At 35.7% G+C, this 68503-nt stretch overlaps 2 protein-coding genes across 3 annotated transcripts; one reads left to right on the forward strand and one right to left on the reverse strand.

The window, feature by feature from the left end:
* Positions 1-5422: 5422 nt before the first annotated feature.
* Positions 5423-25196, reverse strand: LOC136806300 (acyl-CoA dehydrogenase family member 11-like). 2 transcript variants are annotated; one of them, XM_067062856.1, is made up of 15 exons: positions 24865-25196; positions 18049-18281; positions 17666-17765; positions 16777-16891; positions 16074-16216; positions 15657-15731; positions 13887-13961; positions 12304-12398; positions 9403-9502; positions 8508-8648; positions 8225-8317; positions 7491-7568; positions 6848-7055; positions 6641-6707; positions 5423-6263 (listed from the first exon to the last, which is right to left on the reverse strand). In XM_067062856.1, the coding sequence occupies exons 1-15, from the start codon at positions 25057-25059 to the stop codon at positions 6158-6160; spliced, it is 1824 nt and encodes a 607-aa protein (XP_066918957.1). In that variant the 5' UTR covers positions 25060-25196; the 3' UTR covers positions 5423-6157. The 2 variants fall into 2 exon arrangements, with proteins under 2 accessions (XP_066918957.1, XP_066918956.1); XM_067062855.1 differs by lacking the exon at positions 12304-12398 and adding an exon at positions 12178-12272 and having other exon boundaries at positions 24865-25195.
* A 134-nt stretch (positions 25197-25330) lies between these two features.
* On the forward strand, positions 25331-57728 carry LOC136806301 (uncharacterized). The gene is made up of 8 exons (XM_067062857.1): positions 25331-25561; positions 50457-50795; positions 54086-54283; positions 54603-54682; positions 55396-55567; positions 55948-56121; positions 56290-56392; positions 56876-57728. The coding sequence occupies exons 2-8, from the start codon at positions 50520-50522 to the stop codon at positions 57514-57516; spliced, it is 1644 nt and encodes a 547-aa protein (XP_066918958.1). The 5' UTR covers positions 25331-25561; positions 50457-50519; the 3' UTR covers positions 57517-57728.
* The last annotated feature ends 10775 nt before the right edge of the window (positions 57729-68503 follow it).

Consider the following 68503-nt stretch of genomic DNA (forward strand, 5'->3'; position numbering starts at 1 on the left):
CATGGTATTGAATTAAAATACAAGAAGGAAAATTTCTAAATCATGCAGATTGTCGGTACTCCAAGCCTCAGCAGGGTCCCTTCTTAAGAAACCCACTCACTCCAGTGAATTAATCTATTGCACTTCAAATCCCGATAAACCGGTAATCCCCAATATTTATTAATCTGATAATCGTTTGAGAGTTCAAAGGGGAGATATTTCATAAGGTATTGCTGATTATATGAAAAAACTTTTTTTTCGTTGCATGACTTAGGTCGTTTACCTATTTGGCTTTTATGCAGAACATATAGGCATGTTACACTCCTGTCTCACATCACCGGTGATAATTTTTTACACAAAGGGGATAAAGGTTCTAATCCCAATGGGATGGTATTGAAATGCAAATCTTTCCCTTGAATTTCAAATTGGGATGAAATTTAAGTCAACTTCCAAGTGGGGCTGAAATTTTAGGGTAATTATTCCACCGGGGATAAAATTTTGGCCAAATTTTCCAGTTGGGTGGGTCCCAGCGGGTCTGTGATACAGGAGAGTCATGTTTTCAGATTTACGACTCGTTTTCCGTATTACTTTATCATGGGAGTATTTAGAGGTATTATTTCCAACCCCCATTGTTAGCCCCCCCCCCTCGTTTAATAAAAGTTGAAGATTTTTCCGACCAACCCCGTCCCCTTTTTCCAAAGTTTCAATTCCAACCTTAAAGTTGAAGCACATTTATAAAGCAAATGGAATTTAGTTTTTGTCCAAATACCTAGCTAACTTCACTTTAATGTAAATTTAATTCATTTTTTAAACAAGTCATTAATCACAATGGCAATACCTGATTTTGTCACCAATCTTGGTAGATGCCATTTAGTTTAGACCACTTCATAACCGTCTATGGTGTACAAAGGATCTGATTCAGGTCCTCGTGAGAAACTGAAAACGATGAGCCAAGATTAGGGAGGCTTGCCAAGATCGAGAAATGAAAAGCAGAAGAGCCGTATTTATGATTAGTAAAAGTTAATCTGGCATACCAGCCAAACCCCTTATTTATAACATCATCGAAAAGAAAAACAAAAACACCCTTTTTTTAATAGGATTGTATTGTAAGCATAACTACCTCCCAGCAGGTAAAAGAAATCCAAGACTCTCTAAAAAGTCATGAAAAAGTATATGGACACTTTTTCTTTTTAACAATTTTCGGTACGCATGTATCTTACATTTGATAAAGCTATACATCATTGTCGTGTGACGATTTTAATCTTTCAATGAAGCCCTTTCCATCCTTTCAGCTCTTTTATTTCTCTCCTTTTCCAAAATTCCTGCAAAAAGGTGTTTTTTCCTGGCCCCTTCTTCTGTCCTTCTTCTGTCTTCTTAACAAGAACAAGTTTTCTCGTCCTTTCAGTTAATAATTTCTGGTAAACCTTACTCCATAACTCGAAATTTCCTTAGCTGGAACAAATTTGTGCTGTTCGTGCGGATTCAAATCCACTGTATAAAGAAGATTTAAACAATTGCCGCCCGTTAAATTCAAATACCTTATCGGCCAAAACTTAGCCGGCCTTAATTTTAGTTGGCCTTAATTATTAGTCGGCCCTAATTTTAGTCACCTCGCCGAAATTTAGTCAGTAAGGGCCGACTAATAATTAAGACCGACTAAAAAGTTGGGTCATTTCAAAATTTACGAGCAGATGGAAAATAGGAGAAAGCTTAAAATACTTGGAAATAAGGAAAGCTTTTAATTATAAACTAAATTATAAACCCAAATTTTTAGTCGGCCCAAATTTTAGTCGGCCCAAATTTTAGTCGGCCCTAATTTTATTCACCAAGCCAAAATTTAGTCACTTAGGGCCAACGAAGTTTTGGCCGATAAGGTATACCGGTTAACACACGGGAATCTCAAAGCCTCTATGACAACATTTTGAACACTGAACACTGAACATTTATAACATTAAAAAAGGGTCATACTTCTTACACACCCCTGTCTCACAGCCCCGGTGAAACTTTTTCACACAGTGGGGATAAAATGTTATATTGAAAACCAAATGGGGATAAAAAATTCTGTTGTTCCTAAATCGAAAAATCCGGTGGGGATGGTTTTGGAGTGCAATTTTTTACATTTAATTTTGAATGGGGATGAAATCAATTCCCCAATGGGGATGAAATTGTAGGGTATTCTTCCCACCGGGGGCGAGATTTTGGCCGAATTTTCCAGTGTGGCTCAGTGCTTCCCAGCGGGTCAGTGACACAGGGGTGTCCTTACCAAGTAGAAATTCCTCCTTTTTTAGGTAGGAATACGTAGAACTATCCAGACATCGTTGGTTCTGTGCACGGGAGACACAGTTACCATGATGCACAGTGATAACACTCGAACTACGCAGAAGAGCATATAGCTCATCGCAGGCGCAGAACGGGATGAGTTACACCCATATCACCACACTCTCGTATCAGAGTAGTGAAACCTGACCCCCCTTACATGGTATGGGTGAAGGTGTGTTCACTTGCTAAGCGGACCGTAGTACTATAGTTGGAATGAGACCCGGACCTCCAAGATGGGAGTCAGGAGCGATGACCACCACACCACTACGCATACACTAAATATAACTATTTCACTAGGATAAGATACTTGGAAGTTTGTGCACAAATCATCTTAAAGTAATCGCCACAATTAAAGGTTTTGTTTTTAAAAAAAACTCACAAGCTTTTTTACATTGGATTGAAACGGATGTGGAGCAAGATTAGTCAGAAAGAAGAAAAGAAGAACATTATTTTGTTTATATCAGCATAATATAACAATAGGTAGACACTGTCCTGATATGAAAAGTGTATCTGATATAAAACAGGAATACTTATGTAAATATAAAGCTTTTAACTGTCTCAAAATACTCACGTCAATTCGAATAACCAGACCTCGCATCTGACCACGTCATCTTGTTAACGAGAAGCCGAGGTAAATTATACATTAAAAAACAGGTCACTCAGAGGCACATTAAATATCATCTCATTGACATATTTTTAATGAGATTAACACCCCCAAAAGACGAAAAATGCGTGCTTTAAGGATCTGTGGACGAGTGCATTTAATACTAAATCAAGCTTTGTTTAAAATATTTTGAGCTCTTCTCCAAGTCTTTTTTAAATCAGGGACGAGCGCCTAAGTGTACCAAAATGAGTTTTTATGTAAGCTGGAATCTTTACAAGAGGTTCTTCTCATTGGATGTAAAACGATTGTTCACATTAAGACATTCGAAGTCAACGACCTATAGAAAAAGCCCTTTAAAATTCTGTATTAAAGCCTTTTCTTGAATAAACTTTAAAAAAGAGGGGTCTTGTATAGTTTTTTAATTTCCTGTATCCAGCTAATTAAGACGCCTTAATGAAGTCATTAAAAACAAAGAATGCAAATTAAAAAGCAAATAGTGAAAATGGGATAACGGAATTAGCATTATTATTAAAGTAATCTCTCTGTTTAGCTTGCAAGTTAATGCACAGGTGGTGAATTGGTAGGTAGGCAAATGGAGGGTACGATATGTGCCGCACTTAAGGGTACCTTTTTTGAATTTCTTAAGTCCTGCTAAGGGTCGGAAAAAACAGAAAATCAAATTTCAGTACCACTAAGGGTAGGAGAAATAGGAAAATTTCAACTTTTTACCCCCAGAAAGATCGAAATTCGGTTAAAATTGGTCAAATTTGTCCCGGTAAGGGTCGTAAAATTCACAAAAGTTCCCTTTGTTTTCTCCTTTTAAGTCCCGGTAAGGGTCCGAGGGTCAAAAGTCGGGCGGCACCCCCCGCCAGCTCGCAACCCTAGTACCCTTACCGGACAACGTATAGATAGATGAGACTTTTAAAGGGTTATTACAAAGCAGATCTTAAGAACATTAAGACGAATGAAGTAAAAGCCCGAAGGGCTAGAAGTGAATCTTTAACCTTTCTCAGAAAAGTGGAGCCTTAGAATATATACGCCGTATATTTGATGACAGATTGAATTTAGCGCTAGAAGTGGATCTTTAACCTTTCTCAGAAAAGTGGAGCCTTAAATATATACGCCGTATATTTGATGACAGATTGAATTTAGCGGTTTCTTTGTTTTCGAGTACTGTATTTACCACCACTAAGAGACTCGAAGCATGGTTGGTTCATATTCCTAAACGATTATTTCTATATTTTATGACTCAGGCATCTGCCTTATTGCAAACTCAGTTAAGCAATTTTATTGTTATGAAACCAGCAGGGTGGACATACTTTGGAGCCGCTAACGGTTTAAGAAGGAAAATTCTTAAGCATTATATAATACGAAATGAATGTTAGGTTGCCATGGTGATGTAATACAATAACCATTAAAGGGCCTTTAACTTGGAGATAATTATAAGTAAAGGATTTCGAAATCACAGTTATTTTGTTTTGAATAGAACCTAATATGATAGATCGAAAACTGAATCATTACCATATTTTCAGAAGCTCTAAAATAAAATAAATTCGTCCCAAATCTTCATATTGGAACCCTGTTATATTTTAGATTGTATCACACACCCCTGTGCCACAGCCGGTGGAACCCCTGCCCCATTGAAGATTCTGACCAAAAAAGTACCCTACAATTTCAGCATCACTGGAAAATTGACTTTGATCTAATCCTCGTTTGAAATTCAATGGAAAGAATTGCATTCCATATTCATCCCCACTGGATATTTTGATCTGGGAACAATAGAATTTCTATACCCTATATCTATCCCCACTATGGGAAGAAGTTCCAACGGGGCTGTGAGAAAGAGATGTTACCGTAGATACAACCAAACATTCTTCATCTAACACCCTTGCGGAAAAAATATTATTCTATGAATATGGGGTAGGATCTGGTTCAAAGTAAAGAGTGCGAAAAGTATGAAGTTAGATCGCCGCCAAAATTCGATCCTTCAAGTCGTTCCGACGCAATTTTCGGTAGTCGAATCATCCCAAGTTTCAAGTCGTCCCGTCGCACTAGAAGTTCGCAGGTCGTAATTCTTTTAAGTCGATAACCATATCAAGTTTCTAGTGGTTCCTATCAGAAGTTAACTCGTCGGAACTTGGTACATGTTCCAATCAGGTACGTTTAACTGTTTTCATAAGTGTTCATGTCATCAATCAGGTATATTATGGAGATAAAAATATAAATATAAATGCACACCACACGAACATAACATTATCTCCACAATATTTTGATTTTTGATATACGAAACAATAAAGTTTTTTTTCGGAATAGCCTAGAGTCCAACTCTTTGGGATGAGTCGACTGCCGAAATTTGCGACGAGTTAACTTCTGAGGCAACGACACGAATTAAAATTTGGAATGACTTCCAAAAGTTTCCGACTTGTGAACTTCTAATGCGACCTGCGGACTTCTAGTACGACGGGACGACTTGAAGGATCGAATTTTGGCGGCGATCTAACTTCATAGAAAAGTGTTCAGTACCATTCAATTATTCCGTTATTTCTTAAAAAAACAAATCCTAAAAATATTAATCTATTTACATAAATTGAAAATTGGGCTCTTCCAGAAAAAATTTGAATATGGGGGGGGGGGGGTGGAGGATATAATAATTTTTGGAAAGGACACCGGACATTAGGAATTTCGACTCCTCCCCCAGAAAACGGATCTTACCCCCGGACAATTATCAGTTGACACCCCGGACATTCAAAATCACCCCTAATCAGAGAAAGTTTGCCCCTAAAAGATTTTTCACTACCCCCGGACAAAATATCCAACATATCCTCCAACCCCATGTACGAAATTTTCTGGAAGAGCCCATTGAAACTTCGCCCACTAATTAATTTGTTGGCAATTTTCCTTGACGGGAGTGCGCGAGAAAAAAGGGGAAAACATGATTTTCTCTGAGAGGTGGCTGAAGAATTTTGGACTGTTATTATCAGACATTTGAAATATGTACATGTCCAAATGGCATGTTTCACCTAAAAATGCTTTTGTTTTCAAAATTCATTTAAATTATGACCAGTTACGTAAGTTTCATGTCAAAACAAGATAACGAGGAAATTTCCAGAAAATAGGATTCTTAAGGAAGAGGACATATGTTAAGGGCGTTCTACAAAAGGCGTGAGGTGTTTTCTAGGGGATCTGAACCAAAGATTAATAAGGGTATTATAAATTACACGACTGCATACTCAAGAAAAGAGATAAAACAGTAAACTAACTATAAATGATGGCATTGTCGTTCTTGAAATCTGTCTTGCTGTATATTCTTTCATTATCCAACGCTTTGTTGATTGGTGCCAGATCATTCAAAAGTGTCCACCTTGAAAAAATGTATAGAAGTCATTAGCTGATTGTTTAATCGATTTTTACCTAGCCGCAGACAAAATGCTAAATCAACATAAACTCTTGTGTCACAGACCCGATGGGTCTCCCTGTAGCCACTAGAAAAATTGGCTAAAATTTCGTCCCGGCTGGGAAAAATAGCCTAAAATTGCATCCCTACTGAAAACTTGTATTTACAACTTTCCAAGAAATCCCCCTTTTTACCAAATATTATGACTATGACTGTTGCTCAGCAAAGGCAATGTGAGAAGAAGTACTTGAAAAAGATGTAATTCACGATATGGTCTCAAACACCACGAAGCTTCATTAAGATAAAGATTCATCAAAAATATCCATAAGCGCCGTATTACTTACCGAATTGCAACTTCAGTTGTTCGTCCATCATCAGGACATCGTGACGCATTGCCGTAAAGTAGAGAAGCTATATAGATGATAAAAGAAGGGAATGATTACAATTTGGTTACATCCGTTGACCCGTTACTTAGGGTCTTTATAGAGCATATCTCAGGCTAAGCTCTCTCCCTACAAGATCCTTGTGAAAAATCAAGGCTAAGTTCTTACCAATATAAGTTCTGGCCAGAGAATAAGAAAAATCACGTGCAGCCGCCATCATGAATGTTTCATCTTTTGTTACAGATAGTTTCGCAAAACTTGAAATATCATTGATAGCCTGAACAATAGATTGGCGTGTAGCCGATAGACCATGGTCAGACGAAGACGGGACAGAGGCTATGTTTGACATACAATCAGCTAGAAGCGCCCTCAAGACCTATAACATAAATGAAAGAAATTACTTTTGACCAAGCATGGGGTCTTACGTTAGCATGTTATTATCTGTGGTGCTGCATGTGCATTTTTGAAGAAGCAGTGCTTTGTCAAATGTAAGTTCATTTCGGAGGAAACCCAGCGCTCAGTAATGGATAATCAGTGCCTTTCGCTGGGCCTTCATGTTGCTTTTGCTTCTTGTTACCACTTGATGAAATATGGTTACAACAAAAAACATAAACAAAATAAAACAGAGTAAATCCATTCCAACTATGAATTGTAGTCCATCTCATAATAATCTGCGGCGGAAACAAAACAGGCCGTAATGCTCAAAACACAAAGCGCTCTTTTGATTGTTGAAAAATTTGATTTTTAATCGTGAAATCATAGAATTGGAGAATTGGCAGTAATAAAGCAATAGATAAATTTGAGTATATACCTCTCCGTTAGTTTTTGTGATGGAACGCAAAACATCCATGCTCAAAACGTTGGTAGTACCTTCCCATATACTGAGAACCTGAAAATTGCCAGAGATGATTAGGTATAAAGAAACTGTTACAAACAAGACGTTTTACCAGCATGATATCAAGATTTGTTTTTCTATTTGGGACTCGGACTCGAAAATAATCATGTAGAAAACCAGGTCAATCCGCCAAAACAATCTCAAACCACCTGATCATTGTTTTACTTCAGCCAACGCAACCTTTATATACTCTGGACATCGTTTCAAAAGTTTCTGATCGGAGATTTTTGAAAGTTGCATCCTAATGTTAGCACTACTTAATGTTAGTAAAAAAAATTTGAACCAAAAATTTCACTGAATTAACCAAAATTAACCAATTTGAAGCCCTGAAGGGGTTAGGGGGGAATCTTTAACCTTTCTCAAGTAACTAAAAGAATAGTGATGCAACACATTTAAAAATTTTGTGTGAGAACCAGAGGGGTCACGTGTTGCGTCATCTTAGGATGTGTTTAGGATGGGAAAAAAGTGGGACAAGCTGGAGTTTTACAAGTTCTTTGATGACTCTGTTGGTCGTTAAATGTTCCCTATTGTTTAAAAATAACCAATCAGTTAAGCATCTTGTAAAAACTCCAGCTCATCCCAAAAAAGTGGATTCATTCCAGTTTTGTATCTAGCACCTTCGGTACTTTCAAATCAATTTATAAACTAACCTGTGCGTCGCGTAAATACTGTGGCAGTCCTGTATCCTCGAGATAACCATGTCCACCGAAACTTTCCAATAGTTCCGAACTTGCTGCTACAGACTGATAAAGAAAATCTAGAGTGAAAAACCAGCAAAAAATGGTGTTTTTCAACTCCAAGAGTCTGTAATCTTCGATGCAGGAAATTTATAGGAAATATAACTATATAATATTTAGTTTTGTAAAAGATCTCAATGAGTGCACGGTTAAAACTTGTGACTACGTTAAGTCCCCATGGAAAATGAACAGATACCTGTTTCCCAGTGTACAGTTTCAACAGCGGGGTTAGGATACGTAGAAGCATCAGTTCATGATCTGTAGCCACCTGGTTTTCCTCTAATCCAAAAAGATGAGCAACTTTCATCAGCATATAGAAACCACCTTCTAATTCAACCTATAATAAACACAACCATTTTACGATAGTGTCTTTCTTTTTCCTAATACGACTTTTGGAGTCCTCCGGGTGGATGAGTTTCTAGGGTTGGCGGATGAGGGGTAAGTGCGAACGGAACCTCCGAAAACCGACCCTTAGAGAGACAAAATTGCTAAAAATTTGGCCCCTAGAGAAACATTTTCACAAATATTTCTTCGATTTTCAGAAAAATACTCTCGACTCCAATACTTTCGACTAGAGTTTGTGAAAAAACCGACCCTTAGAGTGACTTCTTTAGGACTTACTGATTTTTGGAACCCTCAGAGAGACTTAAGAAATGAAAAAACCGACCCTTAAAGTCTGCACATACCACATACCGTAGGTAAGAAGGAAATCAATCATATATTAAAGCTTTGAAGAAGGTCAGTTGTCTAAATTCAGCTCTGATTTCATAATGCAGAAGGGACCTGTTCCTAATTTGATTGCCTGTCACTCAAACAAAAAACTAAAATGAATTGCCCTTAAAATGGAAAATACATATGTTGTAAGTCTGCCAATTCCCTTGTAAGAACCACGGTACAAAAAGGTGCCCCATTTCAACTGTCCTCTTTTCATTTCTATTCTTCACTTCATTGAAAAAATTCCTACTTATGTTTTTTTTCATCGGAAAGGTAAGGTTTTCCTTAAGAATAAGGTGGGAGTCTTATTGTGATAAAGCTAAAGTCTCTCTAACTCGAACCTCTATAACTCGAATGTATCAATAAAAACTGCTTACCTGAATCCTAGCAAGTGTTTGCAGGTGTAAAGGGTTATGAATCAACTTGTGTCCGAAAGCCACTCTTTTTCTTGCAAAATCCTTACTCCAGTTCAATAATCTGATAAGAAAAAATAACTGTTATTATTTCTAGCTTTCCAACTTTTCAATGCAATCTTTGAATGAAAATCTTATATATATCGTGGACCAGTCAAACTATCATTCACCGACTGCTTTTTCCAGGGGGGGGGGGTCGGTACTAAAATCCAAAAAAACATATGAATACTAAAAGGTTTTTTGACAATTTTTGACATACCCCCACCTAATTTTTGAAAAAGGAATTTTAGTACACATGTACTAAAATTATTTTTGACATTTCAGCATAGTGACCACCTAAAATAGGCTTATTTTGACCACCCCCCTGGTTCAGAGAATAGGTCTTTGGACTTTCAACAATAAAATGCCAACTCTGCTCTACTTTAGTTATTGCGAAGATTGATTGGTAATTTTTCACCTCTGATTTACAGCTTGCTATTTCTTTACAAAAACAAAGCATTCAACTTCGAAAACATTTTTTATTCCATAGTATATAAAAGCAGAACATTAAATGCACCCCTGTTTCACAACCCCCGGTGGAACCTTTTTCCTCAGTGGGGATAAAAGTTTCTATTGAAATGCTATATGGGGATAGAAATTTTATTGTTCCAACAAAGTTAAAAAAACCCAATGCTCGGTCAATCCTGGGTCAATAGTTAAATTTCCTAAAATTTGGTGATTTTAAGAACTCATTTACTAAAATTTTTCTTAAATTTCTTGAAGACCCCACCTAATTTGGGATTTTAGTACACATGGTAATAAAATACTTTTAGGCTTTTTTTTAATACCACAACGTCACTAAAAGTCATGATGTCTGAAATTTTAGTACCGACCCCCACTGTAAAAACTCGCTCGGAGATGCTTAGACTAAAAGATTGACAAAGCTGGAAAATGCTTGAAGGATGCTTTTATTATAAGCAAATTTTAGGGAAATTCCGAAACTCAGTAAAATTCTAGCCGAAATCAGAAAATATGTGCAATGCTTATAAAAAACACATGTTTATTGAGCACTAGAGCTGACAAGAGAGTTCGAAAATAGACTTTGTTAGTTAAATACCCCGTATTTTATGAAAGCGGCTTGACAGTACAGGCATAAGTGTAAATGGAAAAGGGTGTAAAAATCATCATGAATGATTGATATCGCCGGATAGAGCATGAAATTCTAAGCAAAAGAATGTACTAAAAGGGGAAGAGGGACTACCCTTATTGGTATTATATTTCGCGTGTTACAAAATTTCGCGGCTACTTAATTTCGCGATTTTTAGGCCAAGATTCGCGAAATTTGAATACCGTTTAATTTTTTCAAAAATACAAAATCGCGAAATTAAATACAGGCGAAAAATTTAAAAGATAGGTCCAAAATCGAAAATACTTATTTGTTACACTTAGTTACAGGGGGGGGGGGGTCGGTACTAAAATCCAAGACATATATGAGTACTACAAGGTTTTTTGACGATTTTTGACATACCCCACCTAATTTTTGAAAAAGGAATTTTAGTACACATGTTTATTTTGACATTTTAGCATAGTGACCACCTAAATAAGGCTTATTTTGGAATTCGGTTCGAAGAATGCGGGTCTTTGGACTTTCAACAAAATGTCAACCCTGGTTATTTAAGCTGTCAATGAACCTGGTCTATCTCTATCTATTCTAGATAAAGACTCAGAAACAGTCAAGACACTTGCTCTACTTTAGTTATTGCAAATATTGATTGGTTATTTTCTAATTTTCTAATTTACAGCTTGCTATTTCTTTTCAGTCTAGTTATCCACGGTTTTTTACAAAAAACAAAGCATTCAACTTCGAAAACATTTTTTATTCCATAGTATATAAAAGCAGAACAATTAAATTGAAACATGGGTGTTTCACAGCCCCAGAGGAACCTTTTCCTCGGTTGAGATAAAATTACCTATTGAAATACTAATTGGGATAGAAATTCTATTGTTCCAAAGTTAAAAACCCAGTGGGGATATGGTTTTGGAGTGAAATTTTTAAACATGGAATTTTGAGTGGAGATGAAATCAAAGTCAATTTCCCAGTGGGGCTGAAATTCAAGGTTATTTTACCACCGGGGAAAAAATTTTTGCTTAATTTGTGACACAGGAACGTATTTAAATCTTATATAGAGAGTTTTTATTTTTTCATTTTGCCTAAAATGCTCAGTCAATAGTTAAATCTCCTAAAATTTGGTGGTTTTCAGTACTCATGTACTAAAATTTTTCTTGAATTTCTTAAAGACCCCACCTAATTTGGGATTTTAGTACACATGGTAATAAAATGCTTTTAGGCTTTTTTTGTAATACCACCACGTCACTAAAAGTCATGATGTCTGAATTTTAGTACCGAACCCCCCCTGTTAGTTACTGTATTTTTATTACTATTTTTGGTATATGTTTACACCCAATACGTTGTGTTTCAAGCGAAATCAGTCATTTTCTTTCTTTATTCCCACTTTTTGAAAATGCCCAAATTAGTGAATCGCGAAATTTAATACACGCGAAAAACGTTTCCTCGAAAAAATTTCGCAAATCGCGAACTTTAGTAACACGTGAAATACAATACCAATAATTGTAGTATATGTTCGTAGTGAACCCTTTGTTTATACTTCAATAAAGATAAAAAAGACCCTATCAGATCGACTGCTGTTTAGTAGTAAATTTGATGTTGTTCAAACTCAGAAAAATCTAAAGGAAACAAACCTTCGAGTATTCGAAACAGCCATTATGGAATTATGGATTCGAGTCACTGTTAACATGGGCGAAATAGAAGCGATACCACGCCCTTCTTTCGATACCTAAAACAAAAAAACTCGAAAAGAAACAAACCTTCGGATGTTCGAAACTGCACTTATAGAATTATGGATTCGAGTCACTGTTAGCATTGGCGATATTGAAGAGATACCACGCCCTTCTTCTGATACCTGAAAAAGTGTAGAAAAAAAAGGCCATGTAGTCTTGACCATTTCCAGACTACAATTCAAAAAAACAACTACGAAAGAAGAAAAGTAGACGATGCTATTGTCCGTTAGAAGGTCAGTAACCGCGGGAAAAAATGTCGGAGTTCAAATGAAATGGTTTCAATATGACCGATCCCTCCAAAGCTTTCTTACTTATGGCAAGCTTTAAGGGCTCTGACCATAGTCGAAAATTGATTCAAGTATTTGAACATAAAAGTGATGTTTTAGGTTCTTGAACATTTTTAACAAAGAACTGCCTTTACAAATTGCTTTTCAATCAAATCCCTCAAGAGTAATTACTCTTGTCTCCCGAATAGACGGGGGGGGGGGTCCCGATCCGATAAGCAGGGGTGATGGAATAAGAGGGGGGGGGTAATTTGAAGACAGAATTTTTTTTAACTGATATCAATTTCAACAACAAAAAAGAAACTTTAACAAATAACACGTAAAATAAGAACCATTACTAACAAAAAGCAAAATGGGGGGGACGTCTTTTCGGGAGACAAGGAGTAAGAATTTAATTGTAAAAATTATGTTATGAACTTTAAAAAGACGTTAATAATATGTTGCATCACCTTCTTCTATAAAAAGTGCTAAGTTTTAATGGGTAATTAACCTTTTTGTTTCGAATTTTTTTCAAATTGTCCGCATAGAATTGAACTGTTTTAAATTTTTCGGATAAATTTTCTAAATATGCATCAAAAGTTATGGCTATTTTTCTATGCAAAATTGGGACGGAAAATTGGTCAAAAAGCACTATTTTCATGATTTTGAAGCAAAAAGCTTTTAGAAAAATTTTCCGAAAAAGTAATTTTAGTTCGATAAAAGATACACCATCTACCGCGACAAAATTTTCAAAATGTTTTTTCTTCGCCGAAACTAAGCTCTTCAAAGTTGAAATACTCTTCTTCGCGAAAGTCTTCATTTTCTTCTTCATCAAATCTTTTCATTGTGATTCTTAAATTTTCAGACTCAAGGATAATTGGCCTAACAGAAAATGTATAACATGCCACAGTTTTGTATGCTGCATCAAGCAGAACTTTATATTTTGTAAGTGGCAAATACTAAAAATTCACTATGGTTAGAGCCCTTGAGTACTATTACATCTGCAATTAAAACAATAAAAACAATTAATTTTCGCGGGGATTAAATTACGCGGATTTCGAGGATTTGGGTGTCATCCGCGAAACGGTGTCCCAATGGAAATTTAGAAATGTTAACTGGCATCAATGAGCTAATGATGTGTATTTCAACAATCAGTATAGTATGATTTGGCGTAAAAAGACACAATTATGAAAACATTATCTCCCGATAATGCCATCCGCGAAATTAAGTCCCAGCGAAATCTTCAAATTTCGCGGATGAGCTCAAACGCGAAATTTAATCCCCGCAAAAATTTATCCCGTTTTCGTAGATTGGCTGGTATGAGAAACAAAAATAGATATTACCTACCTGATAAGCTTTGGTTCCTTCTAAAATCATTTCAGCAGTTGGCATTTGTCGTGTGCCAAGTTTCTTCTTTAATTTCTGAAATGTCAAAGAGATTGTCGCTTGCTCAGTCCTTGGTCATTGAAAAGCGATATACAGTCAACTCTCTCTCTAATTCGAATCTCTGTTATTCGAATCTCTCTGTAATTCGAAATAAAATATGGATCCCCTCAGCTGGAAAGATATTTAAATTATTCTCTGTAATTCGAATCTTTCTTTAATACGAATATTACACCAGTAATATAGTAGTAAAGTAATAGTAACAGTAAACAAGCAACATGCTGAATGGACCTACCTAATGATTAACATCAGATGAAAATAAGAAAAAAGTGACAATAATTGTACAAAAATTCAGAATGGAAAAATAAAGCTTGTGTGTTGAATAATGTAAAATGGTAAAAAGGAATTTCCCCAAATACGAAAATCACTTAAACCATTCAGGTTCAAAAAACCTTTTAAGCTGTTTTTGGCCCAAATTTGCCCAAAATAATTTCCGTCACATTTTGGGCATTGCCATTTTGCATCATTGTTGAAAAAATCAGAAAAAAATTATGAGTCAACATTGAGAAATGCTATATTTTCTTATTTGGTTAAAGCGAATTTCCCCAAAATACGAAAATCCGTCTTTTAAGGCGAATAAGAATTTCCCGGGAAAAACCACTTCAGTCATTCTTTAGAGAATCTTGCCACCCCATCTTTGTACAAAAAAATCAGCCGAAAAAAAAAAAAAAGTAATAACAGGATTTTGCACAAAGTCCAAAAAACCCTTTTTAGGCAGTTTTTGGCCCAAATTTGCCCAAATATATTTATTTTCGAAAATCTGGCTCCGTCACATTTTAGGCATTGCCATTTTGCATCATTGTGCAAAAAATCAGAAAAAAAATAATGAGTCAACATTGTTATTTTAAAAGCTATATTTTCTTATTTGGTTAAAGGGAATTTCCCCAAAAAATACGAAAATCCGTTTTTTAGGGCGAATAATAAGAATTTTCCGGGAAGGAAAAACCACTTCAGCCATTCTTTAGATTTAGAGAATCTTGCCCTCCATCTTTGTACAAAAAATCAGAAAAAAGTAATGACAGGATTTTGCACAAAGTCCAAAAAACCCTATTTTTAGGTAGTTTTTGGCCCAAATTTGCCCAAATAAATTTTTTCTCAAAAATCGGGTTCCGTCACGTTCTGGGCATTGCCATTTTGCATCATTGTGCAAAAAATCAGAAAAAACTAATGAGTCAATCTTGAGAAAAGCTGGTAACAGACGGACGGACGGACGGACGGACGGACGGACGGACGAACGAACGGACGGACGGACGAACGGACATGGGTTAATTTATAGAACCTCCACCGGGGCACCCGGAGGTAGGTCCAAAAATTTTAGTCCATTGAAGATCGAATTAGAGAGTCAATTGCAACCGTGAATGATAGTCCCCTTGAGGGAAAAATTCTTAATTAAGACAAAATTCTCAGACCCGATAGGATTTTTCAGCCAGTGGGGGTAAAAATAACAGACAGAAACTCGATGAGGATTGATACTGCTGTTTTTAAGTCAGAAAACTCTATGGGGATGGAAAAAATGGCATAATATTTTGCAGTAAGGATTTGTTGATTCGGTTATTTTTATTGGGGACAAAAATTGAAGTATAATTTTCCACTGGGGAAGAAATTTAGGCCGATTTTTCCAGTGGGAGGGGGTCCTACCGGGTCTGTATAAAGTACGAAAGATTTATGATATACCTCCATTCTAATGCCATTCAAACGACCTTCTTTATCCCGTGTTTCCAAATAAAACATGGTCAGGCCTTTTGTACCCTAAAAATACAATTGTACAGAAACAAATAGCAAGAAACCAAGCAGACATAACTTTTCATTAAGATAACTGGAACAAATGGAAATGTTTGTCATTTTGGGACATTTTTTTACATGTCGCTGGCCCAAATTTCTATCCACCTAGATTGAGAGGCTCTGATCTTTTTGTTTTTTAAAGCACTTTGAAAAAAATATCAATAATGATTTATCTCTGATTGAGGAACCAAACTGAATTTATTTCGACTTTTATAGTCATCGTCAGGCTAAAAACAAATAAATAAGAATAAGTTTTTGGGTCGGGGAACAAGTTATTTTGATAAAAAGTCTTTTCCCCGATAGAATTACCTCCTTAGTTTCATCATTTTCATCTTCTATTCGTGCCAATGTCATCGCCATGTTTGCATCAGTAGCAGATGTGAACCATTTGAATCCGTATAATTTGTAAGAACCATCTGACTGACGCACAGCTCTTGTCTGTGTTGCATTCCCTTAAATTGTAGGGTATTCGTATGTATACATTTTCAAGAATTTTCGAAAAACTTCTACTTCAAAAACTCTTAAAAAACTTAATTTCTAAAGCCCCTTTTAAAATATAAAAGTCTTCTTTCAATAAAAGTACATAACTTAAAGTTTCGTGCTTCTGCACTTGTTCAAACGTACAAGAGATGTGATTTGTATGTGGAAAAAATCTGCGTGTAAAAGTTAAAAAAACGTTTAGAAAAAATAATGAGATAATTAGATAATTAAAAAAACTGTTCAAACAAGGGGTAATAAAAGCAATAAAAAATCAATAAAAATACTATTTTGAGTCCGGTGGGACAATGATTTAAAGCCCCATTTATGTTAAAACACCTTTTTGAAATCACCTCTGTAGCCTTTTTAAGTAAAAGGACGATTAATTTTTTATAAAATATCACATCATCCATTATCATGTCTCGACTAATACCCTAAGCCTTGACACATTGTAACTGCTTTCCATGTAGACAACTGCTTGGTTTTCAGACTGGGCCCCATGGGGAATGGAAGGGATTTTAATTATGTGACCTACCGACATCAGATCCTCCCTTTTTCTCGGTCATCCATTGACCAGACGTCCAAAACAAGTCTGGATCGTTTGAAGTTAAATGAGAATATGCTTGTTGGAATACATCCTCTTTTCTTGACTATAAAACGTAAAAGTGAGTTGTAATACTCAATGTTTGACATTTTTCTTAGGTATTGTATTTTGTCTTCGAGTATTAGACAAAAAAAGTTCGAAAAAGACACATATTTCTTTAATCTCTTTCTTATAATTGTTTGCGTTCTCTTATTCGACGTTTTACTATTCGACATTATTGAAAGCCACCGTCAACAAGAAAATCTCATTTAAACGAGGCTCTACAATTCGATGTTCTCCTTTATTCGGTGAACCGTCGTGAGTAAGAATCGAACCATTGGTATCCAGTACAGGAATTAAGGATTATGGCCACTTTACCACAAAAACTCAAAAGATTGTAGGGTGAAAAATCAAATCAAAAATACAATAGAGTCTCCACATCTCGATTGGTAAGGGAGTTGCAGAGTTTATTAGTTGACAATACTTCCCTTTTTTCTGAAAAAGTGAAATAAGAGCAATATACACAAGTCCCACTTGAAAATCGAATCAGAGAGCGTCAATGGTATGTAAAAAAAATTAAACATTGTATAATTTGTTTTAAAAGAACCCGATATGAAATAGTTCATATTTTTATAAATTTCTGTGCGACTTCAAAACTTGATACATATTTCATAAACCACAAATGATAGCGAAACTGAGCGAAAGCATATTTGTTTTCAGAGAAGATTTACTCAAACGTGGAAATTAACATGATCAAAGTATGTGTGACCTCCATGGTTGATTGCAGAGGACCTTAAAACCTTAATTACTAATCAAAAAAGACCTAATATTTATAATCAACCTTCAATATGGATGCTGCACCATCTGTCATCGCCAAAGGACATGAATACAATCCACTTGACGGGGAAAATAAATACAGTTTGGCCACTTGAAGTGTTCGACTATAACAAATAAAGAAAAATACATTATAGGCATTTCTAAAATATTTAACAGTTAACTAAAATTTTCGTGAACATTGGTGACGAGTTTTTAGCCAAATATAAAACAGTTCAAAACATTCAAAATGACATTTCTTGAATCGCAGGGCCATGCTCCTCCCCCAATGGAGAGGGACGGTTAAATATCATAATGCAAAACCGTAAGAAAGGGTCAACTCCTAATTTCTTGTTTATATACCTGATAATATCACTATCATATATATGCACAATCATAAGAAAAGTTCACCTCCAAATGCCTTGCTTATTCTCATATGGGATGGATATAAGTTTCTCCTCAGCAGCTACATCATGTAGTTTCTTCCACGAGGGATGTGTCTGTATATGGTCAATACGTTCTCCCCAAGCACTGTACTGGTGTAATGTAGGTTCATAGTTACTGACGTCTTGGTGATATGCTAATACTTCTGTTGCTACCCTTTGACCAAAGTTGACAAGATCAGGTCGGACTTCCTTGTAGATCTATAGAGGGAATACTTATTATCTAATTTATAATTTGTGATCTGGTGATACATTAAAAGAAGTGTGTGCTACTTAAAAATCAAAACAAAAACAGAAGTGGAGTTAAAAAATTCAAAACATCAGTTTATAAATACAGCATTGTAGAAAAATTTTGGCTTTGATTTAAAAAAGTTTTTGCATAAGGGAATCGTGTATTTATCAAAGCAGTATCATTCAAAATTTCATGTTGTATCTCCTTGGGATGCCGGAGATATGAGTGGATTTTATTCACGTATCTTAACAAACATATTGAAAAATCTCTCTCCCTCTTTCCGTATGTGCTTATAATTAAAAGTCAAATGAAAATTTTCCCTCACTCGAAATAAAAGAATACAGGTGTTGAAAGATTGTTGTGATTTTTTCAGGCCATTATATTCACTAGTACACCCTTCCTTTAATAATATAATTTCCTTTGAAATTGTACTTTATTTATAATAATATTGTATTTTGTTATAATAGAATATTTTGTATTTTTTGGAACTAATGTTTCGCTTTTTGAAAACTTTGTTATAAAAGAAAATAGAAAAATATTCCCTTTTGACACCTTTTTTTGACTTCACACATTGTCTTTTATACAGTGTGTGAGCTAGGTGAGCTAGGGAAAATACAGTGAGTTAAAAAAAATTTAAACATTGCAAATAAAGTTATTTAAAATTTGATCAATTATTATTATTTTAATTTCTATTTAGATGTAAATTTTGTAGGTTTATTAGGGAAAATATATTAGATGATCTTGTCAAACATCTTTTTCATTTCTGAGCTGCTCAAAACCATTTAACATTATAAAAATCTGTTCTATTGCCTTCATTATTTCTTATTTCTTGTTAGAATTGTAATTGAGATAGCCACAAAATATGGCTCTGACTTTTTTCCATATTGTTAGGGAGTGAGCCAGACACACCCCTTATATAACTTTATAAAGTAACAAGATTATAAATTTTTTGTTCGAAAGATGTTTGTTTTTTCATTTCTGAAACATCCTTTGTCTAAATAAAGATAATTCCGAAAAAGTCATTAAGCGTAAAATAATTTAACAAGATTTTTAAGCCAATCAAAATTAGAGCGCTGAAATATGTGCTAGGTCTCTCCTGACAACCATAGATGTTGATGAGGCCTTCATCATATAAGAAAGGTTGGATTTAATAAACAAGTCTTTTGTTGCCAGGTATCTTTTGGCTATAATTACTTTAAATGAGATAAACTTTCGCGGGGATTAAATTTCGCGGATTTCGCGGATTTGGGTGTCATCCGCGAAAATCCAAAGTTGACATGTCTTTTTTTTTTTTTTTTTTTTAAATAATGTATATATTACTGCTGTGGAATAAGTACTGGTTGAAATATTAAAACAGAGAAAAAACAAAGGGTTAGAAAATAGTAAAAGAATGATATAAGCAGTAGCTTCAGTGATAATAATATCCTCCAAGCTTTCAGTTTTCTGCTTTTTGAGCACACGAGACCCACGTAAACATAAGACTGTGGATCTAATCAGAGCAAAAGCAAGTTTTGTTCTTATCCAGTTTAAGGTCTGATTAAACAGTTCATCCCTCTTGTCGGAAATCAGGATAGCTAAAGATTTGATGAAATTTGAGGCTTCTCTAGCGGTTCCCCCGTTGGTTGTGAAGATTAGGGGTGTGAAGGATCCTTGTTCCACGTTTATGATTCGATGGTTATAGTGGGTTTTCTTCTGCCTTTCATTTGCTTCGAAAGCGCTTTTGAGGCTCTTCCTACAGTACCGTTGAGCGTAGGCATTGAATACCCTGACATCAAAAAATGCTCTCTGGCCTCTAGTCCAGAAACCCATAGCGCTTATATCAGCTCTTACTCCGGGTTCGGTGATTGTTCCGGTTAGCAGGTCCTCCCCTGTAAGTGGCTCGAGTTGTGGTTCTATTGTGACGTCTTTCTTGACATCACTGATCCCTGTGTCCCTGAGTTCGTTATGCCTCTGGTAGACAAAACCCCCTTTGGCACAGGATAAGACATGCTCGACAGTGTAAACTTTACCACATGCACAGTGAGTAGGCAAGTGTTTCAATTGCCATCTGTAACGTACTATAATTGTGTCAAAAAACTCTCTTCGATAATACAAAGTTCTCATTTTTCAGGGGTAATGCTGTCAGCCAGTTTGACGCTCCTTGGGCTTGGACTAGATCGTTTGCTCTAAGCTCGTCCTGGTTCATCTGGGATCTGATGTCCTGTAGCAGTGTTTTCTGTCTTGCTTCTTTCTCACGTGTTACTTTGTATTTGGTGGTTGCGTTTAGTGGGTTGCAGTTGAGCTCCTTTTGTTGGTTGACTATGTCAGTTTTGAGCTGGTGGCTGACTCTTCTTGAGTTGCTATGCTCGATATCGGAGATCTCAGATAGGATGGGCATACCCAAACCCCCCAACTTCACCGGTAGACAGAGGAGCTTCCTTTCCATCTGGTTGCAGTGATGTCCTTCTGTCAAAGCTGGTATAAGATGCTGGTCTATTGCGCCGTCTAGGGGCTTCAGTAGATCGGAGATGTCATCCAAGACTCGAATATGATAGGTGAAATTGTGAATGAACCCACCTGCAAAAGCACTGTATGCACACTGTATTAAAATGTATTTTATATGAAGAAATATAGCACATTGAAGCATTTAAAAAAATGACCATACCGTTGACTTTTTCATTAAAGCCTATATACAGGCACAACAGAAAGTGACTTGGCTGATAGTTCGATAATCTTCTTGACTTCTTGACCCAATCTGATACTTTAGACTTAAGGTAATCAGATTTGAAATGTTCAGTTCCTAAAAAGCCACCAAGGTATTTCCGACCATTTGTTGTTATATTGATATTGGTTCCCTCAAAAAGTTCTAATGCTTCAAGGTACTTGTTCTCTTTTACAATCAGCCAAGATTTGCTAGCCTTAGGATGATAACCAAGGTAGGGTCCAAGTCTTTTTATTTCTGACCATTTCAAGAGGTTAGCAAGCTTACCACCACCAGCAAGATCATCTGCAACTGCAGCTTCTTTGACGTTCCTCGATAGCGGGTCCTCTTTCAATAAATCTAGCAAAGGTACCAACCCTAGGGCATATGCAGGCATAGCCATTGGATCGCCTTGGGTGGTTCCTTCACTTGATGACAGTTCGGAGTCTCCAGTGACAAAGAGTCTAGAATTTTTACTGTAACAGTTTAGTATATATGTTGAGATTGCTGGGCAGCGAAATTTAGTGTTGTGCAGAAAAGGATCTCGTTTCAAGGTGTTAAAAGCGTTACAGGCATCTACAAGAAGGATGTTATCTTCTTCACTAAAAATTTCATTCATAGCGTGTACTGCAGCTTCACTACCTGCCTGTTGGCCGGCACACACTTGCAGTGAGCCTGCTGCTTTCATAATGTCCCCTTTAATGGTAGATATCAAAACTTTTCCAAAAATGCGCCTGATCACCTCTCCAATTTCGATTGGGCGAACCCCTGGATTTTTGTCAAGGGGAATCAGTTGACAAGCTATAAAAGCTTCAATGTTTCTTTGGTCCATTGCTGGGTCCAGTTTTGTGCGACAAAGAATTTCAAGCATGTTTGCCAGAGAAGGTCAGATCCAACATTGCCATAATTCCTGGAGGCCAAGATTTGTCTCCATCCGTCTGCATCAAGAGCGGAAGGTCCAGCAGATCCTTTGGTTTTGAGGGCGGCCGAAAGAATTGCTGGTCCATTGATAGCTTAAAAAACAATAGGGTCTATTTTAGTAATGTCCCCGGTTAGAAGAGTTTCTATTGACGATTCTGAACGATCAGGGTGAAGTTCATGAAGTGTTCTTAGGGTTTCATCATTTAGTTCAAGTACACCATTGTTAGAAGCTTCTTCAATTACGCGTAGGGCAGTTTTATATTTCCTATGAGCATGTGCTTAGTGAATTCGGAGGTGGTAGATTTTTTAGGAGCTTTATTCATAGTGACAGGTATTCGAGATTGTATTTCTTTTGCTTCTTGTAAAAGTCTATCAAAATCAGCTTTTTGCCACCAGTCAATCCTTCTCAAAAGTGCAATCGAATGTTCCTTGCTTCCTGAACGAGCGTGAGGAGAAGATTTGGCATGCACATTAGCATTTTGATAGAAATACTTGACAGATCTGAGGAGTTATTGTTCCAATAATTTATAACTTTAGCCATTTCCGATATGTAATAGTTATCGGACAGTTGCGAGTACAATATGAGAAATATTTTACGAGTTCCGAGATTTTACCGTACAATATTTTCCGAGCCTTTAGACGAGGAAAATATACGGAAAATCCGGAACGAGTGAAATATTTCCATATTGTACTAGCAAATTTCTGATAACTGGTTTATTGGTGACCCAAAAAATGCACTTTTTGTGTTGGAGGACAATTTTGTAGCAAAGTGACGTTAGATTGCTTCTACCGCTACAATGCAACAACATCTTTTTGTCAATTTATATTTTTACATGTAAAATACAAGACATATTATACTCTTTTTAACCAATCAGATTGCAGATATTTTTTGAATCGCCAATAAAAAGAGTTTCCCTGTAGAAAACAATTTCATTGTAGCAGTTGTCGAAAAAAGTGCGGAGGTCAATCAAAGTAAGGCTACCAAGTAAAGTTTTTGGTGTTGTATTATTGGTTTTGGAGTTTCCCGTGGTTTGGCTTTGGGTAGTTTTGGTAGGATTGGTTAGTTCAATAGGTGGAGGTTGCGAAGTGGGTTCGGTTGGTTTGTGGTTACGAATGGTAGAGTGGCAATTAGGTAAGGTAGTAGTGGTAGAGGAGGTGGTTGATTTCTTTCTTGTGCAACTGTTCTTATGGTTGGATCGGCCTCCCTTAGTTGTAAATTCTCTACCACAAATGTCACATGGAAAACAAATATCTGTAGACGGTTCTGTAGTCTGTGATAGTTGCGAAAGGGGTAGAATTTTATCTGTTGGTTCATGGTTGTTAGTGTTGCATGTTCACACACCAAAACACCAAACACCGTCGTCTGTTTAGGTGAGCAAAGGCAATATAGAGCCGTACATCAACCATCGACTTTGTTTTGTATCGATTTCACTTACCGCTGCCCTCGATATCCTCCGATACATAAACTCAGTAATGTGGCCGCCATACAGGCCATCACGAAGGCGTGCAGCCTCTTAGCGCCTAGAGCGTGTGTTTTTTATGAATAAGGAAGGGAAACATGGCTAAGCGCGCAGATTATTTTTATCACGTGACTTAAAGCGTAATACTGTAAAGTTGTAAAATTTTAAGGATGGTCACGAGAGAGTTACGAGGAAGTTTGCATGCGTTTCGTGTGCTGTGTATTAAACTGCTTATAATTTGGCTGTTTTTTTAATTGAAAGGATTGCAATGTTTATTGAACTTCTAGTTTGATGGATGAACTTGTTTGATAAGAATGATACCAAGAATTTCATTCAAGGTTTGTTTTGATTATTTTCCAGATCCGGTCAGCCTAGACAAATGTTAAATTTTGTTTCTGCGCAAATTCGTCACATTTTGTCTCGATAGCCTCATACCTACGGAACTTATCCTTAGAGGCAGTCGAGCAAGAACAATAGAAAAAATCTTTATTTGGCTTTGTAGAAAAATTGCAAAATAGAAACTCGCTTAAATTCACAATACTGATTCTTTACCCCAAAACGAAACTTTTCTATTTTGTAAATCTTTCTTACACTTCCCCATTCGTAAAATATAGAGTACTTTCGTTTTCCCCCAAACTTACGAGGGAAAAAAGTTAAGACCACGTGTTGTCCTCGCGGACTTCCCCAGCGTAATTTATTTGTGTGATGTCATAATGTTATTGTTCTCTTTCTCAGATTATTACCAACGGCATTTCAATCGCTTACGGGATTGGACAATGGTTGACAATAGATCGTGACGTATAACAATCCAATGACGCGCGACGCGAATGAATGAAAGTTCATTTTGGGTGGCTTGATAACACTTGTAATTTCTTTATTTTTCTAGTGTATTTTGTTTTTTCGTTTTAGAAGAAGGACTATACGGTAGAAATAAGGTTTTATACTATTATTTTTAAATTTGATATTTTAAATGCCTATTTTAAAGAAAATTTCGTAAGTGGGCGGAAAATAAAAACGCCTTTGTTTTGAACGCCTGACTGCCAAAATCTCGGGATTCTGGGACTTCTTTTGAGACGGGGGTTAGACATGAAAACAAAGAACTAAGTAGAATCGACTTTTTCAAACTTAAAATACAATGTAAAATATTTTTGAAATCAAAAATTATATTTAACGATTATATTGAAAAGTAATAATTCGTTATAAGGAAAGATAACTTGTGTGGAAAAGAAAGTCTTCATTAGCTATTGACCCCCGGATTTTTCATCGCATAATTTCTACGGGAAATCGAAAGTAATTTCATTTGGCTTGTGATGTTTGAGAGCTTGGATGTTGGGAAGCTGCAAGGATAAAGGTAAACAAATTATAGTCTTTTTTCTGAAAGAAAATTCAACATTTGTCAAGGCTGCCGGTGTCGACTTTTAAGAATAATAGAAGACGCATGTCGATATTAGACAATTCTACGGTATGAAAGAAAACTAAGAAAATTCAAACCTGATCTGGTAGCACTGACTTTAGATGTTTGTCCAACAATTGATCATCTTCAAATTGATTTTTCAATACAGGATTTTCCTGGAAAAAATCCCCAGTTTTACTCCCTGAAAAAACTGTCTTGCTTCGTTGCAAAATATTGTTTAATAACAATTTTTTATTGATTTTTGCAGTCGACCTCATCTGAGAGGAAATCATGGCTTAGGTTTCATCCACCCAACTTTTAGTACTAAAACGAAGATAGGTTTTTCTTCTTGTTTATAACTTTTCATTTAACAACAACAATATTACAACTTTTCGTCAGAAAATTTTGTTTTGAAGCCGCCATCATGGTCAAAGTCCATATATGATAGCTAGTAAACCAATAGCATTTATTTTCCAAAGTAGAAAATTTTTCTAAGCCATACCCTGTGTTTTTTTTTAATGAGAAAAAGTATTGGTTGCTAAGTTAGACAGGAATTTCCCATTTGACAAGCGTTTGTTTTGAATTTTATTTCAACAAACGTGGTGAAGTTGCAACGACGTATGCCAGTATGCAACGTGTGCGGAGGAGAGTGAATCGAACGTAATCCATGATTCGATTTTGTTTCTGGGCAGACAAGCAGGCAGGCCCTGATTGTAGGAAGACACAGCTCGAAACCCTGACAAGGATCAAACCAGTTGCACTTTCCTACTGATAAATCAACCATTAACAACTCTGGTAAGTTGTTTTTTTCTTGCGTGTGTACATAGCAAATTCATAATAAGAGAATATGCAGTTTTAGTGAAAGTACCTCAACTTTTTTTTCATTTACGGAAACCAAAGGCTAAAAGTCAGCACTCCGTGGTTGTGACCTAGTTTACGAAATTGTTAAGATAAAATGACATACTTTTTAACAACTTTTAGGTATATAGGTAGCTTTATGAAGACCAAAAATACAAGCGCAAGGAGTCTATATTTTGGGAAAATTAGATTAATAGACCTTTTCGACTTTCCATCCGCCATCTTGAATTGTATGCAAAAATACAGCAACGAAAATGCCGTGGTTGGATTTACTTGGAAAGTATGCAAAACGTATATGCAAGTTTACAGATATGCAAGTTTAAAGATTAAAAAGACAACTTTAAAGCATCTTACAGTCAGGGACAGTCGCCTTATTAGGAGACGCCTCCTGATTAGGAGACGTCTCCTGATTAGGAGACATGTAGGTCGCTTGGGGTCGCTTGATCAGGAGACCCGTCTCCTAATTAGGAGACATAAAACTTTGATCTCAATTTTAAGGGCTTTAGGCTTTTCCGCGCATTTTGAAACTAGTTTTAATGGAAGGAGCAGCCTCGAATTGGTAAAGTTTTAAAAAAATTATCAAAATTTCTCGGTGCAATCGATCACAATCCTAATATAAAGCACTACAAGGAAGCCCCTCTTGATTTTTTTCATGTCCGCCATTTTTCTTTTTGAGACGCTTTTGTTCAGAAGACAGATTCTTACTTCTGATTGGTTCTTATGGATTATTAGAATTGTGATTGATTCCACTGGTGGATTTTTCTTAAAAATCACCATATGGAATCAATTTTTTGTGCTCTTTCCATTGGGAGCAATCAAATCATGCGCAGTTTGCTCGTTCACGAGATAATTACACCCTTCTCCTGATTAGGAGACGTGAACCTCCTGATTAGGAGACGGGTCTCCTAATCAGGAGGCGTCTCCTAATAAGGAGACTGTCCCTGACTGTCTTATAAATAAATATTATGGAATTTTTTAATCCTAAAAGAAATATTTAGGTACAGAATAACAAAAGCCTTTTAGAAATTTGTTCTTACAGTCAGGAACAAGTGCAAATTAGGATACCTGTTGGCAATCTCTCCTACTTAGGAGAGTTATATCCTAATTTGGAGATTTAGGTATCCGTATCCTAAATAGGAGAGCAGACACTTTGACCTGAAGTTTTGAGGTTACTTTACTGCTTCGATCCGCGTTTGGTAAACTACGCAAACCTTTTCTTCATCGAGATCTGCCGTTCAGAGCTTAAAATTTTCCGAACACGAGCTAAAGATTTGTTTTTCTTTTTACAGCCCGCTTCGGTCCGATTTTTGCGCAAAAAAAGCGTTCTCGTATGCTACAGTAGTTAGCACATTTGAGTGGTGTTATGGGCTATAGTTTTGCATTTCGCCAGCCAAACTCGATGAAATTCAGTACACAATCTTATTTACTTATTATTCACCGTGAGTGGTCCTTAATCCGACAGCCCTCCCTAAATCCGAACCCCAAAAAACTGCTATGAAAAAAAATTCTATGTTTACAAACATTCCCTCTCCAAGTTGAACAATAAACTATATTGCTGAACTTCTTGAAACAAAACATCTAACAAGATGACTAAAATTTCAAGATGTCAATTAATGTGATAAAAAAAGTGTGAGTTGTAAAAATAATTATTATATACCTCTGTTATTCTGAATCCGTTGCTTGTTGTGTTTAAAACATTAACAATTTTGTAATAAAAAATTATGTTTTGTATAAGAAGCAATTAATGTTTTGGTTCAATTGGTTCAGTGTATCAAATCTCTCTGTTTAGTTGACACTTTGGTATCTTCATTGTGTCACAGCGATAGGTTTGTTTTTATTTTAGTTTGTATCTTTGAAAGACCCCATCGGATTTAGGCAGGGCTGTCGGATTTAGGACCACTCACGGTACATATTGGAAGTGGTAAGATGGCGCAGATGTCTCTGGTTGGTGAAAAATACAGGTTTTTTTGGTTTTTAGTATCCTAATTAGGATGTTGATTGCTATTTTGGATACTTTTTTGTATCCAATTTAAGATACACTCCTAAGTAGGAGAGATTGCCGAAGGTATCCTAATTTGCACTTGTTTTTGACTGTCTTAAAGACATAGCATATTTTGTTTTCATGCCATTAAAAAACTCCACAAAGACGGAGTACACACATCAAACTTTCAAAACACGCAAACTGAAAGCAGTAATTATGACGTCACACATCACCAATGTTTTGATTTGATCATTTGGCAGCTCTATTCCAAGGAGAATAAATTACCGTCAGCCAAATAAGGATTATTTTTTACCTTTGCGGGTGATTTTTCAGTTTGAGTTTATGTCTAATGTTATGGTCTTTTGAAGTGCTTGTTCTAAGAGATGAGTGAATATAGTTGTTTTTAGTTTTCAAGAGAAGCAAATTTAATCTTTCTTCATTACACTTTAATGTAATGCAAATTATGCATGTAAGTTTTATATTAATACTGTCTTTTTGCATATGTTTTGCATACTTTCTAAGGGAATTTCACCACGGCAATTCGGGCACCATAATTTTTGCATACAATTCAATATGGCGGCTGGAAAGGTGAAAAGTTCTATACAGTGTAGACCTAACTCTTCACACAAAAATTACGGGAAACGCATGTTTGGACTTTGTACCCTATGCTGCACTCAAGCACTTAAGCCAAAGTCCCGCAAAGGCGTGACAAAAATCAGTTTTTTGAAGTTTGCAAAAAAACGCCACATAGAAGATCTTTCAAATTCAGTATGTGAATAGAGCAGTAAAAAATACAACTTTTCTATTTTTCCTTTTTTTTGCAAAAGTTCTAGGAATGAAATTAAAGGGTTAATGATAATTGAATACTATCCATTGATGACCCGCGGCACTATCGTAAAGCTAGAATCGCTTTGCGTACTCTTCGCTTGAGAAAATGATTGACAGATTGAAGTTTTTCACCCGCGCAGGAGTTCGCAGAGCATTCTCGGCTCAATCCTTGGACCACGCTAAAAATGGTAGACTGAGCTGTGATAGATCATTTTGATGGAAGTTGTTGGAATGTTTACAAGGCTCTTGACAGAAAATCATTTGTTTTATTGTCACTGATGACAGTGCAGTTATTAATTTTGTTAGATCTGACAAATGTTTGTAAGTGCACTTTATAGTTTTGATGTTATTCTGGTTTTTTGTTATATCTGGTTTTCATGTTATTAGATGCTGGTTTAGAGTTTCAAGTTTGTTTTTAAAAGATGAATGTTCTTTAATTGTTGTAAGTCCACCAGGGAGACAGAGTTTAGCTGTTGATGGAGCAAATGAGTTTTTGTAGGCAATCACTCGCCCATGCCTCGGCCCATGCATTTGTTCGAATTGAATACAATTAGAAAACCTAGCCCTGTTAAAAAATATAGACTCAGGAATTGCAGCTACTCCGTGAATGATGTTGTGCATCATTATAAGGTTGCAAATTTTTTTTGAGTTTCTAAGGTTTTCCATTCAAGATCGTCCATCATTCTCGTTGGGCTGGAGTGACGGTTCCAGTCAGCATACAAGTTAGCAGTTTTGTGCTCGTTGAAAAGACAAAATGGAGTAGGATATTGTCATAATGAAAAAACTCAATAAAGATCGGAAAATTAAGATTGAAAATGAAGTAGAAAAAATCAATTTTTTGTTGTGCTTTAATTATCATTTTCACACTGTAGATTCTTTGATCTTAATTAACATCATTAATTTGATTAATTAATTTTAGAAAAATGGGCTGTTTAGGCAAAGAAGGGCAATTTTGGGTAAAATACACGATACCAACAGGTGGAAAAATTAACCCCTGCGCCAAGAATATATCTCACGTGGAGTTGCCTCACAGAATTTGAGCAAAAAAAGAGGGCCTACCAGACGATCTCAATCAAACGGAACCAACAATCGAACCAAATCGAACGCAATCAGATATTACCGCAATTTTCAGATTAGATTGAGATTCGATTGCGTATGATTGCGCGGTGCTGGTGGTTGCGTCCTCTTGGTTTCCGTTCTTTTGCTTCGCTAACATTGAAGCACTTCTTTTTTTTGTACGGGAAAACATGTGGTTTTGAACCGTGACCTAAGGATTAGGCCCGAAGCGAGTAAGGGCGGGATAAGAAAAGCAAGTGTTATCATGAGGGCGGAAGGAGAAATTGCCAAATTAGGTCACGCGACGAATCATATCCTTTCCATACGGTTGAGAAAGTATGATAAAAGCTTTGGTGGATTGTATGTTTTTGGGACATCAGAAGGCGTCAAACACTCTTCTTTGATTTACGATGGAAAATCGGCCTTCTTTAGAGCATAGAGCAATCAAACGCAGTCGAAAGACGATTCAACTGCAATCGAACGCAGTTGAACGACAATCGAATGCAGTCGAACAACAGTCAAACCAATCGAATATTACCCAGAATTTTGACGTTCGATTGAGATTCGATTGCGTTCGATTTGGTTAGACTGGTTCGATCGTCAATTTTGTTCGATTGAGATCGTCTGGATACTACTAGGTAAGTAAAAACAACTAGATTCAGTTTCCATTTGACCTTCTATGTTCCTGTTTCTGTTACAATTTTGAAGCCATGCTATTCAAACTATTCAAATTGTTTCACTTGATAATACTTTATTGTTTTAAATTCTAATACAACAATGAAGAACTTTGCATTTTGATAAGTAGTATTATCATTCTGTTTGTATCCTTATTCTAAAAAATCCATCTGTTTTGGTTTTAATTCAGTACAAACGTAATTTTGACTATTGTAAATTGCTTTACATGGGTGACAAGATTTCGATGAGTAAGTGAATGTGTTCCATTTCAAGTTATTAATATACTTAGTTTCCAATTTGGTATTATATTTGTCAAGCCATTTGATTTGGATGCTTTTTGAATTCCGTTTCTGTTTATATCTTTGGCATCCTTAGAATCATTAATCTGCACCTTTAAATTAAAATGTTTAAATGTAGGTTTTGGGCTTTAGGTGTCTATCATAGGCCCTGACCCCCTCCCCACCTCCTAAACATTGATTTTTTAAGTATAGTCCTAATTATGCTAACTTTAACCGATTTCCTATAGTGGGCACCCTACTTGAAAAAGAATTTTACTTTAAAAGAAAGGGGACTTGTGAAAATTTCAAATAAAGGGGTGGCTTGGGTAAAAGAGGGGGTAAATCTTTCAAGGAGGGAAATCTTTCAAGGGGGGCTTGGCAGATTTGGAAATTTACAATTTTTTCGCACTCATTTTTAAATTTCTCAAAAATTATTATATTTTCAGTAGCTCTTTTAGCATTTGCCAAAACTCTTTTTGATGTCATGATGTTTCACATGTTTTCAATAGAATCAGATCACTTTTCATTTTTGCTGTATCTATAGTAATTTCTGTCATCAGATTCATGTTATTGTATTCTTCATTTTAATAACCTTTGGAATATACTCAGAGATTGTAAGAGTTTGTGCGGAAAATGTAAAAAAGAGGCGGATTGGGCTAAAAGAGGGGGTGTCATTTTTAAGGGGTCTTGATACCCTCAGGGGGACTTAATCAAAATGGGTGCCAGGTATGTGTGAGCTCTGAGGGTCCCTTTTTCACACCCTCGAAAGTCCCTCAAAGGGGTACAAAAACCATTAAAAAGCAATTGAGTCTCTGTAAGGGTTGGTTCCAAAAATACCAAAGTAAAGAAATCAACTCCCTCAAAGGGTCATAAATTCTTGAAATTTGGGACTAAAATTTGAAATATTTGGCTAAATTTTGGGGAAATAGTCCCTCTAAGGGTGGAAAAAATGTCAAAAAATGGACAAAAATTTTTAAGTTTGGAACTTTTGCTGGGTGTCATTTCGTAAACCGAGTACCACCCCCCCTCTGCACACTATGTTTTCTTCGCTAACTTTCCTTCTAGATTGCTTTGTCATGCTCCTTTATACGAAGTAAATCGGAAAATAATGACTTTAAATCGTTTAAACTTTCTAATCGATGTTCTTACTGTCCTGCACACTTCTTTGCTTTTGTCTGGACAAAACCTTTAGAAAAAACTATTTTGTTCCAGCTGTTTGTTAAGAAACTAGTAAATGTTATTTTCCCTGATACTTTAATAATTATAATACTTGTAATTTTGTAGGTTTGAATTACGCAAGCCAACTTTCTAAACATTTGATTGTTATTATAAATTACAACTCTTTCTTTGGGGGAATAAATACCAGAATAAGTTATGTTTTAAAGCATTATCTATTTGGCTTATCAGTGGGAAAAGAGAGTTCAACTCTAGGGCCTCGGTGTAGTTGTTGGTTCGATCCAGCCTTGACGCAATCTTAGGGTGATCTGGATCTAGGCAAGATAATGACCAAGCAAATTCTTATTAAGAAGAACAAATCTGAATGTATTAATTAATTATTAATTAAGAAGTAGAATTTCAAAATGGTTCGCCTGACAATATGACCTGTCCATGAACTTCTGAACAACCACACTCGGGTCAATAAATTTATCTGGCCGATTTATCCATTGCTTGGTGACCAACTCGTCAACATTCAATCACATTATATTCAAAAAGGACCTTATTTTATTAACGAAATAGACAAATTACTAGGGTTGCGAGCTGACGAGGGTGTGCCCGTCTTTAGACCAATTTGATCTTTCCGGAGGCAAAAAGCAAAAATTTTCTATTATCATGACCCTTAGACTCCATTTGCTAAAGTCCCCCCTCCCCGGGAGAGTAGACGAACCAACTAACGAATGAAGAAGTACAGCAGAAAACAAAATACGCTCTTCTCAAAAAATTTTATACAAAATGCAAAAGAATTGCGAACCTCGTTTTCAAAGCGTTTTTGCCAAAATATTGGACATATACGTTAATATACATCAACAGACACAATTAATTTGCAATCGTTTGTGCTTTAGTACCAAAATTGACAACTCCCTTTTGGGAAAATATACCTGATGTGCTCAACACCCATATTATCCAATTTTTTACGTGTGTTTCTCTATTTAGTTAAACTGCTTTTAATTGGTACATAATCATTCCCGTTATCACATGTGATCTCTAGAGCAGTGATCTCAAGCTTAGGTTAGAGCCTATTCCCACTATGGGAAGGTGTATGTCTGTCTTTCACATGTGTTAAATGTCTAAAAGTTCTAGATTACTGGGCTATCCACGCAAAAATATCGACTGTATATCTGATTGGCAGCGATGTTTTCTATCAATCTCCTTGTCCAGATCATTTCCCAGCTGACATACGATGTTTCGAAGTTCATCTATTCTCGATTTTGTTGGTTTAGTTAAAATCGCAGAGCTGATATAAATTTCGGGGGCACTTTTTATAATCCCGACCAAGCAATATCTTAGATCAAAGTTTTTATAAAAGTGCGTAACGCTATTAATGGTACCACCACTACTGGATGTTTGTGTAAATACACCTTTCCTTGAATACTTGTGATGTAGCGCCGTTTGACGCCAAGATTTATTAACATTGCAATTATTTCTTCGTGGGTTATCAATTTTATTCTTTTTAAACTCCGATCAAAGATCGCATAATAATAAAATCTGAGAAGGTCTTTGGGGCAGCCTGGAGACTTTTGACATGCTTGTTTCCTTGGAGAATTTCATTCTTTGGAGAATTTTTTTTGGCCTAGAGACGATTTTTTTTTATTATAAAGTATATAAGTTAAGTGTTATGCTCAGTGGATAGATTATTCGCCTTGCAATCCAAAAGGTTGTAACTTCGAACACTGGTCACTGCCAACTCACGAATGAGTAGCTTAGGTTGAATAATCTAAACTATGAGGTAAGTAAGTAGTTGGGAGCTGATAGCAAGTGTAACGATACTTCGAGGTAGTCAGAACTACTTTCATCGCTTTTTCGAATTAATGGTGAAGGAAACGAACGCCCCCTCGACGTTCCCGCCCCCTACGGGAAAATAAGTTCTAGTTTTTAAATAAGAAAGATAATTTTTATGATCCAGCTGGATCCAGATGCATGTTTTTTATGAAAACTCCAAAATCTTTGTGACTTTGAACACTACGGATACCCTTTACATTTTTTTAAGTTAGAAGCCTAAAAAGTGTTATTACCTGTTCTTAACTTCACCATTGCGTAAGTATTTTTGTCCATTTTTCTAAGAAATTGGTTATTTTAGATAGATAACCTACTTAGCCTTAAAGTGTTATCTTAATTTCTCCTCATATTTTTGCTATCGAAGCCTTATGTTTCTTGTATGGTTTGTTGGACCTACCCCGGTGGAGGTCCTATAAATTAACCTTCGTTCGTTCATTCGTTCGTTCGTTCGTTCGTTCGTTCGTTCGTTCGTTCGTTCGTTCGTTCGTTCGTTCGTTCGTTCGTTCGTTCGTTCGTTCGTTCGTTCGTTCGTTCGTTCGTTCGTTCGTTCGTTCGTTATTAGCTTTCCTCATGATTGGCTCGTCAGTTTTTTCTGATTTTTTGCACAAAGATGCATAACTATAAACCCTCGAATGTGACGGAGCCCGATTTTCAAAAAAAAAAATTTGGGCCAAATTTGGGCCACAAAACGGCTAAAAAACGGGTTTTTTGGACTTTGTGAAAAATTAGGTCGTTAAATTTTTCTGATTTTTTGCATGAAAGTAGGGTACCATCGTAGGTAAAAGATGGCTCAAGCAGATTTTTGCAAAAAAAATTTGTTGGCTCAAAAAACGCATGTTTATCTATAAGAATCACTATTAAATAAGCATACATCAATGTTCTTAGTCAAATTACTCAATTTTTTTATGAGATAGATGTTTTTTTTGCTCAGGAGGGCTTACTTTCAAGGAATATGTGTGTTTCGACATGAAATTTTGGTTGTTTGGCGTGTTTTTATAGAAAAACTGGCCAAATTCGATATTTTTTTATAAGCACATTATCAATTACTTAGGTATTAGCTTTTCTCGAGATTGGCTCTTTCATTCTTTACGATTTTTTGAACAAAGATGCATAACTATAAACCCTCGTTTTTTTATAAGAACATTCAAAAATTTTAAGCCTTAAAATGTTCTTAACTTGTTCTTAACATTTTAGCCATCGAAGCCTTATGACCATGTTTTTATATAGTTTGTTCTTATTAAAAAACGAGTATGATTATGGTTACAGACACAAGTATTAGTAATACAAAAATATAGTATAATAATAACCTTTGAATGAATTCATATTACGACAACACGAAAAGTTTTTTTTTACCTCACAAAATCTAATTTTTTATGATGACTAACATGTATATACGAAAGGGTTTTTTTCAAGGGCCGCAAAAAAACTTTAAGAGCGGTATACTTTTTGATATCTTTTTTTTTATGAATAGTACATTTTCTCTATTTTACTCTGATCCAACTAGCACTCGAGTGTTACTTTTGTCTGCCATAGATCAATAAAGTTCAATCAAAGATATTAAAAAAATGAGAAAGCTTTCCCCTTCCAACACTATTCTTGAATATCAAATATTATAAAGTAAAGAATGAAATAAGGTCCTGAAAAACAAACTTTTTGTACGATATTTTTAATACACGAAAAATTTATTAAAAAATAGTTGAACGGTTTCAATGGAAGTCTATTAGAACAACACGGAATTTGATTGGAAAGAGCTTTTTTGGCAATCTGGAGTATATTCTCTAGGACTCTAGTCTTTTGGGAATTTCATTTTTATTGAAGGATACTTATTATTTCTACATGGGGAATGGAATGTTTTTCGAAAGGTATTCGTTATTGGTTTTTAGTTAGGTTCGGCTGTTCTTATTTTTTGGCACTTTGAGCATTAAATTGCTCTTATTCTTTGCTCTTATGTTAGCGTAAAACTGAGGTTTTTTGGGCTAATTTTTACTAATTTGACCCAATGCTTTATTGAAATTCAGTTTTTCCAGGCTCAGCAATTAAACAATTTTGATACTTTGAATTTAATAAGTTTTTGTGAAGGGGGCGGCTATACTCATTCTTTCAGCTTTTCAAACGTAAGAGCCAGTCTCAATTGAATCGGTCTTTGCATTTTTAGTCTCATTGTTCTTTTGAAAGAAAAAGATTGCAAAGTTTATAACGTTTTTTCACATCTCAGAAATGGAGAAGAGATGGGCCATGTGTTCTGCACTTTTTAAAGTACTGTTACACACTTCCTTTTGAGAACGTTCAATGCTTTTGCAGCCTTCGGATACTCTTAAACCTTTCGAGTTTAAAATCTTAAAAATGTTCTCATTTTAACCATGGTGTGGGTTTTTTTGTGCTATTTATTTCCTAAGAAATTGGGTGTTTTTAGACTCCACTAAGTCCTAAATGTTCTTAGCTTGTTCTTAATTTTTTGGCTATCGAAGGCTTGTGTTGCATAAAGTTTGTTCTTATCGAAAACATGTCTAGAAGTACTTGATATATTATAATCCTGTATGATGTTCCACTTCCAGTTTCTGTGCGGTCAGTGATGATATTCTGTCAACTCTTTATGCGTTTTAGAAGAAGATTAATTTTCTGTCAAAATATCAATTCTATAATTAGGACATTGAAATTTAATAACTATTTGATTTGCAATTTCTAGCTATTTTAAATCTCAAAGTGATTCAATAGACGTTGTCAACGGTATACGTTTTCTGAAACGATTGAATTTTACTTCAGAAATATTAAAATGTCTGATGAACGGGTAATGACTGCCCTATTTTTATGATTGTAATTTCCGAGAATAACGGTTCCAACTCAAAGAAAAAGAAAGTTTTATTTAAAAACAAAAAGTATCAAAAAAAATGTTTGACATTGTCATTCTTAATCAGTCAACATAATAGAGGACTGCTAATAAGGGATTTGATAAGAATTGAGTAACCGGACGTACGGGGATATTATTTAAAATAGTAGCGGTTGTTTGTGACCAGATTTCCGGCCTCTTGCCAAAATGTCTTCTCTCCTTTTTTATTATTTGTATCGCTTTTAAGAGGATCAATTCATAAGCAACAAGCTCTACACTTTTTTATAAGACTAAAGAGCTATTACAATTTTAAGGTAATAATGTACTTGGATTTTAAGTGCATAATAATCTCTACAATGTAAAATTATCAGAAAATGATGCCCGACCTATGGCGTGGTATAGCGATACTTTATCAGGTAGGGCCATTATGAGAGTATACTTTTCTACCTCGAGAGCCAATTAAGTGTTGCCATTAGCCATCAGGTTTTGTGTCGCTGACGAAGACGATAGTGTCCAATTATTTCAAGCTAGCGAAGTTATTTTATGACTGTGCTTGTGACAAGATAATACCTCCAAGAATTTGTTCTTCTGACTCATAAAAGTGTGGATAGTTTTGGAGTGCAATACTTTCCATTAAATTTCATATGGGGATTAAAGTCTTTTTTTTCCCAGTAGGGCTGAAACTGTAGTGTATCTTTCCCCACCGGGAAATAAATTTTGGCCTAATTTTCCAGTCTGTGAAACAGGGGTTATGTTACATAGACTAGCATCCTTGACAACTTAGATTGACGAGAAATTAAGATTCACATATCTATCATCGCATTATATTATTCCTATAATTGATACATCTGTAATCTTAAGTGGGAAAGGAAAGCTGACCTTGATTGTTTACTATAAGTCGTATTTAATAACCTAGACCGACAGAGGAACTAACTTATTCCTTTTTTTCTAAACTTTTTTTACAAGAAAAAAAAAAGGATACAATATAAACAAAACAAGACTTATGTTATGTTGTTTATTGCAGGGGGGGCTTTAAACAAAAATAGCAATAACCAAACGCATACACTGGATAGTCGATGTTAAAATTTAAATTTTTAAAATGCAGAAGTTTCGAGTTTGTTAAGATGGAATGTTGAAAACTAACTGTTAAAAAATAATATGATTTCGGTAACAACAGTGTGTATCAAAAGAGTACACCAAATTTCTTTTAGTAACAAAAATAATCTACACAGTTTGACTTGATTGAAAACTGATGTTGGGGATTTTAAATCTTAAGTACATTACTTTCCTTGTTCTAATGGTGTGGACTTTCTTGCTTTTTAGTGGGTAGGTGGGCATTGCGGGAACGTTAAAAAAGTTTTATCTATATATTAATAGCCGTAGTCTGTATGTCAGTTTGTTTTTTGTTGGTTTGTTTGTTTTTTGTGTGTCACTTTCGTTTTCGCAAGCAATGTTCTTTTAAAAGATGACTTTTATTTTGTTCTTGCTCCACAAATTTGTTTAACGATATTCGCGCCGTTTTATAAAGACTTTGTTTTGATTGATAGATTTGACTTTTTCTTTTTTTTCTTTCTTTTCTTTTGTTTTATGTTTTCGAATGTAATTAACGACCTTATTTGATTTGAGACATTCGAATTCTTTTCAAAACAAAAGAAATTTTTTAAACAGAATCTGTTAAAGAAAAGAACAAATATAAAATAAAACACAAGAATCACATAACAAGTTTGTTAGAACAACAGCAACATTAAAAATGCGGTAGGCGGTAAAAGGCGGTAAAAAGGCGGTAAAAAGGCGGTAAAAACTAGAATTCTTTCTTCGTAAAAACGGACCTTTAAACATGTATGTCGATAATTATTTTGCTGTAAATCTAAGTCATTGTTGAATTTGAAAGATTATTGAAGTTATGACGAAGTTATTTTATAAAAAAGCAATATAAAATTGCGCTATCTATCACGCTTTTTTGTCTGCGTGTCCTAGCTGCCTTCCGGGGGACTATGGTTGCGAGCTGACTTTTGGCCCTGCCCCTCGGACCCTTAGCAGAATAAAGAGGAAGAAAACAAGGGAAATTGTGTGAATTTTTTAATTCACTTTTTGGAACTAATTTGACCAAATTTCTATCTTTCTGGGGGCAAAAAGATTCTTAGTGGGACTGAAGTTTTATTTTCCGATTTTTCAAACTGCCATGTTTCAAAAAGGCACACTTAAGGCCGGCACATACCTATACCCTTCTCTTGCCTAAGTATCCCCTCCCCCGGGCTGCCTCTTTTCGAAGAATAGGGTGTCATGTCATGTCTATTATTTCACTCCGCTTATCTTGACATCAAAGTTTTCCTAAACATCAAGAACTACGGCAAATATAACGCGAGCGAAGCGAGAAAAAAAATCTAATTGCAGAGCCGTCTCGGACGTCGCTGGTCGCCGGTATGGTGTAATTTGGGAATGACGCCCTTTCTGTTTTCTTATTATTTTCGCCACAAAAATCTTTTTCAAAATATGGTTAAAAGATGCGTCACCCGGGAGGGATAGAGTCAAACTTTGAAGAGAATTCTTCCCTTTAATTTTGATTTCATCGTGTTTAAGCCACCTTCCCAACATCTCAAAGGACTTTAAATGCGTTCAGCAAACACTAAACCGGCGTGCGACGCCGGGTACCGGCTAGTACTATTTATTCTTCTGACTGGATTGTACCAATCTCTCACAACTGAGCTACTTTAATTTTTCTTCAAAAATTTTCATGTGTGACAAAAATTATTTCATAATGTGACAAGGTTCTTCACTTAAAATATTCAAAATCAAAACCATGTTACTTTAAAACTATTGTTATTGACCGTAAATTTAAGGCCGGTCTCTACTTGCGCGCGCTGCAATCGCTCTTCTTCGAGCGAATCTTCCACGCTATTGGTCAAAAGAAAAATGAAGCAACTCCATTGGTGCGATATGACGTAACGATCGCGCGCTTGAAAAAAAAGTTGAAATGTGCTCAACTTTTTTTTCGTGCGCGCGCTACATTTTTATGACGTAATCTTTTTTCCAAGCAAAAAGGATTGAAGCCAAAAAGTGCGATTGCTGCGCGCGCAAGTGGAGACCGTAAATTTAAGCAAATTAAAATTAGAGCCGTTGTATTTTAAAGTGCGCTTAGTAATCATGATCTACTCGACGATTAGGTTCTTTCTGAAGAATCAGATCAGATTGTCTATCGTCGGAACATTATAATGAAGTATTTCTTCCTTATCTAAATATGCCCATATCTAGAGAAGACAAATAAGTCTTGGTCCCGTGTTTGCGTTAGCTTATCCTCTTTGATTTATACCGCCATCTACTTTGTTTGTTTTTTGTTTTCTTTTATGTTTCTTTGCCTTGTTTTCTTATTTGAACTAAACGAGCTGATTAAAATTATGAATTTGCCCCGAATTTTTGGAAGTAAAACCATGGATATCGAATTATTATCGATACCGTTATACTAACGATTATCGCTTATTCATCGATTGTCATCGATATAGTCCAGCAATTTTTATCGATTTTAAGTATCGAATGAAAATCGATACAATCGATCACAACCATCTGACCATTTTTGGAGAAAATGTTTTTAAAAAGTAGCTGGGTTATTTTAATTTTGAAGTATCAAAATAGCAGATTACTGATTTATAGCATTCTTAATCTTATAAATTGTCTTGAGAGGTTCTTTGAAAATTTCTTTTAGAGACTCATCCTTATTTACCCAACTTCTGGTTGAAATTATCTATAAAGGACTTCCATTTTCCCTTGAAGTGTTTATACCTTTCTTAACCCTCTTATCAGATGTTCTCTTTCGAAATTTAAGGTTTTATTAAGGCTATTTATTTCTCGGAAAAGCGTAAATTATTTGAACCTCAAACATATAAATAAAGTTGTAAAAATATTGATACAAAGATAATATAGTTTCTGTTTTTGTATTTCCTTTTCGGCTGAAAAAAGTTTCGTTGTTTGGGTTATACTTATAGATTTCCTTATTTGAAGTGCTTGGAATTAAAATAAATAGTATTTTTTCGTGGCTTAAAATATTGTTACTCATTAGGATTGGATGACGAGGGTCTACTGCTTCTTTCGTTAGTTTTTGTAGGCTTTACACAACGCGAAAACAACTTCCATAAGTAACATCTTCTTAACAACGTCACATGGAAGTCAAAGTAACGTTGTATGCCGGTTGTTGGACTCAGTAATTTGAGATGGTTTTAGTGGACTCAACGTTGTCAGCGCTTAAATAATGAGGAATTATTCATAAATTTCCTGCATAATAGACTTTATCGGAGTTTTTGATTTTTCTAAAAAAGCGATGCATTGTGGGATTGTTTCGAGTGTATTAAAATCTCTTAAGAATTCCTCAAGGGAATTCTATTGTAATACACTCGAAACAATCCCACAATGCAACGCTTTTTTAGAAAAATCAAAAACTCCGATAAGGTCTATTCCTCAAGTACTCTCCGTAATTAGAGGAATATTCTGCATTTCTTGGAAATCGAACTAGAGGGTGTCATAGTGTATAAAGTTATTTAAGGTAAACGGTCGTGCTGTTTCGACATCTCCTGAAATATAGCTCTTCATTATCGATATTAGTCCGTTACGGTGATAGTAAAGACGGGAAAATATGGCGTTATGGCGGTATACGGAGAAAAAATCGGCGGGAGAGTTTCGAAGAAACTGGCAAACTCTACCGACTGTAAACTCTTTTCGGCAAAAAAAATCCGTTTGCGAATTTTCTTCGGCTTTGAGTTTATTTCTTAGATAGTGATTTGTCTTAGACCATAGCATAGTCTATACTGATACGTACTTTTAGAATACTTATTCTTATAAAAGAGCATGCCTGCTTCTTCATAATTATCGCTGACTTTGTATTGTATACAACAGAGTGAAATCTCTCAAGGATACACTAATTAATTCAGCGGCAAAACAGAGACAATTAAAAACACATCAATTATATCGTTTTCTTTTTAATGATGACATTTTATTTTTGTATTCACTTCAAAATACTATTTCTTCTGCTGGCTACAGACATTTGTGTTATCTATATCTTGTACTTTTTTGTAGCTTTTCTTATTTTGATTTGTTGTGAAGCTAGTTGGTTCTGGGAAAGTTGTAATATTCAAATTTGTAATATTAATTACAATGTTTAATTGGCACATAAAGTTATGTCAATATAAATTTGAAGAAAATGATTTTAACTATGAAAAACTTTACTTACTTTGTAAAATATAGGAATTATTAGCATTTTATGAAATATTTTTTCAATTACTGGGGTGTTGTCTTGAATTCAAAAATATTAAATATTCTCTAATATACTTAATAGGCTATTTTCACCAGGGTGTCCACTGGCCGAAACACTTTTGCTATGTTAGGTTATTAGGATTTTTTAGAAAACCTGATCTCCATGGAAAAATATCTTTAAGTTGAAGTTTAAAAAGCTAGCACTTCTCCGTTCCTCGAGTATTTATTTTTGCTTTTGATTGTGCGGTCAAGTTGACATGTTTGTCTTACCGGATTTTATTCATAAAGCTCTTTCTGTTTGAAGTGGAGTGCTTGATTCTCTTGTGGAGATATTTGAAGTCTTTTTAGTTCGCTTCCTTGACTGTGATGATGACAAAATGAAAATAACAGGAGATTGACTTTTTTTCGTGTGACCTTATTTATGGTAAGTGGTAAACTAGTCATCAAACTAAGATTCTGGAGTACACTCCTCTTTGGTAATACATAGTGAATTTGACATAACGATATACTTTGAAGGAAGAAACTTTCGCGATTTTTTGGCCTAATAGCGATTCTGCGAGAAATGCCGAAGGTCAACATTCGCTAATATTAATTCTCGCGAAATATAGTTGAATGGGCCATGATTCGCGAAAGTAATTTCCCAAAATTTCGCGATTTTTACGCCTCGCGTAAGTTTCTTGTTTTAAAGGATTCTGTCCCGAGCGAGATCATTTTTCGATAACCTAATCAAGCTTTGTAGAATCTTTCTTTTCTTCAAGCTGCTTTTGTTTTCAGTACAAATGCTAGCTAAAACTGTACATATCATTTTGATAAATTTCACCAATTTCACATCGTTGATTTTATAGGGAAAGATATTGAAATAAAACTACTTTTAACGTTTGCTTGAACATAATATTGGGACAATACTCCAGAGTGTGGTCTGTAAAAATCCTTATATTCTGTCCAAAGTTGAGATCTTCTTGCTACAAGACAGTAGGGTAGAATGATGAAATTTTAAGTTCTACTGCACGTTTTTTATAAGAAAATCCAAAATTTTCGAAGCCTTTTATGGATACTCTTAATTCTCTTACTGTGGTTTTACACGTTTTTTTTTATAAGAACAAACTATATAAGAACATAAGGCTTCGAGGCCCAAAAATTTAAGAACATTCTAAGAAAATTCTAAGGCTTTGGAGACTTAAAACATGCATTTTCTTAAGAAATTACATCAAAATGCTCAAAAAATGCTGAAAATAAGAACATTTTAAGAACATTTTTAGGCTTCAAATCCAAAAAACTAAGAACATCCGAAGGCTTCGAAAATTTTTGATGTTCTTATAAAAAAAAAACGTGTAAGCCTAACATTTTTGTTAAAATCGGGTGTTTAGAGTCTTCAAAGCCTTAAAATATTCTTAACTGGTTCTAAATATTTTGGCCATCCAAGCCTTATGTATGTTCTTATATAGTTTGTTCTTATAAAAACGTGTGCTTGGTTACATTCTGGTAATCTTTAATCAGCCTTTATAATCTCTTGCCGACCGAAAACCACTTTATTTTTATGAATAACATCAAACTTTTGACACGCCCTTTTGGAAGCATATTTTTACCTCCGATAGTTTAGTATGATGCTGTACAAAGTTTAAAGGGACCCAGATCCTTAGAAGCGGGATACAAAGAAGCTTTGGAAGAAAAATAGGGTGAAGTGAGTTTCTTGAAATTCATTTCATTGAAATTCAGCTTAAAAATAGAACCTCGTGTTTTGAGGAAAAATTGTTCTTATTTAAAATAATACACATGTTCTTTTATAAGAACATCTAAAACTTTTGAAGCCTTCGGATGTTCTTAACTTTTTAGGTTTAAGAATAAAAAATGTTCTCGAAATGTTACTATTTTCTCCATTTTGTGACCATTTCTACCCATTTTCCTAAAAAAATTCGAGTTTTCAAGTCCGTAAAGCCTTTAAATGTTCTTAACTTATTCTTAGGATTTTGGCCGTCGAAGCCTTATGTTCTTATATAGTTTGCTCTTATAAAAAAACGTGTACTTTGGAAAACCGCGAACCATTTCAGATGGTATTATTTTAGAATAAATAATGAAGGATAAGTATAACGGTATTAGCAATGGTATTGTTTTGAATTTTTCACCGGCTTGCCTTTTTCCCCTTTTTCACATTTGCCTTTTGTTATTTTTATTGTTGGGGGCTTTTTCAAGTCTGTAACTCTAGTTTAAAAAAAGGATTGAAATCTATGTTTTTGTGTCAGAGACTTATTCAAGGTGTGTTTCTTTTTTTTCTGTTGAAATGAAACTTCGTGAAACTTTCATCTTCTTGATGTGACTTGTGCTAGATAAAATTACATTTTTATTTCATTCGACATATCAACATGGATACAAAAGATGACAGTGTATCGTCGTAACTTTGTGTTTATCACAGTAAAAATGACCAACGCCCAAAAAGTGTTTAACTTTTTTAAAAAACTTTTAAAATGCGTATATCAAGACACCTTTAAAATGGATACTGTAAGCTACTTACAGCCAAAGCTGTAAATATTTTTCTTGTTATTTTGGTCGTTTTCTTCTATTTACAGCTTGTTCTACCCAGGGCTGACAATTTCTTTTCTGTGCGTGATACTGTATTGGAGTAAAAAAAGTACGCATGCGCTGTCTTCCAACTTTTGAATGTAAATCGCTTTAGATAGACGAAACATCGAAAAGAAACATCAAAACATTATTCATGATATATGTATCTTGTCTTCTGACATTACATCACGGACCCATGCCAATCACTGATTGGTTGCATCTGACGTGAAGTCAGCAAATACACCACTTTCAACCAATCAGCTGTTGGGTCCGTGGAAGACATTGCAATTCGCTGTCATCGAGTCAAAAGGTCCAATCTCAAAATTAGTGTCTGAGAAAACTAAGAATTGTTCTGTTTGGCTAACCTTAAATTGGACCCCCCTCGCCACGAAGAAAGGGCCAATCTCAAAATTTAAGGTTAGTCAAACAGAACAATTTTTAGTTTTCTCAGACACTAATTTTGAGATGGGGCCTTTGTATTTGTGCATATCATGAATGAAAAAGATGACAGCCTCGATATCCAGGCTAGTGTTATGGTTTTGTATGGAGCTGAGTGTTTCATTTATAGTTTGTATATATGACTCACTGTAATTGACGGTCTACCGAAGATCGTGAATGTCAGATCGAAACCACTTTACCCATAACATAATTTAAAGCGTCAAATCTTATTATCTTGTTAAAAAATAATTTTGATTGATCACGTAGACTGCGCTGTCTTTTAAAAATTAAGTCATTGTCAATTACGTTAGATGTTTCACATTGCAGGAGTTTTAGTCTTGTATTTGAAAATTGCCACAAAGTGTTTATTGTTACAGTCGACTCCATTTTCAAGTAACAGAGGATCAACTTTGAATTAGAGAAAGATTCTTTTTCGTTTTAGGATTGCGTACAAGAAAATTCTTCTTTTAAAATTTTAGCTTTTACAGACTTCGGCATTAAGGCAGTTTACATATTTTTTGTATGGCTCTCTGCTGGTTATTTCAAATACAAAAGGCATGATTATGATATACAAAAAGAATTTTTGATCATTTGCTGCTTTATCATGATCAGCTCTTCTTCTTCTTCTTTCTAAATGTGATGAAGAAAATCTTTATTTTTTGTGTTTGGGTGGACATGGTGATGTTAATGGTTCTTGATTCCAATCTAATTTAGACAACTTTCAAGCTAAGCGGGCCCATCTTTTAGTACAAATTACAGAGAAATTGGAATAATAGTAGACGATGCTATCGTCCGTATAATATATTATTATGATATAACATAATTTGTATATTATAGAACGTAATATGTTTCGCGGCGGATAGAGTCTGTGTTTACGGACGATATCAATTTGGCGCTTTTCTTGATTTTATCTTTGCCCTTACCGACCTTGGAGAAGGGTCGGTGAATTTTGCGGAAAATCCCTGCAGATTTATAGACGAACTTGGTAGAGAAAATCAAAACAACACAAAATCGAAGGGAAGGATGCAAGTAGGAAGTGAACTTTATCCAAAAAATGCTTGTTTTCTTTGAGCATGATGGTTCTGGGTCTGGTGAAGAAGAACGTTCTTGTAGGATAATTTGGAGGCTGAAGATAAGACCTTACATAAACGCATTCATCTTTAGCTTTTATGACAATATTAGTTAGAAGGGATTGTTTTCCTCAAGGCCCACAAACAAATTCTAACTTTGATTTTTTGGAAATTTTATTCAACTTGATGCCTGACACCCTGAAGTAGCATCTAAAGCAGTGGCGTTGTGGGGAAATTTTTCTGGAGGGGCCAAAGTCAATTTTTTTTAAATGGCGCCCCCTTCAATTTTCCAAAGTGGTGCCCCCACCCACCTTTACTAATTCATTTGCCTAGACATAATGAGGAAGGAAATATTTAGTGGAGAAGAGTAGATATATCTTTGATGAATGGAAAAGCAGGCCCCACCATGGTTGGGGCCGACTAGAAAAATTTTAAAAATCGACTGTCAAGACGCCCTAAATCACTAAATAAAAATAGACAAATTTGACCAAATTTGACTTGCTAGAGTGAAAAGAGACTTAAAGAAACAATGTGAAATGCGAGCGAAGCGAGCGAAAAAATTGATGTTCTATAATTTCAATATTGTTGTCAGCAAATTGGTCTTAGGGCGCAGTTAGATTTTGTTTTAATAATGCTATATTGTACACAAAAAAACTTATAAATTAGCAAGATTGCAAAGAAGTTACCAATTAAACTGTATTGCGAGCGAAGCGAGCGAAAAAAAATTGCAAGTATTTTAGAATTATCTATGTAAATTATCTCAGTAAAGTTGGTCCTGGGCGCAATTTAAGGCGCATAAAGTATGATTTTTAAGATTGGGGCGTTTAAAAAAATTTCTTTTGGCGCCCCTTGCTCTTCGGCGCCCCTTCAAAAAAGCTCCGCTGGGGGGGCCATGGCCCCCCCGGCCCCCCCTGCCACAACGCCACTGTCTAAAGGTAAGGTTGATATTCACTGGATTTCGTAGTTTCTTTTATGGTAGCAGGAATCAGTGTCAGTTGAGACTGAAATATTGACTTTTTCCAGTTCTGTCAAGTAATGATTTTGTGGGCGCGAAAAATCTTCAATCTCTGTAAAGTTTTTTCTAAGATAGTCTAAATTTTAACAGATTTTACTTCCTGTTTATTTTTTTGTTGGGCTTGATTGAGTTTGATGTTTAGCTATCTTTTTATATTTTTTGATAGTCAATTTTTCAGCTTGGCACTTGAGTGAAAGTAGTGGTACCAGCAATATTTTAAAAACCATGGTTATCTAGCATATTTCAACCAATGCATTTATACAAAATTCAATCAACACCCTTCACGATATCAGACCGACACCTTCCACCGTGTCTAAACAAGACTTTCTGCGATATCTAAACAACATTTTCCACGGTGGGCTGATCAACACTTTACATTATGACTGAAGGAAACCCTCCACGATATCTGAACAAAACTTTCCACAACATCTGAACAACGACACCTTCTATGATACAAGAGCAGTACTCAAGCATCTTCAAATATCTGAACAAAAAGTTTCTTTTTGACTATAATTTTAGCAAGCAGCTGGTTCGTTCAAAAACAGCTTTTCTAAGCCTTCAGAAGTATATGTAAAATTTGAACCAAAATTTTTTTAGGACACATTTCTAGAAAAATCGTATCGAAAAGAATCTTTTTTCACTTCAAATTTCCACATTCTTCTGGGGAAATTCAAAATTATATCGGCTACCCAATCAGAATATACACAGAATGCAAGATATAAAAGTTTCTCCTGGACCGTAGGGTAGGGTCAAAGGTGAAAACCTGCAATCTTTTAATAAATTTACGGTGAAATTTCAGCTAATCACCATGTCATTATTGAAAGATTAACAGTTTTTCACCGCCAATTCATCTAAAAGGTCAAGGTAATTTTTTTTGATTTTTTCCTATATACCGTGAAGTCTGGTAACTTGCATAGCCATCAAATGACTGACCAATCAAAGCAGCAAAATTTCAAAAACAAATGAACTACGCAGCTCCGCTCGCACCTCTACTCTACAATTTTTTATTTTGATTTAACTTTGTATTTTAATGACCAGCCAGGTCACTCATTTAAGGGTTATGCATGTTAGCCTCCACTGATGTATAAAGTTACCCCGATCTCACGGTAGTTTACAAATTTCATCTAAAATTTTACAACCATATCCTGCGAAAACACAAATTTTGTTTGAATTTTGTAAAAAACTAAAAATTTATCATAATTCCTGAACCAATGATCAAAACTACTTTAGATTTGAAATATAGGGTCACTGTGATGATTGAAATGTATTTGTAAGGAAAAATTCCCCAAAAAATCTGTGGTTCAAATTTTCAATTTTAGACCTGAGGCCGAGAAGGCGTTTTTGACTGAACCAGATGTTTTGCAAAAAATACCTAGTCAAAATAAAACCACGTTTTAAATTTCTTTACTCAAATATCCTTTTAAATCATCCAAGTGACAATTCCATAAAATCCCACGTAAAAACGAATTGATTTATTCAAAATTTTAAAAAAGATAACCAAAAATATGAAAGAAATTTCATACATTGATTTTGGCATGACAAATCTGCCCTTGAAAAATTCCTTTCAATTTTTTTTTTAAAGAGTGAGAATTTTTGCATGGTATATGGATTGTGTCTGAGGCTTTCTTTTTTACTTTCTTTATAAAAAAAACAAAATTTAAAATATTCAATATGATTCAATTATATGATAATTGTAAATAATACCTTTTATATACATTAAATGCCCATATTGAATACAGAAGGGCAAAATAGCAACTATTAACATACAGACATATATAGCAGTTCATAAGGAGATAAATAAACAAAAGTCTTTCTTAATGGCCATCTTGCTAGGAATGGTTGCTTTTTTGTCCACAATTCAAGTTGGTGTCAACATCATTGGAAAGGTTTATATACACCTTTCTAAAAATAAAAAGTTTTAGCACCTACTTGTATAATTTTTCACTAATTTGAAACTACCAAGATTGTTTTGAAACTTTCATATTTTTAATAGCTATCGAAATTATATCAGTATATGACAACTTGGCACAGGAAAAAAATTAATAAAATTCACCTTGACTTTTTAGTGAATTCACTGTGAAAAGCTGCAATTTGACAATTCACAGTGAAATTTCACCTTTTCATCTTGAATTATTAATTGCGGCTTTTCACCGTGAATTCACTAAAAAGTCATGCAATGATTTATATTGAGTTTTTCCTGTGTTGGACTTGGTTTTGGTAGACTACAAGGTGGGACCAATTTGATTTGTTGTTTTACAGGCACACCACGACCGAACCTAAAATATACCTAAAGCTTGCGGTCTGTAAAAAAACGACAAATTATATTGGCTTGCCTAAACTATATCTGTAGACAAAAAATCAAAACCAACAATTATGCCTTTTATGAAAATTAAAAAAAATTCATAAAGAAAAATAATGCATTAATTTGTAAAAAAGCTGTTTGCGATTTGAAAAATACCACTCTTCATAAAATTTTCCTAGAGCAATTAGACAAAGCATATACCACATACACTGTAGATAAACCTGATAGATGAGTCTTTCAAAATAAAAATAAAAGAGAAAAATGCTTTACCTCTTTTTCTCTCTTTAATAGCTTTCTTGAAAAAAATATGATATATACTTGCTTGAATCTGAGTTCTGCTTGTTAAAAATAAATTCAAAACAAACCATTTACATAAAACACCTTGTTGCAAAGAAGTTACAAAATAAAGTACTAACTAATAGGAGGCTACACTCAAAAAATGCTAAAGAATTGCACAAATAATTTCCACACCTACAGATTAACTTTCTGTCGCTATGTTTTGGAATCATTTTCCAGTCGGGTCCATCTGTATTAGCAGCAAGAATTGGTGGCGGCAATTACCGGCCAGACCCGACTGTTTGTTTACATTTGTTCGAACCGGGCCGGCCGATCACACCGCTAACCAAAATCCAAAATTTCCGCTTTTCTACCGAATTGATATAGTCTAAGACAACAGCTACTCCCGTAAAAAATTCCCGTCTTCACGTTTGTTCCTCTTAGATGAAACTCGTCTTAGACTATAACATAGTCTAGAATAATAGAGGTTCGATTTAGAGAGAGTTTATTGTAACAATAAAAGGAACACGAAACACGAAAGATACGACTTTGGCTCTTTAGAAGCTTCAAACTTGCTCATGTCCACCCTGGATATTTCTAATAATAATAACAATAAGTCTAGTAATATTACTAAGCGGGTTGATTCATCTCCTACATTTTACATAACAAGTTATAATGATGTAATTTCAAAAATAATGTACAAAGGATACAGTGTCTTCCTTACTAAATATAGTCTTGAAGAAGCCCCATGTGACGTCAATTTTCGTTAGTGGTATGTTACTTAGCTACTTTAGTATAATACCTGTTCCAATATCGTGAGGTATCGTGTATTCTATTAATTCCTAATTATTGATTAAGAATGACGTCGGACGATTTTGGTAATTCAATTGTATTTATAAAGAGATTTCAATTTTTAGATCTTCTTTCTGCGTGATGAGCTCTACAAGCTGTTTCGGTTGTTACGGGTTCGAATTTGTCTTACAAGTTCTAACCAGATTCGTTTTTAGCTTCAATAAAAAAGCTAGGTCTGATACAAGCTCTTTACTGCTATTCATTTGACAACTGTTTGAGTCAGTTCAAGCCTCTGAAACGATTGAAAGATTGTTTACACCGGGTGGTCTTCCATTTTACTTATAAGCTTTTCAATTTGAAGTTAAAAAGTTATATTCTCAACATATTGGTACATAATTATAAATTTATGTTTTTATGGACATTTGAGTGAACTAGAGTACTAATTTTTTTGTCAGTATAATCTACCAGACTGAATTAAAATTTTTCCTTACTTTCTTTTCCAGGAACAAAAGGAAATAAAAGGTGGAAGCTAAAGAGGTTGGGTCCTTCAATGTTGACACATAGCCATGAAGACAGTCACATTTTTACTCCTACTCACTTCTGAATTAACTTTCCACATCGAGGCGCTCACAAAACCGATTCCGCCAAGCAACCCTATAAAGATTAGTTCTGGTAACACTGTATTCAATAGTAGACACATTCTGAAGAAGAACCAACGAGCTAAATTGGAATTTGTTTCGAGAACAACCGGTGGAAGTGAAGGTTATAGACGTGTTTATGATGCATCAGCAAATCTCTTAATTCCCTGTTCACATTTCAAGACTGATGGGCAAATCGTTAAGGTAAGTCACTATTTACATTAACAATGAAAATGTTTTGTTGAATTGACTTTTTTTAGCTGATACTGTCCCGGTAAAGCTAGGTACCCCGGAAAATATGGGTATGGGGAAGAGTGCTGCTTTAGTTGCATGAAGAGTGCTTTTGTTACATGAAGAGCGGTTATTTTTTAGACCTTATTGGTCTACAAGGGTAGCGAAGTAATCCTCTGAATAAATACACAATTTCCCAATCCTGCTCAAATCAAGACTTCCAAAGAATGCTATACTTTCGCTTGAAGTATCCTAGGAATGTTTTATACATAAAGTATATTCAGGGACGAATTTCTGAAAAAAGATAAAGAAATCTATAATGAAACTAGACAATCTATCTAGAGACAAAACGGTCATCCATGAAAAGCTGGAAGGTTTATTAATACAATAGATATTAAATGACTGTCTCACTTTCAAAACTTCTTTATTTTTAAATCTTTCTTCTAATACTCAATCTGCTACAGATTAAAATTTCGCAACACGTATTCGAAAATCTACCGGATATCGGGTTTAATCGTATCGGTTTAATTCATTTTTAAAACGGATTTCGGACTTTTCTGAAGAAATTCTTATGATACCGTCACCTTGAATAACTCTATCACACACGTTGGTGTGATGATAACATTCTATCAAAATTTGGTCTTAAAGATAGAGATTTTTATAAGTACCGTAAAAGATCTGCACATTTTATATAAGAACTAACTTGAAAATAACATCAGACTACGATCGCCAAAATATTAAGAGAAAGTTAAAAACATTTCAAGGCTTTGTGGACTCCAGAATATTTACCCGATTTTTTAAGAAAATACACAATAACATCTCAAAATAGTGAAAGTTAGAGCATTTTAAAGTTAAAAATTTGATATGCTGAATAGTGGTATTTGTTAGCTGAACGAGGTCATGTTTTAAACCCGGATTTTAGTAAGACAAGTCTATTTCTTAAAATAGTCATCTGTATTCATTACTATTGCGATTTTTCAGCCTCTGCATTACAAAGTGGGGAAAATTGTAACTCCAAGCTGTAAATTATTTTCCAAATTTTGATACTTGCTGTTATTTACAGCTTGGTCTACTTACATGCTTTTAAATCTGGGATCGGCAGTTTTTTAGCTTCGTGTAATTTTTGAATTAGCAAAGTACGCATGCACTGCCTTCTGATAGTGGAAAGCAAATCGATTCAGGAAGACCAAGCGGTAAACCAGAAATATGAAAACATAAAAAATATTTACAGCCGGGTTATCTCGGCTATGTTTACCCCGATGAGGTATGTCATGAAAAAATGACCTAAAAATGAAAGGAAAGCAGTCTTTAAAAATAGTAACAAATTATGTATACATCATTCAGATTATTGATGACGAAAGAAATAGAAGAATTATAAATGCTTTTTACTACAGTGCGGTATTTTTGTTCAAAGGGGTTTCAATATTTTGAGAGAGAGAGAGGATCTGGTGCCGCTTCAACTAATTACACGTTTTTTTATAAGAACATCCAAAATGTTTTAATCATTAACTTCTTGGGTTTTAAGCCTAAAAATGTTCTTATTTTCTCCATTTCGTGACCATTTTTACCCATTTCCCTAAACATCAGATTCTGCAAAGCCTTAAAATGTTGTTCTTAAAAACTTGTTCTTATATAGCTTGTTCTTATATAGCTTGTTCTTATATAGCTTGTTCTTATATAAAGAACGTGTACTCGTAAACCAAAGGAAATTACTTGAGTGTGAGAGTGTGCGCGTTTCTGTTTTTTGTTTTGTTTTATTGTTGACTACTTATTGGCTTTTCCATTAACTTTACTGTGGCTTTTGACGCCCAGATTGCCACATGTCACCCACCGATTTGAAATAAAATCTGTATCACTCTCTAGAGCATATACAAGATAATTGAGAACACAAAGAAGTCTGGGAGCAATTAGGACTATAAGGCGGTTTGTTGACTAGGTTGACCCCGCCACTTCCAAGGACATCGTTGATAATAAGATGCTTTGCATCTAGGGATCTCCGATCTTGATGTCTATCTTTTGCGTGGAGCGTTGAATATTTTGTGCCAATGTAAGAACACAAGATCAGGATTGCCTTCAATCAAAATATTGATTATGTTATCTTATAATTATAATTTTAGACTTTTAATTATCTCGCTTTGCATATTTGACTCTCTCGAGCATAGACAAGATAATTAGGAAGACAAAGAAGTGCCGGAGCAATTTATCATACAAAAGGAGCGTCTAAATTACTTGAGATCTAATTAGTTTCCAAAATTATCGTTTGTTCATTCTTCTACATTTTTACAGCCAAATGTCGCGGTAAGCAAACGTCAATACATGTCAGTGTTTTGTTATTTTGCCAACAAAATCGATCGATCACTTATGAAAATCTCAATTTACAGAAAAATATTTAATTGTCGTGTATATGAGAATTGAAGTGACTTTTTTTACATCATTTTTTTTCGCACACACATGCTAATTTTTATACTCTCGATCAAAATTTTTAGCCCCTTTTAGCTCCCTAGTCTCCTTTATAAGAATCACCATGTTTCCAACTTACTCATTTTCTATCATAAGAACAATTCTATAAGAACAATAGAATTGATGAAGGAAGATAATTGTTCTTGACACGTTCAAAACACGTTAAAAACAAACTACCAGATTTCGATGGTCAAAATATTAAGAACATGCTTTAGGACATTAGATCATTTTAGGACTTTGCAGACTTTAAAACACAAATTTTCTAAGGGAAATTACACAAAATACTCACATTTAATATTTTTTTAGGCTTACAACTGAAAATTTTTGAGAATATCCTTAGGCTTCGAAAGGTTTGAAAGCGTGTAACGCTTTAAAGCTTTTCCTATTTTGGAAAGTGGAAAAATATCCTGTTGAAAACGAGGCAGAAAAATGGCTTTCAAAACAAGTTGACTAAATCGTACCAAAATTGACCCTTTTCTACCAGATATACTTTTTCAAAAAGCAAGTACTGCATTTTTGTAAAATGAAACATCATCTTTCTTATTACAAATTTTGCAATTGAAAACGCAAAATGACACTCTGTGGGCTCGTTAAGGAATAATTTTAAACCAAAAAACTAAGAAATGACTTTTTGAAAAATTACTTTTGTGGCTGAAACAAACATCTGGCTTTTTTTAAAGTGCAATACTAAATTTGATAGCTTTAATGCGTGTTTTAAAATAGCTCAGCCCAGAACAAAAATAAAAGAAATGATACCAACACTCGTATTTTTAACCGAAATCCACACCTTTTTTAATCGATAGATCCACGAAACGAGTATCTGTCAACAACCCTCACAAGTGATGAGTTTCCCTTACAAATGGATAGCTTACGTCAATCGCCGTCATTTACGTAACAATGGGCACGGCTGTCGCTCAACGTCGGCACTTATTCAACGGTTATTTAAGAGTGGTGCTCAGGCTGTCATCTTATCATCAAGTCTAATCATTCTAAACGGCGGGGTATGTATTTCAACTCTTATCAATTTGCTTATTGCCCGCAAATTAATTGGCAATTACGGAACCCGGTCGGAAGATGAATCAGCTTATCCAAAATGCTTCTTGTTGAAAAGGGCCAGGGTTTGAGAATCAGCTACCATCTATTTCGATTTATCAAAAAAGAGGTGTATATTAGTTATCTTTCCAAAATAAGAAAATAAAACATTGAACAGTAGCACCAAAATTTAAGGGAGTCGTGACTTGACTTTTTTTGGTGAAAAGAAGTGCTGTTATGTTTTGATTGATGATTTTCTTATTTTTTTTCGTGTTTATATCATTTCAGACAAAGGCTCTGCAAAAGTCAGGACCGGTCGTGATAGTTGATGGGGACGTCGCTGAAAGAATCGATCAAGTTCTAAAGATGTAAGAGAAATACTATCTTTACTCATGCAGTTTAGTAAAGTGCCATCAACACTCCAAACATGGCGATATATTTTACGAGGAAATAATCATGAGTCAGTGCCGTAGCAATTGGGGGGGGGGGGAAGTAGGGAAGCTATGTCCCCCCCCCCCAATAATTTTGTAAAGTTTTTCTTTTTTAATTTGTCATAATTGTCATAATATGTTGTTTTTTCTCGAAAGCATTTGTTTCGAGTGCATTTTCAAGCAATCTAGAGCTCAAATTTTCAAAATTCCCCCCCTCGGGCCTAACCATGGTTGGCCCTCGCGATGTCACTAAACTTCAGCCCCCCCCCCCCAATATGAGAATGCTTCCTACGGCACTGTGAGTGCTTAATAAATTGCAGGTTTCGAGATCAAACTGCAATACTTGGGCCCACTATAACTTTTTGTCCAAAAAGTGTTAAAAACATTCATCTCAAAAAATCAAAATCACCTCAATATCGATCACTTTATCACGACCATCCCTTTAAGAATGATCCTCCTTCGGATTACCGACTATCCTGCTTGTTACACCCCTTCTCGACCTTCCTTACTTCAATTAGCCGTGTCACATCAAATAGAATCGTAAAATAATTCTGTAAAACGGTCAGGTTAAGACTAATCGACATGCACTGTAATTTCGATAATCGTATCGTTAAAGATTTTCCGATAGTTTAATTTTTTTTTAATTTTAGTCAACAAAAGACGTTTGTACGTATCAAGTCACAACAACGTCAACCGTCACGTCAACGAGATACGGAGTCCGGCAACGTTGAAACGGAAGAAAAGAATGAATATCTTGACATGGGGATATTCATGTCTTTCTTTATTATCGTATCGCTCGTGTGTCTGGCCATGCTCATTAAGGTTGGTTGAAGTCTCGCTCCAAGGCTTTATCAGTTTTATTCTAGGGGTTTGGGTACAACTGTTAATTGTTGTTAAACTTGATGTCTGGCCATGCTTATCAAGGCACGTTAAAATTTCGCTCCCAGGCTTTCTCAGTTAAATTCCAGGGGTTTGGGTGGTCTCAATCATTGTTTAACTTGTGGCCCGGCCATGCTTATCAAGGCGCGTTGAAATCTCACAACCAGACTTCCTCAGTGCATGGAAAATCTGAAAAAACTTCACAATCGCAATTAGGTGATTTATCCTCTAAAAGAACACATTGATCAACTGGAATATTTTGATAAAAGTGCTTTATTGGACTAATCTAATCCTTGGACACATTGATTTTCTTTTCAAAACAGATCAAATGGAAGCAAACGTACCTGCGTAACACGCGAACCAAGATTGCCGTTGAAGCGTTACAAACCATGCAAATACGTCATTATGACGTCACTGCTAGATTACGTAATGATGACGTCAACAGCGAGACGTTTAATAATTGTGCTGTGTGTTTGGACGTGCTGGAAAATGGAAAGGTGAGAAGGGTCTTTACGTTGTTTTTTTTTGACGTTTTGTCTAGAACTAACATATTCCAAATGTACCGTTTAACTTCGAATAAACACTCCTCAATAAACGCCCAACTCTAAAGGAAAGAAAAAATATGGAACCAATAATGTGACATCTTTTTGTCTTTCATTTTTCAGGACATTCGAATCTTACCATGTCACCACGAGTTTCATGTCACGTGTATCGATAAATGGCTCATTTCTAATTACACATGTCCTCTCTGCATGCACAGCATTATCGGTAAGTACTTTTTCGCCCTTTTTACGCCCGCCCTACTTTAGCGCCCGCCCAATTTTTTTCCATTTTAGAAATTGGAAGTCCGGCTCTAATTTTAATTCCGGTCAAAAAATACTCGCAAATGTTGAAAATAATTACATTTTAGACTTAAAACTCAAAAAGTTAGGAGCATCCGAAGGTTTCGAAAATTTTAACGTGTATTAGGTTATTCAGGGTTTATTTGGTCATATTCAGAAATATGAACTTGCAATAAATCTTATCGGAGTTTTTGATTTTTCTAAAAAAGTGATGCATTGCGGGATTGTTTCGGGAGTGTTACAATAGAATGCCCTCGAGAAATTCCTAAGAGATTTCTATTGTAATACTCTCGAAACAATCCCACAATGCATCGCTTTTTTAGAAAAATCAAAAACTCCCTGATAAGATTTATTTAGAAAAATTGAGCAGAGAACGTTTTGACTGGAAATTTTTTGATCTTTTTTCCAGGGACACACAAATCAAAATCCAAACATCGTTCACGCAATCCATTCTGCAATCTTCATTTTGATAAATTCCGAAACAATTTATCAACTACAACACGTAACCCACAGCAACCAGAACAAGAAGAAGAAGAAGAAATAAGAAATACTCTTGAAAATACACAACATATTGAAGATAATTCATGGAACGTTCATAGACAAACAGATCAGCAAAGTAGACATAGTTCAAAAACGACAACATTAGTTCAGCATTACTCTAATCATAATGTTACTGGTTTACAAGATTCTAAAACGACTAGAGAGCAAAGAGTTCCTTTATTATTAAATTGTGGTGACACAGAGCACGCATGCGCTGTAAAAAGACAACATCATTATGGACACTATCGTTGTCCGTTCCACAAAAAGCACAGTACGGATGTATCTTACAAACAGCACAAAAAACAAGAAAACAAAAACCAAAGTTCGAACAATTTACAGACCAATGCTGACGCTTGTGAATTTTTAAGTAAATCATGTCATGATATCGAGGATGATGATGGTCCGCAAAATACACGCTTTTTAGATCATAAACAAAGGAGACATAGTTTTCCAATTGAGACTGTAGTTTTTATAGAGAATGAACAAAATTTACAGGCATCAAATTTGTGATGATAATTAGTTAATTGTGTACATAAATTATTTTCAAATTAATTTATTCATTTTTTTTCATACAACGATATATTTTTATGATGTTTTTCCTAATGATGATGATGATGATGATATGTAGATTTTTTTATTTATTCATCTTTTTTTAGTTTCTTTTCATATATTTATTGTTCTAAAGGTTTTTCGTTGTAAAAAACTACATACAAATTTCTTAATCCTACATCAACAATATGTTCCAAACAAAAAAGACTTACAAGTTTATTGGTTATTGTACCGTCGCTTTTTATAAGTTTACCGTTTCACAAACACAAGATTTTCCGTACCATTAGAAACAAACCATTTTCAATCTAATGCCGGTTATCCCGCTAAAAATAGCGGAAAATTCCAGAAAAGTGACAAGAATCGTAGTGCGGAAATTGATCCTGGGGTATTATGTAAGATGACCAGAGATGACTGGTATAACCGAGCACAAGTTCGAATATAAAGTCTATGATAGTTGATTTTTTTCTTTGTCATTTTCAATCTCCATTTTCAAATTTTTTTGAATCTTTTCTTTTTTTGATAATATTACACCCGGGATATAATACTTACTTTTACTTTAGGCATCCACTTGGGGTGACATGATGTGTTCCCTCCATCTATCTCTGTCGTGCATCAGCCGTATAAGTTCCCTCTCTTCCAACCCAGTGTCTTCATGTATCAGTGATTTAATCGTTTTGGTTGGTCGACCTCTTCGTCTAGGCTTTTCAGGTTCCCAGAACAAAAGTTTTGTTGCAGGTTCGTTACCACGTATGATATGGCCAGCTAGGCGGAGACGGCGGATTTGAATGACTTTGCTGATTGGAGGTCGTCCTCCGTAGAGGACTCTGTTGGTGGTATGTGATTGGGGATTGATGTTTTTCACCCTTCTCAGCATCCTTGTGTAGGTCCCGTCAATTTTTCTCTCGAGAGATTTATTGAGGGACCAGGATTCACATGCATATAAAAGGATCGACATGATTGTCGCATCAAAGATCTTTAGTTTCGTTTTAGCAGAAATTTTCGACTTCCAGCATGTATCAAGCCTGTTGAGAGCAGACCAAGCTTGTGCCATTCTCGTATTGACTTCAGTAGATGTTTCGGAGTACGAGCCGAGGTATTTGAAGTCTTGGACCTTTTCAAGTTCTGATCCATCAATGGTTTTGAAGCTTTGGTTGTTTGTTGAGTTGATATGCAAGTATTTGGTTTTTTGTATATTCAAAAACAAGCCAATAGATTGTGTTGCTAATTCAACTTTGTGGAGAACACGCTCTGCCTCTTTGATGCTTTCGTCAATTAGGGCAATATCGTCTGCGAAGTCTAAGTCGGCAAGATGAATTGAAGGGTGACGGCGGCTTCTTCGTCTAAACAAAGTCAATCCATCAGAACTCTTTATGGCCTTTCTTAGTGCGTAGTCCAGAACGATGATAAATAAGAAAGGTGCAAGTGGATCGCCTTGTAATACCCCTGTTTCGATTTTAAAGAACTCAGTTTCACCTTCCTGAGTAAGAACTGTCGCAGAGTTGTTTTCGTACATTATTCTGATGGCATCAACTATCTTCGGTGGAATTCCGTATGCATGCAGGATTTTGAACATACGTTTTCGGTCGATGCTGTCGAAAGCCTTACGGAAGTCGATGAATGTGATAACCCCTTCCATTTTGTGATTTTTCATCTCTTCAATTATTCGTCTGAGGGCAAGGATCTGGGATGATGTCGATCGAGAGCTACGAAACCCATTTTGGTTTGGTCGAAGTACTTTATCAATTTCAGGACGCAGTCTATTTAGAATCAAGCGATTATAGATTTTAGCCGAGACTTGACTGAGACTGATTCCGCGATAGTTATCGGTTTTAGTTAAATCACCCTTCTTCGGAACAGGTACGATAGCAGACAATCCCCACTCAGGAGGTCGAGCGCCATCTAGAGTTGCATTGCAGAAGGTAAGAAGAATTTCTTTACATTTAGGGAGCTTCCACAGTTCGAGTGGAAGACTATCGAGACCGGGTGCCTTGTTGTTTTTCATTTGTTTGATGGCTGATTCAATTTCCGTCATAGTAAAGTCTCCGGTAGAGATGTTTTCGTTGAGTTCAAAAATTTGTTGAGGATCAAAAAGTTCGTTTTCATCGGTGGTAACGTTGTTAAGAAGTTTCTGGAAGTGGTCTTTCCAAGTTTTTAGTCTATCGTCTCCTGAAATGAAACAAGTAGAGGGCTTTTTCTTTCCCGAGAGTTCCTTAACAAGTTTCCAGGCGTTTTTTGAGCTGTTTGTCGATTTGGACTTGTCAAATTCGTCTAGGATGATGTTGATCCTTGTTTCCTCTTCTTGGTAATGTGTTGCCTTGAGGTGTTGTTGTTTTGACGATACGTCCTCCAGTGGTGCGTTTAACACTTCCGTGCGAGCTTTGGCGACACTTTCAGGTTCTATGGATACATTTCTTTCTTTGTTAGGTAGGACTGTTTTTGCCGTGTTGATACATTGTACAGTAAAGGATTTATACGATTTGTCCGTACAGTTTTCCCAGTTTACTGATAGATTCTCGTTTATCGAGTTTGCTGTAGTTGGATCAGCTAACTCTTTCCAGTTTAGTGCCTTTTGACGGTTAGTCTTTGGGGCACGGAGGCTTAGCTTGCACTTGGTCACGACGATGCGGTGGTCAGAACCGATGGGATCAGAAGAAGAGTGTGCTTGAGAATCATGGATAGTGTTTCTCCATTTCTTTCGGCAGAGTATGTAGTCAATTTGGCTAAGGTCTCTGGTGGGAGATTTCCAAGTCCAAAGGGAGCTTGTTCGTTTTTTGAAAGATGTGTTTGTGGAGAATAAGTTGAATTCTGCAATGAACTCTTGGAGATAATCACCATTCTGGTTGCAGATGCTATGGAATATAATTAGTCTACTGTATCAGACCGCTCCGAGCTTTAGAAGAAGGTTTAACGCGCGGAGCGAGGGAGATATGACGTAGCCTAGGATATAATCTTTTCAACAAGTTCAAAACTTGCTATCTAATTCGAATTCTATCAAAAGTCACAGCCTTTTTTCTCTCCACTGCAGATTATATTGAGAACTCGGGTAAAATTAATGCGTGACCAAATTTTGTTGACGTCAGCATTTTTTGGTTTTTGCAGTTTTTCGCAAAATTGGCAAAACCTAAATTTAAGTAACACCGATTTTCAAGTTCTACATCGTAATGCACTTCTTTAAAGGTATAAGTTATTAGCCTAGGAGGGGTGATGATAGGTGCGAAAAATTAACGAAAATTCGGACACGCATTAATTTACCCGAGAAAGACTTTAGAACTGGTTTAATCGATTCAACTAGCTGGTAGTAAAAGACAGTTTGGTTTGAATAAAGTAGTGGCCGAAATACAATAAAACAGGGGTGAACGTAGAAAAAAACTCCGCGTAAACTTTCTTGCTACCGTTGGAAGCGGAATTTTATGTAGATTATCATACTCAGAGCCTCATGATGAGGCCCTTGTGGAAAACTTTTGGTAAAATCAAGCCTGAAGTGTACTTTTTTGCCCTGCAAAAGATCAGCTACACTAAAAACCTATCAAAGCTATTCATCACCATGTGCTTTCGCCTAGCACTTGACCTATTTCATATCATGCATGACACTGTTTATCGGGAAATCCCCCCAGATTTTTGAGCCCTGTATACATTGAGCTTTTTTAAGGGCACCTACCATTGCAAGGATAACACTTTCCAAGGTATTTTATAGCGAAGATGGGTCTTTAATGTTTTATTTCACCAATATTTTTCCCCAAGGGCCTAACATGAGGCTCTGAGTATGATAAACCTCATAAAATTCCGCTTCCAACGATACCAAGAAAGTTTACGCGGAATTTTTTCCAAGGTCAACTTTTATTTCTGCCAGACTAAAGGCAAAGCATGAAAATGAAAGGTATTTTATCGTTTTCTGTCTCTACCGCGGTAGTGTGCGTTGGGTAACTCATTGAGTCAAGAAGAAAAAGTGAAGCCTTAAGTTTACCCGCATTAGAAATTTTATTTGAAAAACACACGGGTCACATGTTGCATGTTCTTAACGGGAAAAATGTGGCTTTATTTCTTTTCTTGGAATAAATTGGATAACCATTGAGTGGGGCTAGAGAGGGATCTTTAACTTTTTCTAAGACAGAAAGCCTGAATATTTGCGGGGTTTTCAAAATGACGGATCAAGAAGAAAGTTTTAAAACTTTCTTGGACGGATTGAAACCAAAACTTTCTTTGTTTTCCCCATATTTTATGGGCTAATTTACTACTGCAGTAAAAAAAAGATAGTCATGTTTTAATTTCTTTGTGGAATTTATTTAAAAAAAAACACGAATTAGAATTTCTCAAGTTCAAAAAATAAAATAATTTTCAAAATATATTCAAAAAAAATGTAAGAAACAATATTTTATCATAAATTCTTTTAAATATTGTTATTAAAAGGAGTCTCTCTACCCTCTATTGTATAAATTCTCTGCTTGTATCGTTTATTCAAACGAAATCGGCAGAGCCATAGATCTAAGGAAAAATCCGTCGAATTTCTTTTGGTTTTCAAGACTTTTTCATCTTAAAGATACCTGTTTTTGAACTTTAAACCTGAATTTCAGAAAATAGTAAATTCCAAAGACAGACAATTCAAAAGTTTTGCAATCTGTAACATATTTTATTGCTCAATCTTAAAGGCAAACAATGCCAATGCCAACAAGTAAAACAGCTACATAATCAAGGAGTTTGTCACTATTACAAATAAATAAGTAACATTTTTCAATTTTGATAAAACTTTAAGGTTATACTTATAGCAGAGTCTCGCTAAAACACTGGCCTGGAAGCTTATTGTTTTAACTTTTTGTCGGCTTTTTCCTTTGTGTTTATCAAAAGACAAAAATCGATTTGCTCAGTTTTGATCACGTTACCAAATATTCCACTTGGGATTGGTTTAAGATTTAATCACATGATCGAAAAGCGAGCAAAAAAAACTAATTTCTCAAGGCAAGCTCAAGTAAGAAACAATTGAAAGAAACAAAAAAGCTTCGGACTATATTCGGACCTTCTCTATTAATCATAATTTTCGAAATCCATCAGGATGAAGGTCCCTAAATTATAAAATTCTTTCTAATTTGAATCTCTCTTTTATTCGAAAAAAAATTCCGTACGCTCGACGTTAAATTAGCAAAAGTCAATAATGCTTGGTTTGAATCATTTGAATATTGGGTGGTTATCTTTCTTATGAAGGTGGTTTTCAAGTCTGATCAGTACAGGTGGGAGTCTTCGTTGAAAATGTTTATCACAAACTAAGGGATATCAATTGAAAACGAATTTCATGGTCGTTTCGAGCGTTCTCCGTGTGATAAAGACATCGATATATTATGGTCGGTCATTAGCTTGGTTATTTCTTTGAGCGACAAACCGTATCTTATTACAGTACGTTAGGTTCAGTTTTGATTGTCTATGTGTGTGCCACACCTTTTGTTTTTCGCAAATAAACAGCGAAATACAGATTTCCTGTTAAGTCGGTGAAAATAAATCTATTGTTGTTAAATGTTCAAGATTATTATTGGGCAGCAGTCCAGCAGTCCAGCAAGGACGTCTTGAACAATGATCTTTACCCAAAATCATTTATCACAATGAAAAAATCGGAAATCAGGATAACACGTTTGAATAGTATGGAAAGGGGAAATCAAACCCAAAGAATCCACCGAAGACAGATACACATTTCTACCGAGTGACACCGGAAAAAATTTTCGATTTCCAAGGTTGGAAATTTCAAGTTTTCTTAGTTGGAAAAAAGATAAAATCCAATGGAAAATCCAACCTGAAAATGTGGGACATTCTCCAAGGTTGAAAATTTTGCATTTTCCATGGCTTGGAATTTTCGTAAATCCAGGTTGAAAAAAGCCAAAATCCAAATTTAACAAGGTTGGAATTTTTTTAAATTCAGGTTGAAAAAAGCCAAAATCCAAATTTAACAAGGTTGGAATTTTCGTAAATCCAGGTTGAAGAAAGCCAAAATCCAAATTTAACAAGATTGGAATTTTTTAAAATTCAGTTGGAAAAAAGCCAAAATCCAAGCTTAAACAAGGTTGGAATTTTCGAAAATCGAGGTTGAAAAAGCCAAAATCCAAATTTAACAAGGTTGGAATTTTTTTAAATTCACCTTGAAAAAAGCCAAAATCCAAAAAGTGATGGCACAGATGAGGAAAAGAGATCTTAAACAAGGTTTTTGTTTTTGTGAACAGTCACTCGCTAGCCTAGGCTCGATGGCTCCCGGTCAATCTCTCGTTTTTGTTCGCACAGATACGTGGTTGATCTTAGATCACTCACACAGCTCAGCAGGGCGCTATTTGAAACTATGACACAAGTACCCTATGTGCTTCACTGTGCGAACTCACTGCGATTGACCGAGGCCGCTCCGAAGAGACGCCTCACCTGACGGAAACTTACAGCTTGACTGCTCACATTATAACCTAATATCTAGGTTAGCTATATATCAAAACAATTTTGAGCGAAAAATCGCTTGTGGTTTTCCCAAGGACATGCGCAGAAAATGGTTAGAAAAACGTAATTTCCACATGGATTTTTAACGTTTTCCAAACTGTTTGGAAAAACACAAATTTCCAACCCAAAAAGTCTAGTTTTCCAATCGAAAGAGTTTCAATTTCACAAAAATGTATTTTCCACATGGATTTTTAACGTTTTCCAAACTGTTTGGAGAAACACAAATTTCCAACCCAAAAAGTCTAGTTTTCCAATCGAAAGAGTTTCAATTTCACAAAAATGTATTTTCCACATGGATTTTTAACGTTTTCCAAACTGTTTGGAGAAACACAAATTTCCAACCCAAAAAGTCTAGTTTTCCAAGAAAGGGTCTCAATCTTAGAAAAATGTAATTTCCACATGGATTTTTACCGATTTCCAAACTGTTTGGGAGAAACACAAATTTCCGACCCAAAAAGTCTAGTTTTTCAACTTGAGGTATCAAATTTACTAAAATATGTATTTTCACATCGATTTTTGACCTTTTTTTCAATTCCCAAACTGTTTGGAAAATAAAGATTTCCCACCCAAAAAGTCACGTTTTCCAACCAGCCTTGGAAAATTGTCATTTCTACATGGGTTTTTTTCACTTGATTTTTCAAGGGCATTGGTTTATTCTACAAAACCTATGGGTAATTTACGTTTTCCAAATCAGCTTAAGGTAATCGCTCAAATTTCCAACCTTCAATTATAAAACCAAAATTTCCAACCCAAAAATATTGAATTTCCAACCTTGAGAATCGAAATTTTTTTCCAGTGTGACCCATCACAACTTCCTTCAATTTCAAATCTCCAGTCTTCTTATCTTTCTCTGTAACGTCATACGGTGACCTCATAACTAGTGACGACACGTTTCGGGTTGTTGCTACGTGCACTTGACAACGAAGACGTTTCAGTAGTTTGGATACCAGTCCAACCACCACCTTTCATACTGGGTCTTAATTTCTAAAAATAAAGCGAAATACAAAGTGAAGATTATATTTTACGATTGTTAGTGTGAAGGTTTCGATCACAGACTTGCACCGCAGTGGACTTTGTTCGAATCCCAATCACTTCCAGGCAGGGTGTCAAGGAAATATGGTTATATCTCAAAGTCTTCAAATATTTCCCGTTTAGACCTGCGCATTGTTGTTTGTTTGTTTTTGTTTCGTGAGTGAAATTCATGTCAGTTAGGAACAGGCAGCTTGCTTGAAGTTTACTTTGTTACTTTACTGGTGTTCACTTTTTGTTATCAAAACTCTAATTTTAGTTAAAAAAACTCGCGAAAGTACTTGACTACTGTGAGGTTGATGATGATGAATAGTAAACGATAATGAATAATGCAAAGGAGGTTGGGACTGAGCCAACACGATGTTAATGAACTGAAAAATGAATAGACATCAATAGAGTGGGGCTCAGGCCCTCGAACTCAGACCTCTGAATAGGGCGAGAGATTATGAGTGAGAAAAGGAAAGAAATCAGGGACTTGAAAAGGAGAACTTAAAGGAGAAGGACTTCAGGGACTTGAAAAGGAGAACTTGAAGGAGAAGGACTTGAAAGAGAACTATCGTTAATTACATGCCAGAGTTACTAAGTTATTTGATGTTATTTATGTTACGCTTATTTGATATTTATTGCTTAATCGGAGAAACAGAATTGATGTTGATTGAAATCTATTAGCGTACCTTTACTACGTGTCCATAGACTTATCCCCAATAAGGGATACCCTGATCGAAGGAACAGTTAAGTGATCTGAGAGGTCCCCTCAATAACTAAAGGGTGACCCCAATCGCCTAACTTCCCTTCGTCACACTGAAGGTGAACCAGAAGAACTCGCTTCGCAAGAATCAAAGGTCCAAAAGGAGAGAGCTACATTACACCAAAGAACGAGAACAGTAAGATATTGTAGTAGAGTACTACTTAATTACACCACAGAAACTGAACTATTGTTGATTGGTAGTTTGGTTGATTTCACGATTAATAAGGACACGTTATTTTGAAAAAGGACACAAGAAATTTTACATCAGGGAATATCAAAAACTATCAAAACGAGAATTTTACACAAAATCAAATATTTAGAATTGATCGAGGAGAGAAATATAAACATTAAATCCTCGCTTGGCATCAATTATTCAAGGACCTGAAGGAAAGTTGGAAAGAACTGTTAATCAAGCATCTTTGATTACATTTGATTCAAGTCAAACAAGATACGAACACTTGCATAATTAAAAGATTTACGGCGGTTGAAGAAGAAACAAACTTTTCATTGAAGTGCCATCAAACAGAAGTTGAATGCATAAATAGAAATCAGGAAAGTACAACAACTGCAGGTAATACTTTTTATTACTTATAAATTATTCAACCGATAAATCTGAAGAACGAGAAGAGGAGCGGTGAAAGAAAAGCAAGATGGCGAACGTGAGGAGAAGACTCAATAACACGCCGGTGCCAATCGACAGAACAACGCCAAGACTGCCAGCTCCGCTGCGTCGAGCACATCGAGACATCCTCGAGACCTCTTCTTCGAGTGACGAACACATTTACGAAGAGCCATACGCAACCAGCTCGAACGACAGCGTTGCCCCAAGTGGAAATGGAAGAGCAGTAACCCACGTTTTCAAGATGAATGGCCTCCAAGTGACCTTGGACAAAATACCTCAATTCAACGGGACGAGCAACGAGAACATCAAGACGTACCTACAAAAGTTCGAGAACATTGCGACCCTTGGCAAATGGAACTACCAAGAACGCCTGGATGCACTAACGGGTTACGGTTTGCAAGGTCACGCCAAGCACTTTTACAGTGCACTGTCAGACGACGTGAAAACGTCGTACCAACGGATAAAAGATGCGATGCTGGACTATTTCTCGTCGCCTGACACGAGAATGTCAAAGAAAGCGGAATTGGCCAACTTGAAGCAAGAAGGATGCTCGACTCTAGACGCATATATAGACCGTGTTGAAGATCTAACGTATCAACTGGATTACAACGGAGAGCAGAAGCTGGATGCCCTCATCGCCGGACTGAAGGACGACTTACGAACGTCAGTAACACTACAAAGATTTAAGACCTTCAGCGATGCAGTGGCCTACGTTAGACTGGAAAACGCCATCAAACCAAAGGATAAAGGCGATTCTGCCAAGCTAATCAAAGAATTGACTGAGAAAATCGACAAATTAACAGCAGGCGCAGCTAACAAAGTATGCACCGTCCAATCTGCCAATGCACCACGAAAACGAGTATCGTTTGATGACTACCCCGATGACGGAAGAGACTTGGACGATAATATCTCCGAACTGCTCGAACTGAAGCTACAAATGGTGGTACCTCAGCCAATCAACACATTTGGCCATCCAAACTTTGCATCAACAACAGACGCAATGAGGGAGATCGAACGAATGAAGAATGAAATCAAGGACCTCAAGCGACGACGAAACAGACCCCCTCAAGATAGGAGAATTGGCTTCAAAACCAATATGAGAGAAACGGTGGATGGGCAGCCATTTGCAACCAGTGTAGGAGAGTTGGTCACATAAGCAAATATTGCCAAGAAATTCAAGGAGGAGGACCAAGACAGTATGATCGGAGGTACGATTATCAACAGTATACCGACTATCGAGGCGGACGATATGGCAACCATAATTATACCGGGAACAACAACAACAACAACAACAACAACAATGATAACAACAACAACAGCAACGCCCTTATGTACAGACAGGATAGTGGAGGTCGAGACCCAAGGATCCCGATCACTGACGGACGCCGTTACATGGCAACCCGAACGCCAGCAATAAAAGGTCCAACACCTCAGCAACAGCACCATCAGCAGCGCCAACAAGTCCAATACCTGAGAAATGAGCAAATGGTAAGTATCACATACCCTAGAGAGAGATTCATTCAACTTGATGGGGCAGCTGCAAGCAGCCGATCGAGATCACCAGATGGATGCGCCGCCACCAATGAATTTCAACCAAGCAGCCATCCCCGATCTAAATGCACCTATCTCTCCTGAGGACGCAATTAACTATGTAGTGAGGAAATCCCTATGTTTAGTGACGAGGAGCCAGCGTTAGACATGCTGAAAGAATTCCAAACTCTTCGGGAAGTCGACGTATTACCAAACCTCGACGTTAATGAAATTGCTGTCTGCATAGAGGAAACCCATATGCCCCCAGGAAATAATAATGATTCCCTTCCCGGTCTAACGCTGATAGCGATGACTCCTTCCTAACCTTAGTGGTCCCCACATTACATCCCAACTCGTTGAGTACCTACCCCCTGAAACAGCTCTAATGGACATTGGTACAACCTCCAAACCCTTAGTGGTCCCCACGAACCTTCAGAAGTTATGAAAGAGACACAATCCCGGGGCTCTGCTCCAACTCCTGTTCCACTGAGGGATCCCGCATAACTCATTTGCGGAGATATTAATAAACGACGACAATGGGAATGAAACGAATCATGGCT

The sequence above is a fragment of the Clytia hemisphaerica genome, unplaced genomic scaffold (genome assembly GCF_902728285.1).
Source record: "Clytia hemisphaerica strain Z4C2 unplaced genomic scaffold, Clytia hemisphaerica genome assembly, whole genome shotgun sequence".
Classification (NCBI taxonomy): domain Eukaryota; kingdom Metazoa; phylum Cnidaria; class Hydrozoa; order Leptothecata; family Clytiidae; genus Clytia; species Clytia hemisphaerica.

What these genes read in the sequence shown, in the direction of transcription:
- LOC136806300 (XM_067062856.1), bottom strand. Translation starts at nt 25,059, where the DNA reads ATGATTTCCTCTCAGATGAGGTCGACTGCAAAAATCAATAAAAAATTG. An exon ending in AAGGAACCAAAGCTTATCAG is followed by an intron (nt 12,399 to 13,886) that starts GTAGGTAATATC and finishes ACACTTTTTCAG; the next exon opens with GTATCAGAAGAAGGGCGTGG. An exon ending in AAACACTTGCTAGGATTCAG is followed by an intron (nt 8,649 to 9,402) that starts GTAAGCAGTTTT and finishes TGTTTATTATAG; the next exon opens with GTTGAATTAGAAGGTGGTTT.
- LOC136806301 (XM_067062857.1), top strand. Translation starts at nt 50,520, where the DNA reads ATGAAGACAGTCACATTTTTACTCCTACTCACTTCTGAATTAACTTTC. An exon ending in ATCGATCAAGTTCTAAAGAT is followed by an intron (nt 54,683 to 55,395) that starts GTAAGAGAAATA and finishes TTTTAATTTTAG; the next exon opens with TCAACAAAAGACGTTTGTAC. An exon ending in CTGCATGCACAGCATTATCG is followed by an intron (nt 56,393 to 56,875) that starts GTAAGTACTTTT and finishes TCTTTTTTCCAG; the next exon opens with GGACACACAAATCAAAATCC.